The sequence below is a fragment of the Cryptomeria japonica genome, chromosome 9 (assembly GCF_030272615.1).
Source record: "Cryptomeria japonica chromosome 9, Sugi_1.0, whole genome shotgun sequence".
NCBI lineage: Eukaryota > Viridiplantae > Streptophyta > Pinopsida > Cupressales > Cupressaceae > Cryptomeria > Cryptomeria japonica.
In genome coordinates this window covers 470,506,806-470,578,894 of record NC_081413.1, presented here as the reverse complement: position 1 = coordinate 470,578,894, position 72,089 = coordinate 470,506,806, and the positions used below count along the sequence as shown (strand labels likewise).

At 34.7% G+C, this 72,089-nt stretch overlaps 1 protein-coding gene across 2 annotated transcripts; it reads left to right on the top strand.

Annotated features, from left to right (window-relative positions):
* Window positions 1-49,773: 49,773 nt before the first annotated feature.
* On the top strand, window positions 49,774-69,623 carry LOC131075942 (trihelix transcription factor ASR3). Of its 2 annotated transcripts, XM_058012919.2 has the most exons (3): window positions 49,774-50,843; window positions 68,731-69,066; window positions 69,217-69,623. In XM_058012919.2, exons 1-2 carry the CDS (start codon window positions 50,000-50,002, stop codon window positions 69,018-69,020), a joined length of 1,134 nt encoding a protein of 377 aa, XP_057868902.1. In that variant the 5' UTR covers window positions 49,774-49,999; the 3' UTR covers window positions 69,021-69,066; window positions 69,217-69,623. The 2 variants fall into 2 exon arrangements, with proteins under 2 accessions (XP_057868902.1, XP_057868901.1); XM_058012918.2 differs by having other exon boundaries at window positions 68,731-69,623.
* Window positions 69,624-72,089: the final 2,466 nt, after the last annotated feature.

Below are 72,089 nucleotides of genomic sequence, written 5' to 3'. Positions count from 1 at the left end.
CTCATTAATTCTTCATCTCTAGTAGGAAATCCATTGAAATGAAAAGAAGATATGGTATCATAGGAAAGGTAGCTAAAATATCATCCACTTGCACCAAATGATCCTCATGTTGGAGGTACATTTTAGGATAAACATCAATCTTCAAATATTTATCCTTGGGATGGAGATCTTTGAAAGAAGTACTCATAACCTCTTCTTGCACCAATGTGCCCTCATTGGTAGAACCAAATTTGGGAGAGGGTAAATCAATCTCCATCAACACTTCTTCTCTAGGAGATATACCATGTATGGAAGGTAAAGCAACATCAAGGAAGGTGTTAATGATATCATCCTCTTTCTATAGGATATTCTTATGGGAGAGACATATTTTAGGAGAAAGATCAACATCAATTTTCAAAACTTCATCCTTAAGAGGAAAAGTTGTAAAAGGATTGTTAATAATCTTTTCCTACACCAAAGTATCCTCATGAACAAGAGAATATTTAGGAGAGGAATTATCATGGTTTATTAGGGCCTCATCTCTAAAAGGTAAATCTTGATAAAGAGGATTGTCAACCACATCAACTTCTTTCATCACAAAAGCTTCTTCATAAATAGGATTGATATAAGGTAAAGGTTCATAAAGTGGATTGTCACGCATGATAATATCCTTGTGAGTTTTTGGAGATTTAGAGGATATTTCAGAGGGAAGGCTGAAGTCATCAAGAGTTTCATCCATCATCTCAAGTTCATCACTACTAAATGGTTTACGCATTATGTTGATTAACCTTTGGTGACAAATTATTTAGAAGACATAGGATAAAGGAAACCATCAAGAGCCTCCTCAAGTTCTTCTCTACTATATACTTCTTTGGAAGGATAGTCATTCTAAGAAAATGGATTGTCTAAGACACAATAGTCGTACAAAGAGTAATTTGACATTATGAAAAGAAATGCTGACTATTGCATTGAAATAAGGTAAAGCATGCAAACACACAAAGTACATAAAGCCAAATTTTTTTTTGTATTTTTATGTTAAAGAAAGCTATGCAATGAAAGTATCTAAATCTAAAAATTAGATCTAAAACTCAAAATAAAAAATATGCAAGTGTAAGAAAAGTCGGGTTCACCAAAATTTAACGGATGAAAAATTAGGGTTTCATAAGTTATGCTTTGTAAACTAGGAAATGGTCCAAGTTTCACAAACATTACACTAAAAGGAGGATGAACTCAATTGATCCAACCTCAATTCCATTAGGAAGAGGGTTGAATTCTGATTGAAGTCCTATTTCCCCTTTTGTTTGAGTTGAAATTGTGTTTGAATTAGATTTTGAATTACAAATATTAAATCTATAACAAACAATGAGAATTTGAAAAGCAATGATGAAAATAGACTGTTGCAGAAGTCAAATAGAGTTGTAAATTGGGATCTTAGTAGAAGAAGATGGTCATAACCTATACCTAAAAATTTGAGAGAAACTATCAGGACTAGAGCGCTCGTCACACTATTCTTCTAAATTCGCTCTGGCCCTGTTATTTCAGCCTAGTCTTGTTATTTTGGCCTGATCCTACGATTTCAGCTTGGTCCTGCAATTTCTCCCTAGACTTGGGGGGTCTTTGGAAGTTCTAAAAAAGCCGATTTTGTTTTTTTGTCTCCTTTATCCTTTTCCACATGTATGGCTCCTGAATTTGCCACCTACACATGAAAAGAAGGGAAATTGTGTTGTCGATAGGGGTTTGCCTTAGGTCAAACCCCAAGTTTGGAATTAACCCTAATTGAAATAGAAATTAAGCTTGAATTGAATTGGAAAATCTTGCGTTTTGAGGGAAAGGCTGAAATGCTTGAATGTAAATGATCATACCTTCAATAGGTGATGCAATGCTCTTAGGATAAGTCCTTCATGTGTTGGTGCAATAACATGATAAATCACTTAAAATCCATCATGAAATCATAGATAAAACATAAATTGAAGATGCCTTGATGTAGCTTACTACTCCTTGAATCATATCTACTCTTGAATTTATGGTAGTGCTTGCATAAAGTGTAGTTGCTGAAAAATGAATGGAGACAGATGCCTTCTATAGGGATTTCATAATTAAAATTGCCTTTAGGCTGACCTAGAATTGATATATTTTCGCACAAAATGGGATTCGAACATTATAATGCCACCAAATTAAGCTCTTGAAATTCGCAAAGAAAAAGTCGTGACCAGTGTGGTGGGCACACCGGTCTGACTGACTTTTTTTCAAATTTCTAGGGATGCAAGGTATCATGATTAAAAAGTCAAAGCCAACTTGGTGCATCAATCCAAGGTGTTTAGATTTGCAAAATTGAGCCCTGAAGGTCAAAATAGGACTTTATTAGGATTAATTAATTAATTAATTTAAGAAGATAAAATAAAAAGGGGCACACTTAGAGTTAAGGGCCCAAATTTATAATGTGTAAAATGATAAGAGAGGACTTTATATTTAATTTAATTAATTAATTAAATACTTAAAGAAATTTTTAATATGCAAATTACAACACAATAAGGTGGGTGCTAACCTAAGCATGAAATTGGACAACCCTAATTAAGGGTGTACAATTTACGATGCTACAATCCTATTTCTCCTAATGATTCCCATGGTGAACCCATCATCCCTCCACTCTCTATCCTTTGTCACCGGGATTGTCCATAAGAACTTTGTTGGAAATTGTTCGCTCTTTGTCTAGGAGGCACTATTACCTCATATAACTACATCCAAAAGGATATCTCCTAGCCATATCTAAGGATCAAATCCATCCCTACCCCAACATCCCTCTATTTTGTGGCCCTAGCTTGCCTAATGTCCTCCTCTACCCTGCCATATCATTGAATAGCAATATCCCTCTCTCCCATAATACTATGCACCTAATGTCTCAAGGTCGCTATATGTGCGGCCTATGCATGTATTTGCCCCTGTAAGGTGGCTATCTATATTTGTGGTTATAATGTTGCCACCTCATCTCCCTCACCCAATCCTTGAGTATCACCTTGACCCTTTGGATTACCTAGTACTACAAAGTATACTAGTACCTATCAATCAGATTATGCATGTACCTGTGCACTTATATCATATCTTCCTTTACCCCTAGGTGGTCATCCTCCATTTCCTCCATCTCCCTCATCATCGTGCCCTCTCCTCCATCTCCCATACCTTGACCTCCTTGCCCTATCCTATGTCTCTTCCTCCTAGGCTGAGGTGCCTCTCTCATTATGTCATCATCAATCCATGGATGTAGCTCAACTGACCCTGTCAATCATGGAAAGGAATGTGTCGTAAACCAAGCCTCAAATTCGGTGTCATCCCCAGATCTTACGCATCTCATCACAAGTCCCATGCTAAGGATACCAAAGCCCTAGACTCTTCCATTACCACCTCATGTGATAAAGTCAGGCCCCATCGTCGCATCTCCTAGCGTGTATGTGTAAACTCAACTGAACCAATGGGTTGTCACTAAATCTAACCAAATTGTCTAGATACCTTGTTAGGAAGGTGTCATTAAATGATGTAGGGAGCCCTCCCAATCAAACATCGGATCCAATAGTAGTAAGGAATATTTTTCTCATCCTCCTCCCACTCCTTGCAATCCAAGTATGACCTTGATATCACTGAGTCAGTATCATTAATCACTCACCACCAATACTCCATCTTCCCTAACCAAGCTTGGGAAGTGATCATACTATACATATGTACATATAGTTGTCCTTCTTTGCAAAACCTATAACACACTAGCAAAGTACTGAAACATGCTCGTATGCCCAAATATTTAATAACGCGACTCTTGTTGATAACCCACATCCACCTAGATATACAGATTAATGAAGATCATGATAAAAGTAAGCTAATAAACATAGACCCCATGTGAATCATGTCCCCTCTGTCAGCATCATCTCCATCACTCAACGCCAATCGATTGATAACCAATGAGTGATCATGTCAAGACAAATGTATCTTTTGATGATCTCACCTGACATCCTTGGTAGTACCCCACCAAAATCTTTCATCTCGTCCTAGCTAACATATCCCCCTCGAATCTCCAAGTTATCATCATCAAACACCTAATGTAGAGCATTTGTGTAATGGTGTAAATTTGGAATTAGGATTTCAACAAATAAAACCACTAAATACCCAAATTAACCATACATTGAAAGAAGGGGGTAAATCCAATAGATCTAGCCACAATTTTATTAGAAAAGGGTTGAGTATGCTAATCAGATTTACCAATTTTGTGGGGTGTGGATATCCTTCTTTCTTAGTTGAAAATTATGAAATTAGGGTGAAAGTATGAATAATTAAAGTCAACTATAAAAAATAGACTGCTACAGATATCCTTTTAGGCAAAAATGTTCATAAATACAAACTAAAGAGGCATTCATATTATAAGGAAGGATAAGATAGTTTAAAAAGAGATATCTTGAAACAAGTGTAAAGGGAATCATTTGGAGGAGAAGAGATATTTTATCAAATACATCTAACTCCAAGAGCATATTTTTGAACATATAACATCATTGACCAAAAGAAAGGAGAACAAGAATTCATACCTTCCCCCTATTGCTAGGTAAAAGGGATTCTTGATGAAGGATGACACTCTTTTGACCCAAAGTGAAGGGTTTGTTTATGATAGACCTACATTCTCAAATAAAGAAGAGGTTGTAAACAAGGATACACACCTCTTGCATAAGAGAGAATCCTTGAGCAAACAAATAACTTCACATAAGGAATGGCATCATATCATAAGCAAACACCACTCAACAAATGAAAAGTGGATCCTTATAAAGGATATGAGAGATCAAAGCCCCCAAAGCATAGGGACCAAGAGAAGGATTACACAACCTCCAAAGAGAGATTATACATAAAAGATGTAGTACTTTAAGAAAAGAAAAGGTCTTAAGAAAGGAACACACATGTACAAACATGAAGGAATATTGAATGCGAGAAAAGACATCAAGATATGAAAAATGCAACTCAAAAGAAGAGGTAATCCCAAAAAGGGAGAGATATAATTGAATATACTATCCTTTCCACCCAAGTGAGGAGAAAAGGAAGAAGTATGTTGCTGCCCCAGGTATGATTGCTATTGAAAAAAACCATCACCACTCATGAAAAAGAGCTTGCAATGAAGTAAAACTACAAATGTCATAGTGTGAGGAGCAACATGATGAGATGAATGGAGTGCTAAGGAACTACCTCTTCATCAAGAAAAAGTGCAAGATTAGTTGTAAGAGCTATGTGAGCTCATTCATATTGGTCTTGAACAAATTCTTTAAAAGATTCACAATTTCCAAGAGAATGAGAATAACAATTATTAAAATGGCAATGTTCATCACCTTATATATTCTTATTATTATATCTAATAAAAGGAAAAAGAACATTCGTATCATACTTCAATCTCCAAAAGATTCTTGTAGCTAATTTCTCTTGATTGTGAATAGAGGTAGGTCTTATCTCTTGAGATGTAGGACAAGTTTTACTAGAATGAGAAGGATTTTCTTCTATGTTTTTTATAGTTCCATCATCAACGAGTTCTTGTATTGCCTTTTTAAAATTAGGACAATCATTGGCATTATGATCATGAGTTTTATGATATGAGAAAAAATGATTATTTGAGGAAGAAGCACCTTTATATGGATGATAGAGCTTATATCTTGCAAAATACTCCTTAAGTTTCATAACTTTAAGGAGATCATCCATAGGTGAATGATGAGGATGTCATAGACCTTTGAAAGTAGATTGTTAAGGAGGGTTTATAGGGACCTTGATTTCTTATTCATATTTTACAAGTCCTTGTCCACTATAACCTTTCTTTGAGATTATATTATAACCAATCCTATAAGAATGTTTCAATTGTGAAGAATAAGGACTATTATGATGAATTTATTTAAATTTAGTAGTATAAGGACACATGGAGGGATAAAAGGAAGAATTAGATGAATAATGGATATCCTTTGCAAGTAATTTCTCCTTTCAATCATCATTACTCATATCCTCTTTGGTTGGTTGGGAAGGAAGGTCCTTATCCTCTAAGGATTCATCTTTGCTTAATGTTATGTGAGGAAATAGACAATGAATAAAATGCATAACACCATCTTCTCTACAAATATGTTGATGATTAAGATAAGTTCTAGGAGAATAAGGACGATCTAAAGAGATTGAAACACAAACATTTTGATCTTTCCCCCTTGCACTAGAATGTGCATATGAGAAGAGGATGGTGTCATGTTTCTCTTCAATGCTTGCTATCCATTGGAGAGATCATTGATAGGATTATTATTCTTCTCCTCATTCACAATAGATACCCTAGGAGAGGTACAAGTTTTAGCTTAGTCAATATCATCTCTAGGATTATCATTGCCTACAAAAGCCTTTATATGATCTATACATGTAATGCGTGTTCTTAAAAATGTCTTCATGAAAAAAAATAAAACATGGATAAAAGCTTTGAGAGATGATTTTCAAGTAGGAATTAACTTTGAAACCCTAAAAAATGCAATATGCAAGAGAACTATGAATGAAAATAAGTAATGTAAAATGAAATAAGCCATTTTTTAGCACATGATTTTGATAAATGTAACTACAATGAAATGTAATCATATGCGAAATAGAAAAAAAATAAGATTTAGCAAATTCCATTATGAAAAAAATCGGATCTAAAAATACAAGTGAAAAATATTGCAATCCACAAGTCAATGTTATAAGAATAAATTAGGGTTTTTATGAAATTTACCACTAAATTTATGTAATTATGATCTATGAGTGCAAAATTTATTATTTAAATTCCTACAAATCATATCTGAGATCATAAATTAGAAATAAGCATGCAAGGATTCAGGCTCACCAAAATGTAATGGTGTGAATTTGGAATCAAGGTTTCAACAAATAAAACCACTAACTACCCAAATCAACCATACATAGAAAGAAGGGGGTAAATATAATAGATCTAGCCACAATTTGATTAGAAAAGGGCTAAGTATATTAATCTAATTTACCAATTTTGTGGGGTGTGGGTCTCCTTCTTTCTTAGTTGAAAATTGGATGATAATTATGAAATTAGGGTGAAAGTATGAATAATTAAAGTCAACTATTGAAAATAGACTACTACATATATCCCACAGAGCCACAAACTAAGATCTAGACAAAATGAGATATTTAGAACTTGTTTCCAGAAGTTTGACTTGATTTTTTGGGAATAGGTAGCACATATATTCCCTTGTTCTCCAAATATTCCTCCACCAAAAGCTAACCCTATTCATCATTGTTGACTCTATTAAAATTTGCAAGCATAGCTCCTAAGCCTATTCCTTGCACACAAAAAGAAAGGAAAGAGGGTTGTGGATAGGGGTTTTCCTTAGGTCAAACCCTGATTTAGGAATTAACCTTAAATGAAATAATGAAATAGTGAAATAATGAAATAGTGAAAATACTAAAATAAATTCAAAGGAGATATACCTTAGATCTGCAATTATGATGATGATTCAATGTCCTTTGAATGTAATCACAAATGTTAAATGTAGTGGCATGACAAACACATGAATATGAAAAACCCTAATCACACACACATGCTTGCATGAAGATTGATGTAACTTTGCTCCACAATGCTTGAAGGATGGAATGCAACCTTGAATCTTTGAAAATTCTTGACTATGAATGCATGAATGATACAAATAGATACTGGATGGAGACTTAGATCCAAAATGAATTGATAAGATGTCTTTATATAGGGTTCCCTAGATAAATTATCAATTAGGTTGACCTCCAATTCTCAAGTGTAGCTATAGGGACCAAATGCCATTGGGGATATAGAGAACCTACCCCATTTTAAATTGGGGCTTGTTTAAGGGGGACCATGGAATTTTACGGTGCTCTAGTCTATGCCAAGGTGCTCCATGCCTTGGTCCTCCAACTCTCCAAACTGCAAATAAGGGACCTTCAACATGGGGCCCACTCAATGGTCTTCATGACATCAAGGATTGGAAAAGGAGCCAGAACGAACCTAGAGAGGGTATGGAGATAGAATACACTAAAGTGGGAGCACAAACATGAGGCTTAAATTGGACCAGCTACAATTTTTATCTCCATCCTTGTCATATACCACTAGCTATCCATGAATCAAAATGCAAAGTATCTAGTAGACATCCTCTAAAGTGATGAATACCCCCCCCCTCCATCAGCAAGTGAAATGAACTAGTCACACTATACCATCTCTCAGTCACCACATAAACTGATCCTAGGCTTGCTCTAATCTTGAGCATGAATGTCATGTACCATAATCCTATTGAATACACCGCATGATTAAGAGGGTGGTGAATCAATTCAGACCTTAAAAACACTTAAATACTAATATTCAAACTTAAAACCACAACCATATAATCTCAATATAAAGAAATAATGAAAGCATGAAGCACAACAAGCACATGAACACCAAATTTATGTCAAAAACCCAATTAGTGAAAAACCACAGTGAGAATCAAACTCATAATATAAATATAATTTGTTACAATGTTGTAATGCCCCGCCGGGAACCCTAAAGGAAAACAACACAACTAGGAAACTAAAGGGTGAAATATTTTTTTTTAAAAGATTAAGTGCATTAATTATAACCATTGCATATTTAATAACACATCGAAATTCTAACACATGATTTCCTAAGGGTTACTGACGAAGATTAATTCTCAGATTATATTAACACCATGGTTAATCAAATTATCCATTTAATTAGGTAAATTAAATGCTTAAGATTTAAACTACACATACATATAAATTCCACAATAAAAGAATCAAAGTATTCCATTGCATTCATTTATCCATATTTTATTTATACATAAGATCAAAGCAACTGTATTAACATACATTCCACTGACATAATATTACAATATCCATAAATACATGGCTTCCAAAAATACCACGGAATCCAAAAGTTACAATATCAAGGTTACATAAAAGTCTAATACAATGACCACAAGGTCTCAACTGAACAATGATCACGAACATGAGCCGGTACATGAACCATGAACCAAGAAACACCAATGAGGCCTTTCCTCGCCTGAAGATACAATCCAGAACATCCGATGGGAAGTGGCACTACCACCCGACTATGTGATCCCGAAATGGAACCACCCCACCGTGCTAGGAGATAGTAGAAAACCCTCAAGCAAGCAAGATAAGACAAGTACGAAAGAACTACATGACTCCGCAAACATCCATGTGACTCAACTCACAAACACTAGTGACTCTAAGGAGAGAGTGTCATTGCATGGCCTATGGTGGTTACCCTGGTAGGCCTCCATAGGTCTCGGCCCCCATCCTGGGTTATCCTGGTAATCTCTCCCGAACCTCTGGCTCCATCTAAGTCTCGTACGGATCCTACCAATCCTTTCGTGAAGACAAGGTGGTAAGATTGCCATTCCAGGCCTTCTCACCACATCCTGAGCCTATACAAGCATTCAAACATGTGCGAGGCACATTATCTTAATTAATATTATAAACTACCCACCCCCTAATCAATTATTAGGTTATCACTTTTTAACTGACTTACGACGAGTTATCATGTCATCCACTTCGGGCGCGGCCCTCGCTCGAAAGCCACTCTCTCTCATAGGACACTAATAGGAAAGGTCTCTCTCTATGAGAACTCTATGGTGAAATAGACAACCATATCTAATCCTGACAAACCACGGATGAAGGATACACAAACACTAACCCAATATTGACCATTTGGACAAAACACACAATGGCTCACATCAACGGGGTTATACAACAACACTTGACCAGGGAGATATAACAACATATGAAATAACGACAACTCAACCAGAATTGCAACAAAATTAAGCTTGGTTGTAAACACCATTTACACAAGATCCTAATACAGGCAATCTTTTCTTTAAATAGCCAAAAGCATAAAATACTTGCAATTGAAGATTTTCCCGAAAGTAAGAAAATACAACTATATTAAAACAAGAAAATCAATGTTGTCATTTGTCCAATAAGGTTAAATAAATTCACATATGAATTAATCTCCTAATGTGTTTTCAAGCATATATATATATATATATATATATATATATATATATATATATATATATATATATATATATATATATATATATATATATATATATATATATATATATATATATATATATATATATATATATATATATATATATATATATATATATATATATATAATTAACAAAAAACCAAATTACACATCCCTGGCATGAAAATCGAAAGTGCCCATGTCCAAAGTATACACAGGGAAACGTGAAATCAATAAACTCCCTGCTACCCACGGTAGCACGTACTACTGTAGTTAGTACATGCTACCCTATGGTAACATGTGCTACTGCCGGTAGCACTGCTACCGCATGGTAGCATATGCTACCGTCGGTAGTACTGCTACCATACGGTAGTCGTACTATCATCGGTAGTTGCTACCTGCCCTAACCTTTTTTATATATATATTTATTATTTATTTTAAAGTTTTCAATAGCATAAAACTTACAATGAATTTCCTAATTCAATAAAAATTATTTTCCAGAATTTAATTAAAACAACTTTTCTCCAAAAAAAATTAAATAAAATAATTTTCCCATAACTTATAAAACCCAAATAAATTTAATTAAAATTAGATCTATTACCATAGTAACTAAATAATTACCCAGAGATTACACAAATATTGACAGAACATCCATAGCCAAATATCAAAACTAAACCCCAACAAAAAGGGAATATTTTCTCTGGTAAAACCCATTTCTCCCAAATCTTGCAATTTCCATGCACAATAAAAATCTTGGCAAAATTTTTCATATTAACTATTCTCAATCTTCTCAAAATTTTAATCTATTAACACCCAAGAAATAACTTTTTTCCATAAACTAAAAACTAATTTCAAGAATGGACTTTAGCCAAGAACAAGAAATAATCAGACAATATATTAGATTTGACAAATATTTAAACACACACATCATTCAAAAAGAGGGAAGAAATAAAATATTTTCTTTAAAACAAACAATCAAAAGAAGCCACCCAACCTAATATAGCTTTCCTGGAAGAAATTTGTAGAAGAGAACCAATCCTTCAACAAGCTTCCAAATAAATTTCTCTTCACCTAGAACCCTAACTCTTTTCTGTGTCCCCAAAAAATAAAGACTTGTTCCCCTTTTAAACTAAAATTCTAGGTTGCATATATTTCTCCCAAAAAACCCTAATATTTAATTCTAGTAATAACAACAATTTTATTTTATTTTCTAATTTTCTAACAAATGATAAGTTAACATGCAATAATTAAAAATCATTTTTCCTTCTTTTCTTTTCTCATGCAAATTAATTAATTTTCTAAATAAAGAAATCAAAGCAATACTTTAATTCTAATTAATTCTTTTATTCATTTATTTATTTATTTATTTATTCTTTTATTCTTTTATTCTTTTATTTATTTAAAATTTTAGGAAACAATAAATGAAATTAATCTAATTGATTTTTCACTAAAATTTAAATAAAATATATTTCCAATATCATGCAGCTTGCAACTTAATTTAATAATTCTTTTTAATTAAATAAATTTATAATCTAAATGCATAAAATACATAATTCAAAAATACCAACTATGAGATAACTCCATAAATTTAATTAATTAATTAAATACACTAAAACACACAAACTGAACAAACCTCAAGCAAATACTCATAAAAAGATCAAATGACAAAATACAAAAGCCGAACAAACTGACAAGACGACCAACTGACGACACTCACAAGAGTGTAACTGGGTAAAATAGGGTCAACTACTACCTCCTCCACTTCCATCAAAAAATATAAGGCACGCTCAAACCTTTGAAGCCAGGTGGAGACGATACCTCGTACCTACCCGGTACTTGTACCTACAAAATCCTGCATCACCGAACCACACATGCATATATACAATATAGAAAACACAACATACACACCGATGAAGGAGAATCGTGACGTTCCCTGTCTCACCGGAGCAAGTGAAGGAAAATCATCCCCTTGCATCCAATACACTTGCAGACACGCAACATATAATTTTTCATTGCATAGATAAAGTAAAGTGTCAGTATATAGCAATAATCCATAAAATTCCATAAATCACAAGTACTGAAATACTGCAAATAAATTATGCATCTCATATCCAGATAAAGCATGAAATAATGTCATATAAGTCTGAATAACACATCATGGTAATGTATCCACTGAAAGTAAACAATAATAAAATATGAGTCTAATAAGTTCAAACGAGAAGGGGTACTACAAATGTTGCCTCTAGAACCCAATACTCCTGATATGACTTGTATAACTAAGGCACACAACCTTAGGTAAAGATACAAATGAATTTCAAGACTGAAACACATTGTGTTAGGGCAAGATACAAAAAGCTACAAAGAGACTCAATGTCTTCTAGTGGAGAAAAGAATAGCTGAATTGAAATGAACAAGATATTTTGATCATGAAAATGACCTTGAATCACTGTGTCAAGTGATCAATATCATGGAAAACTCTTCTAACTTCAAACACAATCTTTGAACATTGTAACACTAAGAATATCATCATCAAAGCTCTTCGCAACAGTCTTTCACACATCTCTAATACCATATCTGCTTGTAAATCTTTCACACCTTCTTCTTAGTCAAATCACTCATTCCACAATCTCACTCATACATTTGCATCCATTATATACAAGAATAATTATCAAACCACTTAATTAGGTTGGCCACAAATAAGATATACAATAATACATGAATTTGACCACCCAGACCTAAAATACCAAATGCAATCCACTCCAGGAGATAGAGAGGACCCAAAATATTACAATACAACATTTCCAAATGTTTCCAATGAACTGCACACACTAGCACATCCTCCAAGGTTGACACCAAACAAAACATGTAAATGAACAATTAAGCACACCAATCAGTCAACCCAAAAGCATTCTCCAATGCATGAAACTCAATGTGGATCTACACACACCATGGTGAGGCTTATATCAACATCCAAAATCAACCACCAAAGGATATCTAGACCAAAAGAGTATGATTGAAGTGGGATAAAACATCACAATCAATCAGAGACCAAAATAACTAACAACACAAAACTTAGAATGTCATAAATCCTTATCACCTGAAAACTAAACTAAAACACTACACAAAAAAACATGAACAAATCCTCCAAACCATAGCACTTGAAGCCACATATCTGGAAGCCACTAAGCATACTCTAAACCTGTTCTGACAGACAACCTTACTGTCAAAAGAAACAACAACCACTTTGCCAACTAAGCAGTAGAGAACCTAAAAATTTGATAGTATAATATACACATAACATAAATATGATATTCAGAATATCAACACATAATCTTCACATACCAGAAGAATGCAATGCATTCTTCCATTGGGGCATTAAAAACTCTTTCCTACACAAATACTATCTCCTACATATTGAAACTTCCACTGTAACAACCTTTTAGGATCACTTCAACATCTCCACAAAATAGGTTGATATCAATGACAACATAACACAACTCAAGTTTCTAATAAATCCCAGTGTCCCCGATGTCATATGGTCATCCTCTAACAATTGTGGTCTCAACCTCTAAGTCCATGAAAATATCTCAAGTGAATCCCATGTGAGAGAAAATGTGTGCAAATAATGATTGAAATACTAAGAAAACACAAAATCCATTCAAATTCTCAAGATGAGAACGATATAGAAGCGAAATTGGAATCATAAAATGAAATAAAACAATACAAATACAACCCAAAATCAACTTTGCTTTGATAGTTCTCTGACTTGATGTGTGCCCATAGCATTGTAAATGCTCAATTTTGCTCCATAGTGGTTGATGCAAGATGTGGATAATGATATGATTATACAAGGTGAATGATTAGTTTGGTATTGTCATGGTATGATTATGAAAATTTTGATGAATTGGAAGAAAAAGGGAGGGATTAAATAGGCAAACATGGGATATGAGAGGGCTTGAGAATGAGACATTTGTCCTTAAAGAAGACAAGTGGAAATCCTCAAGGTGTCATGTGGAATGAAATTCCACACTTCTCCTCAAGTGGCTCAACCAAGGATGATAAGTATCCTTAAGGAGAAAAAATTTCAAGAAGGGAAATGACATGTGTCCTTGAGGACACATGTCTATTTCAGAGATAAACACCCAAATAAATAATATTCTTTTCCAAATATTAAGAACATTTGGAATGTGCATATACATATGAGGGTTAGGTTGGAAGGGATAAGGTTGGTTAAAGGGATAGGGTTGGTTAGTGGGCTAGGCTAGGAGAAAGGTTAGATGAAAATTAAGGTTAGGAGGTGTATGTCAGAAATGTGGGATCAACCTGCAAGAGGGGAAAACATCTCAAACACACACATGAAACATTATGTTACAGGTTAGAAATCAAAATCCAAAACCAAGAAGTTAGCTTGAAAAACCAAACTCTAAGCACGTCTCATGTTCCTCTATCTCTAAAGATCCTCAAGATTCAAGGTGGCCCTCACTTGGAAGAGCACTTGATCTCTTGGATGACAACCTAGAGAACGAGATTTATGTAGGACTCTAAGATCTAAATGGAATTCAACTAAGATCTTAGTGGAATGCTAAGATGAGATGATGAAGATGAAATGCAAAACTAGATGATTAAGATGCTAGATGAGTTCCAAATTGAAAGTTAAGATGATGCTAGATGAGTTAATTAAGCTATGTGACTATACATTGCTAGAAAGATGTGTAATTAAGCTAAAAGATGAGCTAAAATGAATCTAAATGCTATGAGATGGATGCTTGAAGATGACTTGGATGCTTGAAGATGGCAAGATGAGCTCCTTAACCTGCAAAATGACTATAAATTGGATGCACAAGATTGTTATATCAATTGAAGAAGGAATGGGTTCTATTTATAGGCAAAATAGAGAAATGGATGGTTGAGATTGAGTAATATCAACAAGGGCTAGGATTGAAAGTTATCAATCCATGGGAGAGATTCAATCCAATCCTAAGTTGACAAATGTCACCTTGAGAGGGCTTAAGAGGATGCTAAGCAAGCATTAGATGCTAATAAATTATTTAGGGATAACGTCAAGGAGTGACATCATTGGATAATGTCATTAACTAGGGAGGCATGCTATTACCCAAGAGGCAAACTCTTGTGCAACATGGGAAAATGGTTAAAGGGACAACCATCGTGGCTAAGGGGTATGGGCTTGTAAGAGTATTAAATGTTTGTGGGAAGGCTTTGGAAGGTTAACTTGACCAAAGAAGAAAACCTCTAGTGGTTTTGCAAGAGCCTTACATGTTTGGAAGACTCAACAAGTTAACTTGTTGAAATGGATAGTCTTAAATGCATTTTGGAGACTTTCTTCCAAATTTGGAGAAGTGACTCTCTCAAATTTAGGGAAAGGATGTGATTAGGAGAATTAGGCATGATTAAGGTGGATTAGAGGGTTTCTAGAAGAAATTAGGATGCAAGTGGGAGATGTAGGATTTTGCAAGTGGGTGAGGGAAAATATGATTTTTAGTTAAACTAAAATGATTTTATTTAGCCAAAACGGGATGCAACTTGCATTTGTAGGATTTTGCAAGTGGGGGGACTATTCACAAATAAATAATGATTTATTTATTTGCAAAGGGGATTTTTAATTAAATGTGAATTTAATCAAAAGGGGGAAAAGGGATTTTAATCAAATAAATAAGATTTATTTAATCAAATGGCTAAGGGTACTTAATCAAACCTTAGTTTAATTAATAGGTTAGGCTAGAAGAAGGAGTTTTAATCAAATATTTATTTGATTAAAAGGTCAATCAGAAGAATAGGAATATTAATTAAATCTTAATTTAATTAATTGGAAGAATTGGGGATAATTAAATGAATAAAAATCACTTAATTCATTGTGCAACTTTTAGGTGTCTATAGGAGGCACATGGGGAAATATAATTAATTTAATTACTTAATTCTATAATGGGAAAGGAAGAAAATGACAAAAGGTGAATTAAATAGTCAAATTATGCATTTGAATTATTTAATAGAAGAAGGGGGTGAATTTAATTAATTAAATGATTTATGATTGCCAAATAATCAATTGAAAGGGGACTATAGCATAATTAATAAAATTAATTAGCTAGAAGGAGGGAACACTAATTAATTAAATAATGCATAATTTTTTAATTTAAAAGCATTATGCATAGCTAAATTCAATTAATTAAATTAATCAAATTTAGGTGTCTACATTTTGCCCCTCTTTACAATGGCACTAGAATAGCGTCGGTGCAAAGACAATAAGACACTAACAACTCGAAGAAAAGGGAGCAAGAAAAAGATGCTCCAGACTGCACTGATGATAAAATGATGGGTTAGTGATGAGAAATGTGTGAGTGTAAATGTGTGCAAATAAAATGATTGAAATACTAAACTAACAATCTAAGAAAACACAAAATCCATTCAAACACTCAAGATGAGAATGATATAAAAGCAAAATTGGAATTATCAAATGAAATAAAACAATACAAATGCAAACCAAAAATGACTTTGATTTAATAATTCTCCAATTTGATGTGTGCTCATGGCATTGCGGATGCTCAATTTTTCTCCATAGTGATTGATGCAAGATGTGGATAATGATATGATTGTGTAAGGTGAGTGATTAATTCAGCATTATGACAATATGATTGTAAAAAATTGGATGAATTGGAAGAAAAATGAAAGGATTAAATAGGCAAAGATGGGAGATGAGAGGGATTGAGAATGAAACATTTGTCCTCATAGAAGACGAGTGCCAATCCTCAAGATATCATGTGGAATGAAATTCCACACTCGTCCTCAAGAGTGGCTCAACCAAGGATGACAAGTGTCCTAAAGGAGAACAAATGTCAAGAATGGAAATGACACGTGTCTCTGAGGACACATGTCTATTTCAGAGATAAACACCCAAATAAGTAAGATTCTTTTTCAAATATTAAGAATATTTGGAATGTGCACACACATGTGAGGAGGAGGTTGGAAGGGATAAGGTTGGTTAAAGGGATAGGGTTGGTTAGTGGGTTAGGTTAGGAGAAGGGTTAGATGGAAGCTAAGGTTAGGAGGCACATGGGGAAATAGAATTAATTTAATTAATTAATTCTATAATTGAAAAGGAGGAAAAGGACAAAAGGTGAATCAAATAATCAAATTATGCATTTGATTTATTTAATAGAAGAAAAGGGTGAATTTAATTAATTAAATGATTTATGATTGTCAAATAATCAATTAAAAAGGGACTATAGCATAATTAATAAAATTAATTAGCTATAAGGAGGGAACACTAATTAATTAAATAATGTGTAATTATTTAATTTAAAAGCATTCAAGATAGATAAATTAAATTAATTAGATTAATCAAATTTAGGTGTCTACACTTTGCCCCTCTATGTGATGGCGCTAAAATAGTGTTGGTGCAAAGACAATAAGACACTAGCATCTCGAAGAAAAGGGAGTGAGAAAAAGATGCTCTAGACTGAACTAGCGATGAAATGATGGGTTAGTGATGCCCCCTCGAGAGGTTGCACGGGAAACAGAGGCCTGGACGAGGTCTCGAAAGAAACATTGCACCAATGGATAGGAGGAAATATGATGTGAAACAAAGCCTGGGGGTGAAAAGAATCATATGGGAAAGAGGAGTGAATGCAAATGCAATGAATGATATGCACGAAATAATCACGGAGCATGAGCACCCTTAGAAACAAGTTAGCATGCAACAAGCACTTTTTTTTGATTTGGCATTGTATATGATGCACTAGGGTACAAGGAACGAAGGTGATTTCACAGCCAATGCATGGACTCACACAAAAAATAAACACAAAAAGGTTAGTCTAACACCACACAGAGTTATAGAGAACTTTGTGGGAAACAATGCTAGAAAAACCACAAGTAGTTCAGATATGCCCCAGTGGAACATGAGATAGCCAAGACCTCATGAGGGAACAACATGGGACACATCAAGAAAACACATGCAAGAAAAATAAAACAAGATCGTGCCCCAAGTTTCATCACTCATAGCAAACCATGATATAAAGGATCATGGTGATCATGAGGAGACAAAATGACGAAGATAAAAAAGAATGAAATCCAACCCGAGTGCTTCAAATATATTTTGCCACAATGATAACTAATGAATTGGATTTGATTATGTCTAACTTGAGGAAGGATGCATCTTGCAAAAACTGATGACTGCATGAAAGATTGATGAGACAGGACAACAAAAGGTACTTGATACGATCATGGTAACAAAGATGCTCTAGGATGATTGTTGAAGAACCAACTGATGGGACATGATCTCAAGGACATAATTTATAACATGTGTACAACTGACACCTATGTACAAGGAACACCTATACAACGAACACAACAACAATGAAGAAAACTAGCGAATAGACAAGACATGACTGATGCTATATACAAGACACTATTTACAAGATGTACAAGAGCTATGGATGATGGAGGAGGACCTAGGGATAGACACAATGTTGCCCCAGTTAAGATGAAAACCCATGAGAGATTGATTATTGATGGGGTGTTGTTGATGTGAGAACAATATATCTCCAAAAAACTGAAAGATTGGGAAGAATGAATCTTGATGATGATTTGATTGTGATCAAGGCTTGTGGCAAGGCTGGGAACAAGACAAAGGATGTGATTGGATAATGTGATTAGCACTTGACTTTGGATAGCCAAGGCATATGGATAATATTTGAATGTGATGGTGAATTGCAAGGAGCAAATGGATTGATTTGATGGATGGCATTGGATCATGTCAGGGTAGCCTAAATATAAATACCAATGACAAGGGATGTAAGAGGTGATGGAATGATATGAGAGGAGGGATGAAAAGATGGAGGATAGGATGAAAAGGATGAAAAGGATGAAAAGGATTTGGAGATGGAAGCATTATGGATGGAGCTGGGAGATGGTAGGATGAGGGATGGAGGTATATGAGGATTGAGAGAGGATCAACTTGTGGATGAAGAGGTGGAGGAATTGGGAGATAAGGGTTTGTGGATAGATGGATGACTGGGTGGATGGTGGGTGTGATAGAGTCTTTAGGGACTATGCCACAAAGGGATAAGATGGCCCTTTTAGGATATGTCATTCATTATGAGGAATTAGGAGGGATAGGATCAGATGAATGATAGGAGGATAAGAAGTAGAGGGTAGTGGATGGAAGATAGGGTGATGGGTGGATAAGGACTATGAAGGTATGCAAAAGGATTACATGGAAGGGAGGAAGGATGGGTGGATAGGAAGGTGAATGGAGGCCAAGAGGTATCCAAAGCATGTATATATGATGGCCTTTTCTTTTTATCAAGATCCAAGGGAGGATGTAGGAAGTGAACTCGATAGGATACGATGGGTATGGTAGGTAGATGAGAGAGATGAGGTGATGGATGGGTAGCTAGAAGAACTTGTAGTCAAGTGTGGAGAACAAAAGGATGGATGGAATTACACATGATGCCTATTTGCCAATTTTTCATCATGGTACTTGTCCAAGGCACCTATTTGCCAAGTTTTCATCATTGGACGAATTTTAATTTTTTTTTTCAAATTTTTTTTTTTTTTCTCTTTTTTTGGAGTTTTTAGATTATTGGGAGGAAATTTATGGATGGAGGATGAGGATAAATAATCAATTAAAAGGGGACTGTAGCATAATTAATAAAAGTAATTAGCTAGAAGGAGGGGACGCTAATTAATTAAATAATACATAATTATTTAATTCAAAAGCATTTAGGATAGATAAATTCAATTAATTAGATTAATCAAAGTTAGGTGTCTGCAAATCCAGTGGTACTAAATGAAGTTGCAAACATAAGAGAAATCACATTACTATTAGCTTTATTTGTTTCCTTAATCCCAACAAACTTTAACAACTTCATCAGCTTCTATTTAGCCTATCAGTACGAGGCAACCACTAGATTCTATCAAGTCGATAGGTCATCCTATCCACTGCATTTGTTTATCATATTTGCATCTTGATTACCCCTTAAAAAATTACATTTTTATCATACACATGTTTATAATTATCATACACACGTTAATAAACCATAAATGTAATTTTACACTGCATAAATGTGACATAAACCATACATAAGAGCACAAACCCTATACGTGTTGACATACCATCAACATAGTTTTATACTGCGCACACACACTAAGAACCCTAGACATGCTAAGACTTGACATGAACGTGTTATTACACTACACACACACCCTAAACTATCATAGATATAGTTTTACCTAAATCCAATCCCGTTGCATTTTTTAAACTTTTCAACTTCTACCCTATTTATGATGTCATAAATGAATGACAAAGGCAAAGTAAGGGGGTACTTATCAGCTCTCCATACTCCTCTAGTTACTCATGGATTCACACACACTTGAATCAATGGAATCTCTTTGTTGCACCAACCATTTCTGCAACTTCTCTACTCTCCTTCTCTACTTTTCTTTGTGCCTTGATCAATGAAAGTGATGGATGCAAATGAGGAGATCCTTCCCCCAAGCTCTGGTAACCCTCTATGATCCTTGTGATCCTCTGTGGTCTATTTTTGGCTCGTCCTTCACCAAATTAATTTTACCATTTCGTACCTATCCTATCCTCTTTTCTTGACAAAAGATGACTCTTTTTCAAAAATTTCACCCAATCTCTTGAGGGGCCATACCGCCTCCTTATCAAGGCAAATCTATGTATCAGTTAATCTATCTTCTTTGAAACAATGTGATAAATTGAATTGTCTCAAAGAGGGGAAAAATGTAGACACTTAAAATTGTCCTAGCATAATTAAATAAATATTTATTATTTATTTAATTATTATTCTTTTCTTCCACTAATTAAATGAATATTTATTTGTTTGATTAATTTCACTAAGACTTTTCTATTCTAATTTAAATAAATATTTTTATTTATTTCAGTTCCTTTTTTCGTAGGGGGTGACCCCACAACACAACAATATGTTGTGAGCCTTGCTCATGCAAGGTCTTGGGTTTGAAACCCGACATGCTCTTGAGCTGCTTCAAACCCTTGTGTTCCATGATCGAGCCCTATCATGTTACCTGCTAGCCATCCCTAACTACCATGTTTTGTTCCTGTTGAGCTACCATGGTGGATCGATCTGCAGTGAGTTGTAATAGCCTCCATTCTAATCCATGAAATATGAACAAGGAGATATTGAGTCCACGTGTGTACAAAACAAATAGTGAACAATACATGCAAATGTGGAAGACAAGCAAGTGGAATTACAGGTTGAGGTGTTAATACCTCCAAATTGGTAGTGGCACTCATGTGATAGGAGGGATAAGGCAGAAATTATGGAATGATAAGGCAGAAATTATGGAATGATAAGGAGTGTATTGGAGAGATAAGGTGATAGATGAGCCCCGAAGAGATAAGGAATTATGGCAAATAGGAGATATAAGGGTGCTAATGCCAAACAAATATGAGGATGAGGCCCCTCAAAAATATGGTCTCACTTGTTCATAGCTCCAATCAAAAGAGAAACAAGCTTCAACCCATTACTGATAAAAAAAAATCCCCTCGTTTTTCTAAATTAAATAAATATTTTATTTATTTAATTTATGTGGCATTTTCTCTATTAATTGAATAAATTCTTTAATTTATTTAATCAATTCATTTAGCTTTTTACTCTTTCTATTATCCAAATGACAAGTGTCATCCATTTCCTAGTCCATCTTAACCATCCCCTTTATTATATTATTTCTTTCTAACTACTCTCTTTAATGTTGGTTGACCATCTTTATCTCACCTCTTAATCTCTACCCTTCATTTTCATGAGGATTCCTATAAAAGAAACCTTTCCCTTACATCATGAGAGATAATAGCAATAGTATCTACACCTTATTAAAATCATAGCTTACATCATCACAATCAAGTTTACAAGTTTACATCATCACAACCACATTTGTTCCTCACTGAGATGTCCTACAAGCATGCAAATCAAAGATCAATGAAGATAGGAGAACAATGAGGATCAAACCCATTGAATGTGTGAAATTATCATTTGATTACTTTTATGATTTTGTACGTTTGATGGTTCTTCATTTATGCTTTGTTGAATTTCATTGTAGATCTAGGATTTTGTGGTTGGGACTATAGGGTTTACAATAGGGTTACACCTTAGCATAGACAAACAAAAGAGGGTGTTGAGGTGGAAAAGCCACAACTTGTAGGTGAGGAACATGAGGTGAATATAGAAGAGATTGAAGAATAAAATATGGTAGAGTAGAGGACATACAAAAAATGGAAATGTATGATGTAGAGGAGCAAGAAACTAAGGTAGAAGAAGTTACAAAACTAGAAGATATTAATTTGGATAGCAAAAAAGTCAAATATTGTAATTGAAACAATTGTGAGTCAACACTCTATATAAGTGATTCAACCAACAATGGAAGCTACTAACAATACCCAAGTGCCCCATATTTCTTTTCCTATACCCTTTGTTGCATTAAAATTATGGAAACAAGTTCAACAATTGCAATTATGTGAGAAAAAATTGATAGAAGAAAAAACAGAATCACAACAAACAATGGAGGAGAAATTACAAGAGGAGACTAAAGTTGCTAGATTGGAAGGTAAGGTGGATACCATGACCACCAAGGTTCCTTAAATTCTCAACTGCTAACCCCCAACAAGGGTATATACATTGTTTCTTAGAAAGCAGTTGTTAAGTTTTTAGTTCATGAAATTGCATTTAGACCCGTCCTTCTCTTTTGTTACTCTAGGAGAATTCTTCCATGTATTTCAATCATCTACCCCAGAGTTACAAAATATATTATGAGTCAGGTTTGCATTACATGATATATCCCTTACAATGCTAATTGGAATCTACTCCTATATGTTGGGGATATTCAATTAAGAGCTTTCTACTCTTACATGAAACATGAAGAAAGCAGGGGAAGGCAGATGGTTAACTGCATGGAAATTAAAAGAATAACTACCTTTTCCCTTAGAGAAAAATCCAATGATCCAGACAAAAGTCTATGTAATATATGATATAATAGTGCACAAATGGGCAAAGAAGTGTTGGAATTTGTCACGTAGTGATGGTAGGAAATCACAAATGAGCCAAAAAAGAAAGAGCCACATTCCCTATACAATTACCATGTAGCCATCAGAAGAGTGAGGAAGTACATTGAACTAGCTAGAAGATAGGGGTTGACATGGATGTTGCCCCTCTTCCAACCCCCATTGCTTCTATAGCCTATACCAAACTAGAAATAAGTGGAGCAGTATAATGAGGAAGTTGAAGAACCAAGGTGGCATCAAATTTTTAGATCCAATGGGTTCTACTAGATCACATTGACACAAAATCTAGGTATTTTTGCTCATTCAAATTTAAGGGAATTAGCTTTGGTACATAACTAGTTACTAGGAACTGCTTTGGGACAAGTGGAAAGTTAAGTTGGGGGGATGATAGGATCATGTTTTGTCCACTTTTTATAGTTGTAAAATAAAATTTAGTTAATCTTTATGACATAAATACCACAAACTTTAATTATAGTTTTACTTATTATTCTATTAAGTCCTCATATGAGCACTCTTTATATGTTTATTTAATGGATCTGATATGATACATAAATATGGTTATAATTGTGTATGTGATTGATGTGAATGGATAATTGTTATGGTTTCCAACATTATGTGTTCCAACTTAGTATGCAATAGTTTACTTAAATCAGAGGCAGCTATTTTGGTAGTCTAATACTGTGCAAGTTCCCGTAGCTAGAGGCAAAATTGAGTTTGAACCAATCAAAGGTAGTTATTGTTGAAATGTGGTGATTGATCAGCAAAGTACTGTACACTCAGCACGTATCCTCGCCGGGGTCCGGGGTCGGGTCGGGCCCCGGGCAGGGGTTCGGGGGCGGTAGCCCCCGAGAAATTTTTTTTTTGCCGTTTTTGTTGATGAAAACCGACATTGTAATAAAACCCTAAAAAAGGCCGACTTTGTTTGTTGCCCTAAAAATGCATGTTATAAGCGGCTGGGATGCTTAAGGCATGGTAAGGTTGATGTACTGTTTTTTCTGGATAATAAGAAAGATTGGACGGCTGTGTATGGTGGACGTAACCCATTCTAGGTGAACCACGTTAAATCTCTGTGTTATCTGTGTCCTGTTTTATTTCTTTATCTTTTGTATTTAAATCTGCATATAATTGTTAGTTCATATTTGCTTCGGATCTGCTTGAAACCCTAACAATTGGTATCAGAGCGAGGTTTTCTGTAAATTGGCAGGACTTTCAGATTTGAGTGGGAGCAATGGAGGATTCCAAATTCAAGGTCGAAAAGTTTAATGGCCAGAATTATCAGTTATGGAAAATGCAGATGGAGGATTACCTGTATCAAAAGGATTTGTGGCGGCCATTGGAAGGAAAGGCAAAGAAACCGACCACAATATCAGATGAAGAGTGGGACATTTTAGATAGAAAGGCACTGGGATCCATTCGATTGTGCCTTGCGGCGTCTGTAGCATTCAATATAACAGAAGCAAAAACGACTGTAGATTTGATGGCAACATTGGCTAAGTTGTATGAGAAACCCTCGGCTTCGAATAAGGTATTTCTTATGAAGCATTTGTTTAATTTGAAAATGAGTGAGGGAGGATCTGTAGTAGAGCACTTAAATGAATTTAATACAATTACCAGTCAATTGTCTTCAGTAAAAATTACCTTTGCAGAAGAGGTTAGGGCTCTTTTGATTTTATGTTCTTTGCCAGAAAGCTGGAATAGCTTGGTTATGGCTGTAAGTAACTCTGTCTCTGGTAAAAATACTTTGGTATTTGATGATATTGTTGGTGTTATCCTAAGCGAGGAAATGCGAAGGAAAAGCACAGGTGAGACTCCAACATCATCGGGTAATGTTTTGAATGTAGAGAACAGAGGAAGATCAAAGGAAAGAGGAAAAGGACCTGGGAATGAGAAGTCACGAGGGAAGTCAAAGAAAGGACGCTCTCAATCTAGAGGAAAGAAAGATTGCTAGTACTGCGGAAAGCCTGGTCATCTAAAGAAAGACTGTTGGTCTCGGAAAAACAAAGAAGGAGACAAAAATGAAAATGACATTAAGGAAGCTAATATTGCAAGTAATACTCTACAAGATGCTTTAATCTTATGTTTGGATAATGTTAATGATTCCTGGGTAATAGATTCTGGGGCTTCATTTCATGCTACACCCCATAGAAAATATTTTCTAGATTATGTTCAAGGTGATTTTGGACAGGTATATTTGGGTGATGATGAGCCCTGTCAAATTGTTGGAAAAGGAAAGATAAAGATCAAGTTGCAGAATGGTAATGACTGGTTTCTGCAGGAGGTAAGACATGTTCCTAATTTAAGAAGAAATTTAATTTCTGCAGGGCAACTAGGTAGTGAAGGTTGCATAGTTACCTTCTCAGACAGTATGTGGAAGGTCACTAAAGGATCATTAGTAGTAGCTAAAGGTACGAAGGTAGGCACATTATATCTGTGTACTGGTAACACTTACTCTACCTTAGCTGCTACAGATAAAGTTATTGCAGGGACAACAACAATAAATGTTGCAAGAACAGATTCGATAATGTGGCACCATAGGCTTGGGCACATGAGTGAGAAAGGGATGAAAATCCTTCACTCCAAAAATCTATTGCCAGGACTAAAGAAGATTGATTTAGAGTTCTGTGAAAACTGTGTTTATGGTAAACAGAAAAGAGTCAGATTTCTCAAGGTTGGGAAAGAGAAGAAGAGAAGAAGTTAGAGCTTGTACATTCAGATGTATGGGGACTAGCTCAGGTATCATCTCTTGGTGGCTCTTGTTATTATGTTATTTTTATTGATGACTCAACCAAAAAAACATGGGTATATTTCCTAAAACAAAAATCAGATGTTTTTGAAACTTTTAAGAAATGGAAAGCTCTGGTTGAGAATGAGACAGGAAAAAAGTTGAAGTGTCTCAGATCGGATAACGGAGGTGAGTATTGCAGCAAAGCATTTGAAGATTACTATTCCTTAAATGGGATTCGAAAGCAGAAGACAGTTCCAGGAACTCCACAGGAAAATGGTGTGTCAGAGAGAATGAATAGGACCATCATGGAACGTGCGAGGAGCATGAGATTGCATGCTGGATTGCCCTTACATTTTTGGGTAGATGTTGTACATACTGCTATCTATTTGATAAATAGAGGACCTTCAACCCCTTTGGATGTTGGTATTCCAGAGGAGGCATGGACTGGTAAAAAGGTAAATTATTCTTTTGTAAAAACTTTTGGTTGTGAAGCTTTTGTCCATGTTGATAAAGAAAACAGAACCAAGCTTGATGCTAAATCTCAGAAATGTACCTTCATTGGATATTGGATAGATTAATATGGCTATCGGTTATGGGATTTTGAAAACAAGAAAATAATTAGAAGTAGAGATGTTATATTCAATGAGAAGGTTATGTATAAAGAACAGATGCAGGAAAAGAAGCATGAACAGGACAAACAAGAATATGTGGTGTTGGATGAGATTCCTGAAAATGAAATGCCACAGGTACCTGATGCTCAGCAACAACAGATTGTCCCACAAACTCCTGCAAGTGTTAGACGTTCTACGAGGACAAGTAGACCCCCTGAAAGATTTTCTCCTTCTTTGTATTCTATTTTATTAACGGATTCTGGTGAACCAGAAGAATATGAAGAAGCAATGCAGGTGGATGCCAAACAACAGTGGCAGCTAGGCATGAAAGAGGAGATGGTTTCCTTGATGAAAAATAAGACTTGGGACTTAGTTCCTTTACCTGCAGAAAAAAGAGCCTTGCCTAACAAATGGGTTTATCGGCTGAAGGAGGAGGAAGGAGGTCAAAAAAGATATAAGGCCAGACTTGTGGTAAAAGGTTTTGCACAGAAAAAGGGTATAGATTATGATGAAATATTTTCTCCAGTTGTAAAAATGACTTCAATTAGAACTGTACTTAGTCTTGTGGCTGCAGATGATTTACATCTTGAACAATTAGATGTCAAAACATCTTTTCTCCATGGAGATTTGGAGGAGGAAATTTACATGTTGCGACCACAGGTATATGAGGTCAAAGGTAAGGAGAACTTGGTGTGCAGGTTGAAGAAAAGTCTGTATGGCCTAAAGCAAGCACCCCGACAATGGTATTTAAAATTTGATAGTTTCATGGCTGAACACGGTTATCATAGATGTCATTCTGATCATTGTGTATATTTTAAGAGATTTGATAATGGCAGTTATATTATCCTGTTGCTTTATGTTGATGACATGCTTGTTGCTGGGTCTAACATGCAACATATAAATGATCTTAAACAGAAATTAGCCAGGTCATTTGCTATGAAGGATTTGGGTGCAGCTAAGCAAATTCTCGGTATGAGGATTACACGGGACAGGAAAAATAGAACCTTGAATTTGTCCCAAAGTGAGTATATAAAGAAGGTGCTGAAAAGATTTAACATGCAGGATGCAAAAGCAGTTAGTACACCTTTGGCTAGTCATTTCAAATTGACTAAGGAGATGTGCCCAAAGGCACAGGAAGAGGTTAATAAAATGTCTAACATCCCGTATTCATCAGCTGTTGGCAGTCTGATGTATACAATGGTATGCACAAGGCCAGATATTGCACATGCAGTGGGAGTTGTGAGCAGGTTTATGAGTAATCCGGGTATGGAACATTGGAATGCTGTGAAATGGATTCTTCGGTATTTGAAAGGAACTACTACGAAGGCATTATGTTTCAAAGGATCTAATGCTGCTCTAAGTGGATTTGTTGACTTTGATCTGGCAGGTGATATTGATTCACGGAGGAGTACTACAGGGTATGTTTTTACTATAGGGGGAACTGCAGTCAGTTGGATTTCTAGGCTGCAAAAGGTTGTTGCACTTTCAACCATTGAAGCTGAGTATGTTGCTGCTACAGAAGCCAGCAAAGAGATGATTTGGTTGCAATGTTTTCTAAAGGAATTGGGTCAGACACAAGAGGATAGCCCATTGTATACTGATAGCTAGAGTGCCATTCATCTTGCAAAGAACTCTGCTTTTCATTCAAGGACAAAGCACATTCAGCTCAGGTACCACTTCATCCGGACTATTTTGGAGGAGGGTCAGTTACGGCTTGAGAAGATTCACACAAGTGAGAATCCTACCGATATGTTCACAAAGGCAGTTCCACAGGAGAAGCTGATTTCTTCATCAGTTTTTGTTGGTCTTCTTGATTGATAATTGTGAAATTTATACCAGTCAAGTCCTAGTGTTTTATCCAACAGATGTTGCATGTATAGTGGTGTTGTGTAGTATCAGTCTCCAAGTGGGAGATTGTTCGGTGTGGAGCCTGATTAGTCTCCAAGTGGGAGATTGTTGAAATGTGGCGACTGATCAGCAAAGTACTGTACACTCAGCATGTATCCTCGTTGGGGTCCGGGGCTGGGTCGGGCCCCGGGCAGGGGTTCGGGGGCGGCAGCCCCCGAGAAATTTTTTTTTGCCGTTTTTGTTGATGAAAACCAACATTGTAATAAAACCCTAAAAAAGGCCGACTTTGTTTGTTGCCCTAAAAATGCATGTTATAAGCGGCTGGGATGCTTAAGGCATGGTAAGGTTGATGTACTATTTTTGCTGGATAATAAGAAAAATTGGACGGCTGTGTATGGTGGACGTAACCCATTCTGGGTGAACCACGTTAAATCTCTGTGTTATCTGTGTCCTGTTTTATTTCTTTATCTTTTGTATTTAAATCTGCATATAATTGTTAGTTCATATTTGCTTCGGATCTGCTTGAAACCCTAACAGTTATAGGTGCTCCAATCTATTGAATAATAATAATCATATGTGTATTTATTCCATAACATTTCTAACTACCTATAGGCATGTTATTTAGTAGTCTATTGTGGCATTTATGTCTTGAATTAGTAATGAGTTTAAGTCCTAATTTAGGACTCTTAGTTAGTTTATGCTTTCTTTATGTGTTCAATGAATCTCTAGGGGTAAAGTATTGTTGACTAGGTTGAAAGCACCAAAATACTGAGAGGGGGGTGAATCAATATTCCCAGAGATTAAAACTTTTCTTCGCAATTATAACCTTCTACTTAAATATCAAATAAACTTGACTGATGTAAAGCGGTTAATGCAAATTAAACATGAGGAACACAACCACAAGATAAACACCATAATTTATACGTGGAAAACCCAAATAGGAAAAACAACAGAGAGTGTTAACTCTCAAGAAAATATAACTGTCGGGTGGCTCACTGCTAGATTACAAAAATGGCTCACTACCAGATTGCTTACAATAGATACATCAAAGAGATGGCTAATTGTTGAAATGCTTAGTGCAATTAAAAGGGTTGAACTGAAAGGGATAGCATCTCCAAATGCATGGGATCAATTCTAAGGTTAAGCTCAGATTACAAATCTCAAACTCTATAGTAGATCTAGTTAGAGATCTCTGCACAACTATCCTGTAGAAGGTTCGATAAAGGACTACTACACCACTGCAACACTGTCTCCTTTTATTATTCATAACACACACTTCACACACTACTATCTTTGTTGCCAACTTTCACACATCACACACCTTCACATACTTAGTCTTGTTCTTCTCTCTCTTTCCTCTCTTATTCTACTACATATGTATATGTATATGTATATATATACCTGAGGCCACAAATACAAAATAGTGTGTCGGCTAAACCCAACATATTATCAATATGCTCATGTCGGCCTCTGCAAGACTTCTACATGCTTTCTTTACATACTCTGATTGATAATGCATACACCAAGATTACCGGAATGGGATAGGGTCATTCAGACCCAAGAATACCGACCCATTATCACAAAATCAAGCTTAATATCTCCAAAATGTAGATTCCATGCATACCAAGAAACCTGCAACACAAAACTCGAAGAGATACTTCTAACAATTACCGAAGCAACTAACATCAAGACACATAACTAATATTGGGATCAATGAGAACTCCTAACACCAGGATAATGAGAACTCCAGGAAACCTCAAGACTCATCATCCAAAGTTGTCCATAACATGCTGCATAATAACTTCAGACCAAAACAACAACATTGAACTACACATATTGATTGCATACAATCCTCACATACAACATTCACAACATCCACAACATCTAGACCACATACACTATCTGGTCAAAACCAGATAGCTGGTTTGACATTAATGACAACATTATTAACACAAGTCTAATAATCTCCAACATGTATTTCTATGACAGATGAATGACAATGCATTTTTTGAATTAGTTGTTTGACTCTATGATCTTTTAACGAGTAGTACCCAAGTGGGGTCACTTGAGATAAAGATATCCTTAGTTTAGCTAGTTTCATTTTATGCATATAGTTTAAGTAGATCTTTATAGTTGATTTTATTGTTGAATTCACATAGCAACTAGAGAGTGTTTAGACATTTACTAATTTCTTGTAGCAGAACTATTATTCTGAATTGATTAGATAGTGCAAGTGACAATCTGTAGATGTCTTACTTTGTTTGCTTAGAATATAATTACTTTATTATCATGTTTTTCTTTCACTACATTTGTTCTTTTTTTGACATTTCATTATCAGTTGTAATAGTATTTAGTTGGTTTCCTACACTTTCCTTAACTACAATTATTGCAGTCAATGTAGGATAACAACCTAGGATAAGTTTATAATACACATATTGTGTTGTCCCATTTCAAGTTATACCCCCAACTTGACACGTAAATGCAACCCCTAAACCATGAAGCATTACTCAACATGGATGTCTATTCCTGACTTGTGAGAGTTGTAACTAACACTGAATCTCAATCAGTATTAGAAGGCACAATTGATGGCACACCTTGCTAATCACCGAAGGAAATGAATTCAAAGGGTTTTCCCATTCAAATACAATCTATAATTATAGGAAATTCAAGAAAAGTTTACCAGATTTGAATGTGAACTCTTCTACTATAGTGTGACAAGTAACATATGTTGTTTATACAAACATTAGTCAAATATGTCAATAGAACTATTCTAAACTTTATTCATGTTTTATTCACCAACCATTACACAGTATTTTGACTCCCATAGGAATTGATCTATCAAGCATCCACAGTCACAAAACTTTACTTAGGCTTCTATGGCTTATTTTCTTACGGACCCAACCATACATTCACACTAGTTCCACGCCATTAGTCTTTTCTAGTCAAATTATCATGTTCTTCAACCAATTCTTTGCCCAAAATGACCAACCCCTGATTCACTAGCAATTTCCCTTCAAATAGATGAAAAGTTTGGTTGGTTAACGATTGCCACTGTGTGCCTTTGCAACCGACTACCAACATGTGCAGTTAGAACTTCTTGGGTCATTGCTTACAATTTCTATCATATCTTCTTATCATGGTTAAGACATGAAGTAGGAATGAGAATAAACTCAACCAGAATTGCGATAGGAACATAAAGAAACTATGTCAGGAATAAGATTGAAAGAAACTAAAACTCAAGAACCAAGAAAGGAAGGGGATGCCCCTGCATTAGACTTCCTAGGCATAGAAAGAATCACGAGCTCTTGCTCATGAGATCTACAACAGTATGACCCAACTCAATGATCTCCAGTTTAGCAAGCCAAGAAGAATCCTCTATTGGTTGATGCTACCACTTAACCATATATTTGAAATATTATTTGCCCTCAGTCTTCTTCAACAATTGTTTATAAATAATGCCCTCTATTTCTAACAGAGTGGAAGCAGTTCCTTGCTATTTCAAATTGAATGGTATCTTTGTTTCAACTACATCTTCTTGTCCATCTCCTCTGTATGGATAAATATTTGCCACATTAAAAATAGGAGAGATGCCCAAATCTAAAGGGAGAGCTATTTCATATGCATTGGCAGAGCATTTTATGAGAATTGTACAAGGATCCACTTTCTTCATCTAAAGTTTGTTGTAGACTACGGTAGGGAACCTCTCCTTTCTAAGATGAGCCAAGACAAGGTCTCCAACCTAAAAATGAAATTACCTCCACTTCTTATTAGCATGTTATTTGTAATGAAGGTTGTGCTCCTCAATATTCATCTTCACTTCTTCATGGAGTTCATGGATGACTTTAGCAAAGTCTTCTCCATCTACACTTTAGTTTTCAATGTTACCAAGGCCTCTTAATTCAAACACACCCCATTGATACATACCATATATAATATAAAATGGACTAAATCATGTTCTTTGATTTGGAGAATCATTAAATGCAAACTCAACTTGAGCCAAGGCTATATCCCAACTACCGGATGTTTTCCCAACAATGCATCTCAACATATTACCAAGGCTTCGATTAACAACCTCTATTTGACCTTCCATTTGGGGATGATAGGCAAAACTAAAATTCAAATTTGTGCCTAATTTCTTCCAAACTGTCCTCCAGACATGTCCCACAAACTTTTAATCATGATTAGAGACAATACTTCATAATTTACCATGCAATCTTACCACCTCTTTGAATAACAAATTAGAAATATTGGTAGCATCACTAGTTTTCTTACACGGTCTAAAATGAGCCATTTAAAAAAAAAATTATCCACAACAACGAAAATTGAATCTTTGCCCCTTTGAGTTTGAGGCAATCCTAAGACAAAATCCATACTCACCAAGTCCCAAGGCCTAGATGGAACCGGTAGTGGTTGATACAACCCAACATTTTGGCTTCTTCCCTTTGCATGTTGACAAATTCTACACCTTTCTACATATCTCTTGACAATCTCTTGCGTTAAGTAGGCTATTAATAATGAGTACTTAACTACAAATAAGTCTTGTCCTATCCAAAATTGTCTCTCGTGGAGCCTCTAGGAACACAAAGTTTGTTTCCCTTGAATAGAAAACCTTCTTGTACCATATAGTCTACCCAAAATTCTCTATTTCTGCGCATAGGAGTGTTGCAAGCTTTGAATGCCTCTTTAAAATCTGCATCATCTGCATACAACTCCTTCAAGCTTCCAAAACCCACACTGTTAGTTTGAATTTCTTGCAATGATAAACTCTTCCTACTTAATGCATCAACAATATTATTCATTTTCCCACTTTTATGCTTCAAGACAAAGTTAAAGCTTTGGAGATACTCTACCCATTTAACATGCCTTTGATTTAAATTATGTTGGCTATTAATGAATTGCAAAACATGATTATCCATATAGACAAAGAACTCCCTTGGAAGAAAATAATGTCTCCATTTCTTCAATGATTGAACTAATTCATAAAACTCAAGGTCATAAAAAGAATACTTCCTTTTTCCATCATTTAGTTTCTCACTGAAGTATGCCATGGGTTTACCTTCTTGACTAAGAACTATCCCTATTGCCAATCCACTCGCATCACACTCAACTTGGAAAACCTTATCAAAATCAGGCAAAGAAAGAATGGGTTTCTCACTCACCTTTTGTTTAAGGAATCTAAATCTTTACTTAGCCTTATGTCTCCATTCAAAATGTATCTTATTCCCCTTAATGGTTTCAAGAATAGGAGCAATAATATGACTGCAATTCCTTATAATTTTTTTGTAAAAACTTGCTAACCCATGAAAACTCCTTACCTCCATTACACTTTTTGGTGTGGGCCAGTCAAGTATGGTTTGAAATTTTTCTTTGTCCATCTTTAGTCCATCCTTGGACACCACAAAGCCCAAGTGGATCAGTTTGATCTGTAAAAGGACACACTTTTTGAGATTTATCTACAACTTCTCATGTAGCCTCCTCAATACCAACCTCAAATGCTCCAGGTGCTCCTCCTTAGACTCGCTAAACACCAAAATGTCATCTATGTATACAATCACAATTTTTTTCCCCGGGAATGGTTTCAAAGCCTTATAATTCACGAGTCTCATGAAAGTATTGGGTGCATTACAAAATCCACAAGGCATAACCAACCATTCATATAAACCATCACTAGTCTTAAATGTTGTTTTCCATTAATCCCTTAGTTTGATTCTAATTTGGTGGTAGCCACTTTTTAAGTCAATCTTAGAAAAATACATAGAGCCACTCAAACACTCCATTAAATCTTCAATTCTAGGAATGGGAAACTATATATTATAGTTATTTTATTAATAGTCCTTGAATTAGTGCACATATGCCATTCCCCCCTTTCTTTGGTACAAGTATTATAGGAACAACATAAGGGTTGAGGCTTTCTCTTATCAAATCCTTCTTCAAAAGATCCTCCACCTGCTTCCTTATCTCTTCATTTTCCATTGGTGTTAATCTATAGGCAACCTTGTTTGGAAGGCTAGCCCCTGGAATTAAATCCATATGGTGGCTAATGATCCTTGTAGGTGGCAACTCAATAGGCAAATCAAATGCAACAATTTCCAAATGTTCATTCAAAAAGTCTTTCACTTTAAGAGGCAAATCAACAAATTTTGTAGAAGTAAACACACACACAGGTTTAGGAACCAAAAAAAATCCTACTTCCTCAATCTTCGTGTCATGTAGGAATTCCTTACCAGTTACCATCATTACCTTACTACTACTATCGTTGTTGTCCTCTTCTTTCTCCTTTATAGGCATCAAAATATGTTTCACTCCATCTTTCTCAATTATATAGGTGTTCTCCCTTCCATTATGTATCACTTTCCTGTAAAATTATCACAGTCTTCCAAGTAATACATGACACACATCCATGGGAATTATATCACACAATATACTATCTTTATAACAAAGAATCTAGAAATCAACATAAGCCTTCTCACTTGCTAGCAACTAATGACCTTTCTGCAACCATGACACCCTATATAGAGTTGGATGCTTAATTCTTTTAAAATCTAACTTTTCTACAATCTTTATTACAACAATATTATCCGTACTACTATTGTCAATAATCAGTCTACAACATTTACCTCTAGAATTACATTTGGTTTTGAATAAGGCTCTCCTTTGGACTAGTTCTTGACTTTCCATTTGGGGCTTCAACAATAATGGCTCCTCCTAATGGTGAACAAGTGACCCCACAGTTTCTTGGTTGGCATGAACAATTTGGTTACTTCTTTCAAACTTTGAATGTCCTCCTTGAGATGGTTCGGAGCATTCCCAACTCTCGTGACCATATTGGTTACACTTAAAACATTTTCCAGTGAACCCTCTACCTCTACCTTGAGAACCACCTTTCCCATAGGATCTTTCGCCTTTATTCCGATAACCTCCTCTATCATTGTTGGTTGTCCCACTACTACTTCTAGCCTCTGCTCCTTGATGGTGTTGTTGTCTTCTACTAAATTTCTATCTCCTTCCTATATAACCTCTTCCTCTCTTCTTCTCTTGCAAGTTGATAAGCCTCTTCAAGGCTTCTAGGGGACACAAGACTTAATTCTTCTTGAAAACTATACTTCAAACCATTCAAATGTCTTGCCACTTTCTCCAAGTCTTATTCACTATGCTTTGATCTAATCACCAACTTATATAATTCCTTTGTATACTCTTTCATAGACATATCTTTTTGTTTTAAATTCTGCAATCCCTTTAAGAGATTAATTTGATAATCTCTCGGAAGAAACTTAGCCTTCAACATTGCCACCATCATATCCCAATAATTTATCTTGTCTTTGTTTTCTTCCTCCTCTCTGTTTGGACAAAGTCCCACCACATAGTAGTGTGGCCTCTCAACCTAGTGTAAGAAAATTTCACTCACCTTTCCTCTACCACTCCTTCATATTCAAAATACTTGTCTAAGTCATTGATCCAATCATTTAGATCTTCTCCATTAAGGCTTCCCAAATAAGTAGGAACCTCTACCTTGGGTTTTGAATCCACATTCATTATTGTCCTCAATAACCTTTCCTCAAACCCTTCTTGCTCTCCATGTCCTTCCTCATTGCCTTCCTATACTTTTTCTTCTTCATCATCATCACTCACACCCTCATCGGGGGTTCCTCTTCTTTGTGCCCTTTCCAAGACATCCATTTGTGCAATCAAATGTTGCAACATTTCAAGAACTCCTTCATCATATTCCCTTCTGCCTCTTCCTCAATCTCCACCTCTGCCCATTCTCCTTGGAGGAATTATGGTCCACTCATCAATGGCCAATCTCTTTCAATCTCTGATACCACTATGATGGCACACCTTGCTAATCACTGAAGGAAATGAACTCGTAGGATTTTCCCATTCAAATACAGTCTATAACGATAGGAAATTTAAGAACAGTTAACCATGCGAAACTCTTCTACTACAGTGTGATAGGAAATATATGTTGTTTATTTAGACATCAATCAAATGCATCAACATAATTGTTCTAAACTTTATTCACTAGCCATTACATAGTATTTCGACTCCCATGGGAATCAGTTTGTCAAGCATCTACAGTCACAAAAATTTACTTAGGCTTCTACGACTTATTTCCTTACAGGCCTGATCAAACATTCACATTATTTCCATGCCATCGATCTTTTATGGTTGGATTACCAAGTGTTCTTCAACCAATTCTTTTCCCAACACAACCAACCCCCAATTCACCAGCAATTTCCCTTCAAATAGATGGAAAGTTTGGTTGGTTAATGACTGCTACTGTGGGCCTTTGCAGCCGACTACCAACGTCTGCAGTTAGAACTACTTGGATCGTTTCTTACAATTGCTATCATATCTTCCTATCATGGTTAAGACAGGAAGCAAGAACATGAATAAACTCAACCAAAACTGTGACAGGAACAAAACTGAAAGAAACTAAAACTCAAAAACTAGGAAAGGAAGGTGAAAAATTAAAATGAATCTCATTCATCACCACACAAAGTACTATAGCCACGTGCTAAGGGTTCATTTTGTGTAATATAATTGCTAGATGTGTTCATTGATTTATGCTTGTATGATTAAGGGTGAATTTGTATGTGATCAAACTTCCCTTCATGCCAAAATTTTACAATTGATATAAGTTAGAGGGAATTAATTTCATATCATGCAACCATGGATGTCAAAAAAGTATATGCTAATTCAATTATATGGGTATCACAAGTAATAATGTGTCTAACTTGCATGGACCAACTTATAATGGAATATTAATACTACCCAAACAAGATATAGGTATATTACCATATCCTTTAAATTTAAGATTTAATGTTTTTATGTTTGACTTTTCTACTTAAAATTGATTTAAATAATCCTCAAAGTATCCATTAAGGCAAGATCAAGATTATCAACAAAATATGTTTAATAATTTTTTCACTATATTCCACCATATTATGCACAAGTAATGCATTCTGAAGTGTTTTATTGGGTAGAAATATTTATTATTAATTCCCATCATGTTTTTTTTATGTTTCCAATAGACTCTATTCAATTTGTTACTAAATATGGAGTAATATAACATAACTTGAATTTATCCTAGAATTTTTGCTTGATATATGCTATAAAATAGTGGTGTACAATGCATGAGTTTGTTGAATAGAACCATAATCCTTTGTTTTAGATGTGATTTTAGGTGCATGAATTAGATAAAGTGGATTATAGATAACACCTAATGGCGAAATATTAGCATATTGACCTCATCATAATATTTTATTAGCATGTCCTACAAGATTATAATCATGTGAATTAAGGGTCATGTGAAAGGTAGTATAAGAGATATATATACCACATTGATAGAAAATGAATTAGGATCAAAATATAAAATGAGAGAGGTCATTTGAAATTTCATAGCATTATGGTGTGAACTAGTGGTAGAAAATACATGAGAAAATTATTGACCAAACTTATAAATGAAGTGAAGAGCAAGTAAGATGAATCAAACAATTGTAATTTATTATATAACCTAGGTATATAATCTAAACTTGTGAGTTTATTATCTATGTGTCTATCATTACAAACTAAGAATGAATTCACATGTAAAGGTGTAGTAGAAGGCCTATCATAATCTCCACCCTTGAAATTTCTTTACTAAGGTTTATAATATCATCTTGCAATGTCATACAAGACAATGCAGCATCAATAAAATCTACATGAGAAGCTAATGAATTTTATTAAGGCATAAAATCTTCTCATTTTGAGGACAAGTATCAATAGATTTGATAGGAGATGTAGATAAAAAATCATCACTATATTCATCGTCATGTATAAAATAAGACACTTCATTGAAAGTATGTGAACCTATGGAGAATAAAATATGACATGTAAGATAAATGCCTTCAAGAGGTGTAATAATTTGATTTATATGTGAGAAAGGTAAAATTATATCATCTATATCTTTCCTACAAGTTATATGTGCACTAGGTGTGTGCTTATCAATATCACAACTCATATTATTAATATTAATCTCATTGATAGATGCCATGCATGTATCTAATAAGAATGGATGGTTTCTAATAAACTCCATTGAGGAAGTATAATATGATACATGATAGAACAATCCATCCATAGAAAATTCATCCTAATCCTTACTAAAATGTGATAAGAATAGAAAGGATGGACAACGATGTTCAATAAAACATTTTTAAACTATCAAAATCGCCAATGTCTATATGAATGATAGCCAAAGAGTAAGACCTGAGAGGACCATAAGATATAATATCATAGGTTAGAAGGGTGATAGAAAAGATATACATCATTATGTACATGTGAACCATAAGCAAAAGATGTAAGCATATAAAAATTGAATCCTAAAAAATTATGAAAACATATGAGAAATTAAAATGATATCAAATCTAAAAACCCTAATGTTTGTGAAAGAAACATTTGAATGAAAGTTAGGTCATGCAAGATCAATTGAATTCACCAAAATGTAAATGACAATAAGGTTTTCTTAACCATACTCTAGGGTAATCCAATTCAAGAAAGGTAAGAATTCTAGTGAAGGTACTTAAGTCAATCCATCGACAGTTCAAGAATACATCTCCCCCACTATCTATAGGTGCATCCAGTTAACCCATACTAATAAGTGATTATAAAAAAATAATGACTATTGTTTTTATATTTATAATTATCCAATGTGGGAATGTAAATAGAAACAATGGTACTTGGCTCTATGATCAAAGAGAAAGATTCATGTGAATATTCAATGAAGTTGAATATCATGGGATCTAGAACAGGAAATCCAAGTTTGATGATCACCTTGGAGTTATAATGGTAAGTATGTATTTTTATAGTGTGTTAAATTATGATGTTTTATTAGGATTTAGCTCTGTAGTTTTTGAGTCTCTCTTTGAACTGCATTTCATTAGTAGTGGTTCACATAAACTCATATCTCATGAACATGAATGGTCCACTTATCACCCATTACATTTGTGTGATTCTCATAAGGTGAAGCATTAAGACTTCCCATAGGTCACCCATCCTAGTACTACTATGACAAGCATGTTTAACCATGGAGTTCCCTTTAAGATCAAGCCCACTTAGCTTGCAACAACATGTGAACCACTACTCATGAAATGCAAATTATTAAATTTAACTTCAAAATTATGCAATCTGGTCTTGATAAAACATCCTTAGTAAGACCAAAATATTATTTTTCCTTCATGTAATGATAAGTCTAGGCATTAGGGTCATATCCATAACCATAAAATTTCCCTTCTCTCATGGGTTTGATATAAAGGACTATAGCATTTTATTTTTCTACTCATCAAATTTTCCTTAGCCTCATCTACTTCTCTTAATAATTAAAGGTTGTTGGATCTTACAAAATAACTTGGAAGGGTTTTTGTTTCATTGCAAGGAAACAAGTTCTCCTAGATCGATCCTTAAAAATGTGTACAAAGTTAGGAAACATCAAGAAAGCTTCCTATTATAATGTATGCAAATTTTGTTGTTAATTTTAAGGCACAAAATCACATGTTATTGATTGTTCCTTTAATGCTATGGAATGAGAAAGACTTATGAATTGTAAATATGAAAATGAATGCATTAAATGTCTTCATATTTGAGCACATATGTTATTTGTTTGTAAAATGTGTGTTCATTTTGCTCAAGGCAAAAAGATAAAAGGGGCAAGTTAGCCAAACTTAAATTTTAAATTTAAAAAAGGAAATGATCCATTAGATGGTTTGAGAGGACAACCTTGTGACTATAAAAACAACCCTAGGTGGACAAATGAGCTTCTAGGTAAATAATGGCTTAGTGGGAGTAGGTATATAGACGAATGCAATAAATATGTGGATAAGATGAACGTATAAAAGCATATACATATAAGGATAGGGTGAGGGGTAAATGTGTAGGGATGCAAGTGAAGATGAATGAATAAAGGTTATGTAGTTCACACAAAATTTCGTCATTTGTTAATTTGTACATGTATCAAGACATTTCCTCAAATGACCACAAAACCAATCAAAAAATGACATGGATACAAAAATTTTACTAGTACGAATTTTTTAAACTTTTTAATACCCATAAGCACCCATATAAGACATATGATAATATTCGAGTTCAATGCATATAGAATACTACTCCTTTAATACATCACACCATTTAATTATTTTGATGTTACGCGAACCTATGGATATAATTGTTATCTTATAATAAATCATTCCATGTTGGAATTTTTCTTTTTTCTGAATATTAGAAAAAATAAAAAGAGTTGGATAAAGTTGTACAATACATTATTGATTAAAGATATAATTATTGTAAGGGTCCACTCTTAAAAGGAATCTATAACTAAAAGAAGTTTACTAATATGGTAGGTAATCATTGTCTTCTAAGAAATCATTCTATATTGGAATTGTCCTTTTCTATAGGTCGGAAATTTACTTTTAACAGAGATTTAGAAAAAACCATACATGTTATTAAGGATGCGACTCTTATCATGAGGTTCTGCATTTAAAAATAAGTATATAATTAAAAGAAGTTTACAAGACTCTTTAATATGGTAAGTACAATTTATTCAATCATCCAATCAATTAATACGTAAAAAAATGATTAAAAAACTTATTTTATTCTTCAAACATTAAATTTTCAATTCTTCATATATATATATATAAACCATGATTTCACCCATCATTTATACAATATAATTTTGACTTTTTATTATTTATTTTATGTGATCTACAAATAAAATAATACTGTGATCTATTATAAACCTCATCCTACTGATTTTAACTTATTTTCATGAAACAATTTAATAATAAGGGAGAGAATAATTACCATTTCCTATATGCCACAAATGAACCTCCAAAATCGAATATAAAATTTGCACCCATCGTAATCAAACTTTTTCTATTTATTTTTTTATTCTCATAGTAATTTATTTACATATACTGTATTTAATGTGCCACGTGTCATAAACCAAAATGTTTTTTCTATATACATGGGCATGAGAGACATATATGTAGGACATTTCGTAGGATTAGGGTGGATACACCCTATTATAGATTATAGATTTATTATAGATGCCCAATGGCTATGACTTATTTTAGGTTCATAAACCCTAGTTTTAAGCAGTGAAATTTAGGTTCATTATGGTGGTTGGATATGACATTCTGAGGTTCAAATTTTGAATCTTAAAATGTATTTAAGTTGATTTTTTATAATTAGTTTTTATGGGTCAATTTTTGTGATAATTTTTTTGATTTGTGTATTAAAGTATAAAAGGGCGTTATTTTATTCGTCATCTATTAAGTATTTAGGAAAAGATTTGTATTCAATTGAATTACTAATATAATCATTCTAGTCTCTATTATAATCCCATGTCCTCCTATAGCTCCTTATGTACAATTTCTATATAGTGTTCCCATGTAAATTTTTAATTAAGGAAAAAGGATAAATTGGAATCTTTTCCTATTTTAGTGGAAGAACTATTGCTTAAAAACTAAAAATAAGGGCAGGTCCCCATCGGACTGCTTTGCATATTTTGGTCTACTCAACTTTTTGAACATTAATTTGTGGAGTTGGTGGCTCCATGCATATAAAATTTGTTGCTTGTTTTTAAATAGTCCTTACAGATAATATTTTTAAATGAAATACTTAATAATATTTATTGCAAATAAAATTCCGGGAGGCAAAATTAAAGGCAAATAAAAATGAGAGAAAATTGGTGAAGCCACATGTTAGTTTTCTGAATAAGCTACTTATTTCTAATTACTCCTTTTTTCTACGGCCTATTTTCAATTATTAAGCAACTCTGCTCCACAAAAATAGGAAAAGATTCCAAATTTTCCGTTTTGCCCGTAATTAAAAAATTACATGGGGACACTTCCACTATTTATTTTTAAGCAGAAAATAGACTTAAGCAGTTGCATGGGGACATAGGGTAAGCTTTGAAAAAAAGGGGGGCTAGAAATAAGCAACAACTACTTATTGGGAAAAAGGACACATTGTTTCTCCATTTTTTTCTCACATTTTTATTTTCCTTCAATTTTTCCTCCAAATTTTATTTGCACAAAATATTATCAAGAATTTCATTTAAAAATAACATTTACGAGCACTGCTTAAAAATAAGATGCAAATTTTATAATTTATGTGGCTACCAGCTCCACAAATTGTTGATAAAAAAGTTAAGCCATGATTTCTAGCCAAAATAAGCTAAGTAACCATATGGGGACCTGCCCTAATTACATTATATATTTGCACATTTCAATCTCATCATCTCTTTATTAAGAAAATCTAAGAAACTTAGTTTCACAGTATCTTTAGATCACCTCTTTTGAATTATTGTTCCAAGTTTTGAGTTAGAAGCTCTAAGTTATCCTCATTTAAGTCAATGTTTGATGCATAAATTATATGTTTTCTTTCTCATTTTTATCAAGATAGGTAGATTTTGATCTAGAGGTTTATCATAAGGATAAGATCATCACGTAGAGAGCTCCTAAAGTTGTTTATTAGCATCATCAATCATTCATTATATGTCTAGATGCAAAGGAGAGATTCTATTTGTAGATACAAAAGATTTGTAGGTCATGTGATTGAAATTTAAATACACAAAGTCCAAATCCATGAGCATGGAGATTGATTTCATGCATGTGGAATTAACCTAGGTTGGTGCAAAGTTCCAAGACTTTTGGATAGTAATTCATCTCAATTTCCTTGTTTCAAATATGAAATTGGAAATAAGGTATATGCCATCTATCACAATATTTTCCATCTCTAATTCCAAGGTACACATTTAATATTACCATTTATTTATATATATTTTTATTTTAGTAGACACACATTTCTAGCCTTAGTATGCTTTTTTAAGGTGAATTATTTACTACTACTCATTTCATTTGTTTACCATTTTTTTTTTTTTGCTCGATAATAATAGTTTTTATTCAGAAATAGTAGAAAGTAGATACATAGATTTTCTAGCTATCAATCCCAAAAACATCTCGAAACATCTCAAAACTAAAAAATTTCAACCACTAACAACCCCCAAAACTACCCATCATCCACATGCAGATGCAAAAGATTTCATAGTATCTGTTTACCGAGAGATTAAATCCCATAGACCAACCAACAAGTTCAGAATTATTCCAAAAATTACAGACCAACCATTAATAGTTAAAGAGAATTGCAAAAAGAACGAGGGAAGATGAGGGTTCATCCACCCTGCGAGCTCCTTTCCCCTGAATTGTCTAAAATCTCTTGCAACCTCTTCTTCTTACATGGACGTAGCACTCGACCTTCCATGATTCTAGCTTCCCTCTTGGCTTCTTGAATTACGTCATCCAATTCCTTAATTTGCACTACCATTTTCTATCCTTCCCATCTGTGTTTGGCTTCTTCCCTGCGGTGAGCTCTCCCACAATCCTCTGGCCAGTGGATGAAGGCTAAAGGTTTCTTGAAGCGTTCATGTGGCACAAATTCCATTCCCTCATTGACTTTGAGCCCTACACTTGGAATTGCCCATTCTATTATGGAGTCCATGCCTAACAGGTAGTCGTCATGCACAAGTGACTTCATTACCTTCTTTATCACCTCGATTGACTCACCAAGCTCCAACCCCCATGCCATAATCATCGAATACCCATCCATATTTGTGCAATAACGATGTATGAGATTGTCAAAGGCCTTCCCTAAAATTAAACAGGCGCACTTAATCAAATGCTCGTCCTGGAAAAGGAACATCCCGCAGAGTCCTCTCTCTGTGACCTCTCCCAAAAATGGGCACAATTGCTTTTTGGTTTTAAGTGCGAAGTTCGCTTCCATGACCACTTTGCAACTCTTTGGCTTTCCTCACTCTACCAACACATCTGCAACAAGGAAATAATTACCAATTTTTTGGGCCCCCATTTGTTTACCATAGATTATTAAAGTAATGATGTGATATATTCCCTTACATAAATTGGTGAATTTGACATTCAAAATGGAACTTATCCTAAAGTTTTTACCTTATTTATATTTTATATTTTTACATATGATTTTCCTACTTGCTATGATTTATATTTCATATTTGAGTAGGATTTGGGCCCACACTTTTTTGTGCTTCTTTGTTCTATTTTGATTAGGTTTTAGAGTTTCATTATTGCATATCTCTTTTATCTCTACCCTCCCACCTATTTATTATGCTTCATTGTTAGATCTTCCCTTATAATTCATATAATCCACTTTAGAGGGCCTTTCTTCATTTATATTGTGTTTCATGATGATTATCCACTTTATGTAACAAATTATGATAACAACCTAGGTCTAAATTTTCATGCTACATCTACAAACTTTTCTTTGTGTGATGTCATACACAATGGGACTATTATTTCTTTATCTCATGATTATTCTCCAGCCATGTCTACAAATTTCTCTGTATGTGTTTCTTTTGGCATTTTTTTTATATCAAAGCTTAATGGTGTTCACATGGTCATGCTTTTTCTTCTTCTCTCATGGCTGTTGACTTATCAATTCATGATGCACCTATGAATGTTCATGGTTATAATATAACTCATGTTTATGTAAGCACCAAAAATTATATTGGTTGATATAATAAATCCAACAATGATTTGGTGATCCAACACACAACCTGCATGGGGTGCTAATTTCTCCTTCTAGTTTTATCTGTATTGTAGGAAGAGATCCTAGCTCCTTTATAACCTTCTCCCATGTGTTTAGCGCCCTTGTTAAACAAATACTTAGCTTTCTTTTCCTTCTCACTCTTCAAAATTGAGATCCCACACCTTCAATTTTAAGGTCACTTGAGCAACCAACATTAAGTTTTAAGGTTGCCCAGGTGACTTGCCCACATAAGAAAGACAACCTACATTCTAAAAGGAGTGACCTTGTTATTTTATTTTTTGGCATGTGAATCTTCTAGTTATGATAGTTTCTTCCAATTTTTCCTCTAATCAATGGTCTTCTTAAGTCTTGATGGAACCATGCACTCTTAGCTATTGATCCTCTTCTCTTAATTATTTGTCTTATTCCCTCTAATCATGTTAATTTTCCCATATATACCACCCATTCCTCATCTATCCATAATCGAAGAGTCAATTTGAAGTAATTTATAGAAAGCTATAGAATAGAAAGAATTATGTTGCCTCCATAGGATTTTGATAGTTCTCGTGCACACCAAACTAGGGGAAAGTGCAATAGTAAAAAGTGCACACCTTACAATTTTACCATTCATTTTGTGCCACTTTATATGGGTTTCTTTAATACTTTATTCTGACCCATGATTTTGATTAGTTTGACACTCCCTTATCCAAATTCCCATTTGATTATTAGAAACATAACTAAATCAATTGTTAGATATTTATTAGCTCTCCAATTACTTGTTCCTCTCTTAGGTTCAAATATTTTCTCATAGATTTCACTTTGTTTGTTTACATTTGTGATTCCTCAAAGTTTTTAATTTAAAATTTAAAATAGGTTGAAGCTAACCCTTTTCCAACTAGCCATTATGTGATGACTCCTAGGCTTTTTTTTTTGAATTGCATGTCTAATACAAGTATTAAATGGCACTATACCTACCCCATTCTATCATCTATCAAGTATTCATTCACCACCCATCCTCATCTAAAAGATAATGTATGGATCCTCATTTAATTGAATCACACAAAATTGCTTTAAACATTGTTCACGCCTTCTTGCTATCTTTATATATTTTTCTTGCATCACTTTTTTCTAATTGCATATAAACTTGAGTTTCATAGTAGGTCGAGTTGCATCACCCTTTTTGTATAGTTGTTCCAAGTTCCAATTTTTAGGTTGCTCTCATTTAGGATATTGCCTAATGCATCCCATGAATGTCATACTTCTCATTTTTATGAATTTTTTTTTCATGATCTAAGGGTTTGTCATAAGGGGAAGATCCTTACTTCACAAGCTCCTAAATTTTTTTTTTAGTACCACCAATCATTTATTTTAGGTCATGTTAGATTCTACAAAAATCAAGGACTACTAAGACCTAGTGAAAGAATAAACACATAAAGTCAATTTGATGGATGATCTAAAGATCAAAATAGTGGAAAAGAGAGTTTCTAAGAATACTAGATAGCATGAAAAATGCTCAAGAGACAACAATAGTGAAATTAATGATTCATAAAAGAAAACTCATAATGGCATGAAAAAACATGGAAAGTATATAAGTATATATAAAGGAGGTGAATGGGCAATAATTACCAAAGCATATATAACTTAAATCTCTAAAAAATAGGGAGATACACCTAACAAATAGATGTTGACAACTCACTCCATGGCCAACTATATTAACCTAACCAATCTAAACAAACATGTAGGGAAAATACATAACACCTAAATGCAATAATAATATAAGGCCCCCTCGAGCACAATTTATGTGGGTGAAAGATGGATCCTAACATATAAAGCCATATTTGGTACCTATGGAGGTACAATTTCCCTAACAAAGAGTAATCCCCCAAATAAAAGAGAGAGAAGTCCCTTCATAATAAATAGAAAAAAGAAATAGAAGGACCATAGATCTCTCGATGTTTATCCTCTTGAACTAAAACTAAATGTTCGAAAAGATTAATTATTACCAAACAAAATTAATTCACTTATAAAAAATATACTTGTGGGTGCAAGTGCAAAATCTTCTTATTCCACAAGGAATAAGAAGAAAGCACATGATAACAAACTATAGAGACTACTTATCTATCCATATATTAATATTGAGATGTTCCACTTTGATTAAGAGTATTGGGATGAATTGTTGAAGGGAACAATTCAAAATCATGTAATGTGGATAAGAAAACATGTGCCAAAAGAGATGAAGATGTAGTCATAAAAAACACTATCATCTATAAGAAAGGTAATTTTCCCAATGGTATTGTCAAAATACCAAATCCCATAAATAGATATGAATTTTTTGTTAAGTAGGCCTTGCAATCAGGTGGATCCTATAGAGACAAGGACTCCTACTATAAAGAATCACTTAAAACCCCAGTGAAGCAATGAACTTTGTCAAAGAAAAAAGGTATAAGAGGAATTTTCTTGAAGAGGAGACTAATGGCCTCAATATGTCCTCGAGATCTATGAGATGTGAATCAACAAAAAAATAGGAGATGTTTGATATTAAGATATCTCGATAAGGTGGATTTAGAAAATATATAAGATGGTCCTATTGAATTGGATCATTAGGAGAAAATCAAATCTCAATATAAACACGATTAGATGAAGTAATCTTGGCAAGCTGTGATAATCTTAGACCAATCCAAGTTCTAACCATCCCAAAAATTACTCACTTTAGTATGAATATCTATTGAAGACATGCAAGAATGCATATAGCTTGAATTGATGGTCCACACTTCCAAATACAACAATATTGTCACTTTGCAGTTCCTAAACCATCATATAATTGGATGCAAACTCAACTCTCTTATCTATCCCACTATGAATAATCTCATGCAAGCATATGTGATTATTTAACAAGGAGGGTACATAAAAGGACATCATGAAATGGTCCTTCACCCATATCGATAAGCTCTCTCCCACACATAATCATAGAAAAATTATCACCCATTCATAGAAAAATTATCACCCATAAGCATGTGAGCATAAAACAAGGCTTCAAAGATAAGAATATGATGAATTCATGCAATGCAAGGTGCTAACATCAAATAACTAAATCCTAGAAGATGGATTTGCAGTTGCAATTGCATTGAGGACCTTGCCCTTTCCTTTTCCCTTATAATTTATTTTAGAAGAGCCTATATATGATGAACCCACAAAGATAGAATCATGTACATTGTATAAGGTTAGTTGGTTACATGATTGAATTTATAAATCAAAGTTCATTTTTGTGTATAGAGTTCAAATATATGAAATGAAGTTGACCCAAGTTAATTTTAAACTATGAAACTTCCAAATTATAATCATCTTGATTTGTTTATCTCAAATAAAAAATTAAAAAACATTAATCATCTATCCTAATATTTTTCACTTTTGACTTTGAAATATATAATTATTATTATCATTTATTACTAATTTTAAATTTGATTAAATACACATTTATAATTCTCTTATATCAAATAAATCATTTATATACTTATTACAAATATTTACTATTCCATTAACAAAGATATAAACAAAGATATACACTTTTTTTATTTTATTTTATATAATTAGTAATTAATAAAGATGGGCCCTAAAGCAACTAATCTTTAACTCATCTTCCACACAAACACATTCAATGACATGGGTAGATGCATCCACCCCTTTATTAAGTACCTTATGCCACTATGTTTATGAGGATGACAATAAAAGTAAATGGGTATGGTACAATATTGGGTAGGGAAGATGGATTTAGACAAATACAATTAAATTTGATGGTATGTATAGTGATTGTTTTCTATTTTTATATGTTGAGAAGGTTTATGATTAAAATTAAAAAAATTAAAGAATAAAAATTATATTTTTAATATAGTGTATTTGAAATTATAATTATTTATATGATATAAATGGTTATATATTTTTATTTTTATATTTAATAGTTATTATAATTTTAAGACTACATACATATATAAAATAGATACATAGTAAAATAAATAAAAAACATATGTAAACAAGGCTTAATTTTAGTTTATAAATATGAAATTAAATTGTTGACTGTTTTTTTGTTTGTAATTGTCTTATCATTATCTATAATCCAATATTTTTAATTATCCAATATTCTTTGTTATAACTATTTTAAATTAGACTTTTGTCTAATTATCCAATATACTTTACCATAACTATTATAAATTAAGATTAGTTTAATTAACTAGTATAATTTATTTTTTATAAGCATTTTAAATAAAAATTTATGACTATTTTTTTCTCGACCCAATATATAAAAAACAAAAACCCATATACATATATTCAATGTCAAAAATCTCCAAAGGACACCTAACCAACTTTAAGTCTCCCCTCCATGACAAGCAAGTAGGAATTAGAAAAGACACCTAAACACAATGTAATTGGAAGGAGGAAAATGGACCCAAAAAGATACCTAACTACAGTTTAAAAAAAGCATAAATAGAAAAATAGATGGGATGAGACATGTGATAGGGGGCAGGGAAGGATGGACCCAAAAAGGAAGTCCAACTCACAATAACATATGGCACAAAAAATGCATGAAATTCCAAGGAAAAGCATTAAAATGAATAAAAAATACAATAAAAATAACATAGGACAAGAGGGGAGAGGAGGATTAGAGAATAGGGTTAGGGGAGATGAATCCTAACACACCACACCACACCACACCACACCAATTGCTCTTCTGAGGTCAATTCAATATTCTAGGGCATGGGTGTGCTGTGAGGTCAATTGAATTTGAATATTCTAGGGCATAAAGCATGAAAGCATGAAAATTTGTCACCAAGGAGGAAGAAGATTAAAAAAATAGGGAAGTTGACAAAAATAGGTAATCCTTCTTTAGGTAGGTGTGTGTTTTTTTTGGTATCCCTTTGCATAAATGTCATTACACCCAACAAACTCTTTTTTTTTGCTTTCTTTCTTTACATTTGCCCTTCATTCTGCCCTGTTTTAATTTTTGTTTTGGTCCTTCCTTTACATTGATTTCAGTTTTGCTTAAAGGCCAAACCAAACAAAGAAGAGTCCTCCCTCAAACCCCAAGGACAGGACAGGGCCTGTGAAGTTTTCCCGTCAAAAAGCTTTTCACTTTCTGTCACATGACGGATTTCCAAATCCCAATGGCCGTCGAGCCAAACGGCGTCCCGTTACTTACAAATGACGCACAAATTCCCGTCCGCCTGAAGCAGGAGGAGACGACGACGACAGCAACGATTGTGAGCAACAGTCTGTCAATTGACGGCAGTGACAGCCAGGACAAGGCTCCCAGGTTGCCGAGGTGGACCAGGCAGGAAATTCTGGTGCTGATCGAGGGTAAAAAGGAGATTGAGAGCCGAGGGAAGAAGCCCAGAGTGGTTGTAGATGGGCAGGTGAATACAGAGTCAAAATGGTCTGCGATTTCCAATTATTGCAAGCAGCATGGGGTAAACAGGGAGCCAGTGCAGTGCAGGAAGCGGTGGGGGAATTTGTCCGGGGATTATAAGAAGATTAAGGAGTGGGAGAATAATTGTCAGGGTAAGAGTGAGGATGAAATTCTGTCGTTTTGGGCTATGAGGAATGATATTAGACGGGAGAATAAGCTGCCGGGGTTTTTTGACAGGGAGGTTTATGATATTTTGGAGACTTATGTTGGGGGAGGGGGAGGGGATGGTAGTAGACGGGAAATTAAGGTGGTTGAGGCTGAGGTGAGAGGGGAGGCTGAAGCTGAGGTTGAGGCTGAGGCAGAGGCAGAGGCTGAGGCTGAGATTGAGGTTGAGGCTATTTTTGATAGCGGCCGGCCTTGTGGAGGGGAGGAAGGAGGATTGTTTAGTTCTGATTTCGAGCACTCAGCTGAGGAGGTAGATGTGCATGTGGAATTGGGAAGGAGTCCTGTGAAGGAGGTTGTGCTTGAGAGCCCCACCACCACCGCTGCCACGCCGCCTCCTCCTCCGCCTCCTAGGCATGGTAAGTTTCAATTCAGATTTTCTTGTTTTCTTTAAACAACAACATGTCCTTTATGTAATGATATTGAGAACTTTTGCATGATAATGTATTGCCCCTTGCCCCTTGCCCCTCTATGGTAAGTTTCTACTCTCTCTCTCTCTCTCTCTCTCTCTCTCTCTCTCTCTCTCTCTCTCTCTCTCCCTCCCTTTTTATGGTTGAAAAAATCAATCTTTTTTGTTTTTACCCCTTCCTACAAACTTTTAGAACTAATGTCTCCTTCAAGTCAGATAGACCGAAAAAGATCATCTTGGAATTCTTCTAGAACAAAAAATATCATCATATCTTGTTCTCCTACAAAGTTTTAGAACAATACTGTCTCCTTCAAGTCAGATGGACCAAATTTTTTTATCTTGGAATTCTTCAAGGACAAAAAAAATCTTAATATCTTGTTTTCCCACAAACTTTTAGAACAACATTGTCTCCTTTAAGTCAGATAGACCGAAAAAAAAAATCTTGGAATTATTCTATAACAAAAAATATCATCATATCTTGTTTTCCTACAAACTTTTAGAACAATACTGCCTCCTTCAAGTCAGATAGACCAAATTTTTTATCTTGGAATTCTTCAAGGACAAAAAAATGCTCACATCTTGTTTTCCTAGAAGCTTTTAGAACAACATTGTCTCTTTCAAGTCAGATAGACCAATTTTTTTTATCTTGGAATTCTTCTAGAACAAAAAGTATCCTCATATCTTGTTTTCCTTCAAACTTTTAGAACAACACTGTCCCGTTCAAGTCGGATAGACCAAAATTTCTTTCAGAATTCATTTAGAACAAAAAAATCCTCATTTCTTGTTTTTATTTAATATGTCCATTATATAATGATATTAGGCACAACTGCATGAGTATGTTTTGTCACACCCCATCTTAAGCAATGTTAAATTGGAACTCAGATTTTCTTTTAATTTTATTCTAACATATCCATTATATAATAATGTTAGGCACAATTGGATGATAATGTAGTGCCATATCTCCTTCCCAGAACATGGTAAGTTCTAGTCAGATCGTCTCTTGTTTTCTTTTAACATGTCCATTAAATAATGGTATTAGGCACAAATGCATGAATATGTATTGCCACATCCCCCTCGGAGGCAATGTTGTTCCAATTTGGATTGCCTCTTGTTTTCTTCTAACATGTCCATTATATAATGATATCAGACACAATTACATGATAATTTATTGGCACCTCCCATTTCTAGGCAGGGTAAGTTTCTATTCAAATTGTCTTATTTTCTTTAAACATGTCTACTATATAATGATATTAGGCACAACTGCATGAATATATACTGCCATATCCCCCTCCTTGGCATGGTAAGTTTCATTTCATGTTATCTCTTGTTCTCTTTTAACATGCCTATATTATAACGATATTAGGCACAATTGCATGAATATGCACTGCTCCGTACCCCTCCCATTCAATATTAAGTTTCAATTTCGATTGTCTCTTGTTTTCTTCTAACATGTTAACTATATAATGATATTAGGCAGAATTGTATAAGTATCTGCTGCCGCCTCCCTCTTCTAGGCATGGTAAGTTTCAATTCAATTTTCTTCTTGTTTTCTTTTACAATGTTTATTATATAATGATATCAGTCACAATTTCATGAATATGTATTACCACCTCCACCTACTCCCCTTCCTTCTAGGCTTGACAAGTTTTCATTCACAAATTATCTTGTTTTCTAGTAACTTGTCCATTTTGTAATAATACTATGCATTTTAATATCATAATATTAATGTCTTCTAATGATATTAGGCATAAGTACACATGGATATGTAGTCATAATATTACTTTGCTATACGATCATATTAGGCATAATTTGACAGAGGGGAATTTAACATGCTCACTATATAATGCAAATTAGTGTGTGTATATATATAAACTGACCTCAAATTGAAGTTATTAACATGCTTGTTATAAATGATAATTGGTACAATTGAACAGATTTTTTGAAGTTATAAGATAACCTAACAGGTGAGATATTGATATGCTCACTATAAATATATTTAACTCAATTTAGCATGTATCGTGTTTGTTTTGTTACTTAATCTAGGTGAGATCTTAACCTACAATGGTATCTCAACATGTTACATATGTATAATGATATTGGCCACAACTATAAGATATTTGTAGCCATAACCTGGTATGTGAAATACATAACATACTTGCTTTATATTATATTATTAGATGCAATTAAGTAAATTTTTTTTGCCTAGAACCTATCACCTAAAATATTAATATTTGCTATGTCATGTGACTAGGTACAATTACATATGCATATTTAGCTATGTTTCATTTTGTTTCTAGGATGGTGATGACAATTTATTAAAATATAGGAAATTTCAATTATTTATATTAAAGGCATTCACCATATTCATTATATAACCATATCCCATAAAATTAGAGGCAAATCAATAATTCACATGAGAGTCATGATAGAAATTAACAAGCTTACATTGATTTCATTGTCAATTTTTATATACAACAAAATGACAAAGTTTAGAAATCTTAAAAAACAATGTACTATATGGCAACTAGATCTACTGCTGCTATGCCTCATCTTTGTTTGCACCAAAATTGGAGTTTGAAATCCGAGTCACTTTCAATATGAGGGACTACCTCATCTGGTGGCACCCCAAATAAACCCTCTTGTGCCTCATCAATTTTTGTGGCATTTTTAGGATCAACATCCCAGTGCATCGTTGAAATGTAGCAATACTTAGGAGTTTGTCAATCCTATGCATGCTTGGCCACCAAATTCACCATTTGTTCAGTGGTAAGGTTATTCCTCTTGATCAACTGAATGATGTTGTATGTAGACCAATTCCTCTCTGTAGCAGATGCATTGGTAACCTGTGATAGGAGACAATTGGCAAGCATCCTATACTTTACTGCATCCTTGCCATGCCATTTCCACTATTCAGTAGGGTTCGTTTGAGCTAATACAGCCTATCTGTCTTGGCCTTTTGTTTGTTGAATGCTGAAACCTGAAGATTGACAAAATAAATCCATCGCAGTTGAAGTGAAGTTGCCATGTCAGTGCTGTTCATCTTTTGAAGGGTCTTCATGAACCCTTCTTTCACATCTTCATCTTCAGAAGGAGACATTTTCCTAGCTCTTAGTGCATACCATTTGGGATTTAGAGCATAGGCTTCCATATGAAGTGCAGAGTTCATAATGTTCTATTGTTGCCTTACAATGGGCTTGATATACTCCTCATATAATCCCAAATCAGAGTCCTTGATATGAGTTGTTTCATCTAGGCAAACATGCTTCCAAATGTCACATAAATCTCTCCAAGACTAGGAGAATTTGTATCAACATATCTAATCACTTGCACAAAGGGTGGGATAAGGAGTAAATGTATCTGCAAAAAAATAAATGATATTAAGAATAATTATATAAGCATCCTATAATTACACAGGAATCTGTGTTCGTGGCTTAGTACATGGAATCATAACATTCTTGTTATGTATAATGATATTAGCTTATCCACAAGATATTTGTAATCTTAATGTATCATGTGAAATCTTAACAACCATGCTATACAATGACATTAGGCACAATCACACAGACACCCGTAGTTATAACCTAGTACATGAGACCTTAACTTGCCTGTTTTTATAATGATATTAGGCACTGTTAGAAGAATTTTTAAGTCTGTATTTGGTGTTTGGTGCAAGGTTTATTGGGCTATTTTTACAATTTTGATTCTTTCTTTTTGCCTGTTACACCCCTATGTGTATTTTTATGCATGCTAATTAGTATTTATTTTCATATGTTTTTATTTTTTACCTCACTGGGGGCCCCTTAATAGATCCTTGGAATTTTATCCCAAAAGGAGTCCATCCAAACACAAGGATTAACTATGTAGCTACAAGAGGACACTATCCATCCTGGTGTCAGCAGTCCTACTGAAAAAGAGTGTAGCATACAGCCATTACAATTATAAAGATTTACCATCACCATATTGGCATCATCAGAAATAAGTTCATTAACCTTCCACAAAACATGAAAAACAGCTGAACAGATATAATCAATAAAATTGAGCAGCACAACGAACTAGTCAGATATAAGCATGGCGATTATGAACATTGGGGGTATTCCTCCATTACCTTGTGGTGTCATGTACATTGGATGACAGCCAATGTCTTTCATAGTCCAATGAGCTTCCTTACAAACCAGCTCATCCATCAATGGGTTCAGAAAGAGGGCTTGTCTGAAGTTAAATAATTCTCTTGTTGGACTGACTGCCCATGCTGAGAATGTTATAAGACTTTGAAACAGCTGGGGGGTCAAAATCTCAAGTCCATCTTCACTCTAAATAAATCTACTTCCTTCTCAAAGTCCTGTAAGCAATATAAATCCTTATCAGGTTTATGTTGGAATTCAGCATTCCAATTTTCATCAGACAATGAGAGTTCCAATCGGCTGTTTCTACTTTCTAGTCATCAACCTGCTTCTTCAATTCACCCTCGTGAACCTGAGATTGGATTTAAACAGGGCTCTTGGACAAGCAAGGGATATTTTTGCCCCTTAAACCCTGGAAAAAGCCCTTTCTGAAGCTTAATAAATGCTAAATTTCTGCTTGTTGGTCTCATTTTTTATCTATAGCCTTCTTGACAGATAAGATGTCCTAAAAATCTCCTGGGCTATAGATGAGACCTTTGTGAATTTCACTAGCAGCAACTGCAATGTTGTAAATGGAATAATGAGAGCAAGTTTGGTCAGGTTTGTGAGGGAAAGATTATTTATAATCGGAGTGACAAGGTCTCAGAAATAGACAATTGGTTTAGTTTTCCATTTTTTCAGACATTCACTTCCTTGAGGGGATGGACTAGGAAGATGAGCAGCAAGCCAATGAGTATTAGGCTTCTTTGCACTATGTCTTGGGGTTTTGACAGGTTTGGCAGAGGGTTAGCCATGCCTGGCAGAAGAATTCCTCTTAGCAACAAAAAAACAGGGAATAAAAAGGATAAAAGCAGAAATTTTACAGAAAAACTCGGTGACAAGAAAAGATGAGCCTTGAAGTGGCAGTCAACAGTAAGAACAACTGTCCACCACCCAACACAGTCCCACCCATGCAGAGTAATAGGCCACCTTAGAGACACATCAATACCATCCACAACCAAATTGCTAGAAATGGTAAAAAAAGCTGAAAGTTGTAGAGTTGGAAACACAAGTGAGCAAAAAAGAAATTAAACAAATAAAATTAATTTATTTTTTTTGCCACTTTCAGATACCAAGTTCTTAGGACCTGCCACTTTGCAATGCCTTGGGAGAAAGCATCTATTTAATTGCCATGTTGATTTTTGCTGTTTGCATCCCTTTCCATGAGAGTACATAAATGATAAATCCTGTGCCTTAAGGTGAAACAGTTGCAATATCGACAGGTTCAGAGAGAAGTGAAATCTCTCTCTCTCTCTCTCTCTCTCTCTCTCTATATATATATATATATATGTATAGAGAGAGAGAGAGATCTTGGAGGGGTTTCACTTCTGTAAACTTGCAAGTATCCTAATTATTGGTGTCTGAGTGAAGGTTCACTATTGTAGTTAAGACACAAGAAACTCTTGACAAGGTTGTGTTTTCTTCCTTGGAGGCATACAAAGTTTGTCATTCATTAAAGATGCCAAGAATACTTTGAATCTCCGTAACCACATCCTACACCTCTAGTTGCCAATTTTTCAGGAGTTGATTATCGTTCAAAATTGAGGCCAAGGTTTGGGAATTTTTCTCAACCATAGTCTTGCCTAAATATTTATGTTTAACCCATAGACAGACCTGAATGACAAACTCATGACTATAGCTATATTAAAATTGAAAAAAACACTCAACCTTGATGATTTTGACGCAACCTCTATCCCTAGATTAGTCCAGGTTGTCTTTAGAGGCTCCATCTGTGTTCACTTTGACCCAGTTGGGGGGAGGAGAAATCCATGACATAGCTTTATTTTTCGTCGTAGCCACCCCATCATTAGGTGAACTTGGCCATAGAGAAAGGTGCAACTTCAAAAGGATCCTATGCCCTACAGTAGAAGTTGCAGCAAGAGATTAGGTTCAAGCCAAGATGGTCCCACTAAGACATTTCAGTGTCATTCCCCACATGTGGGAGACTTCCAAAGAAGCCTCTTGGTAGATGATGTTTCCTGCCAAGTTAAAGTTGCTTGGGCCTATACATTAAGCAGTCTGAAGATACCCGCAGGAGAATCAAGAGCTGCGCCACTCCTTCCAAACATGCTTTATCTACAATAGCTATGTTGCTGGTTCAAAGGTCTAGAACAATTGCCAATTGTGTAGAGAAGGGGGGCATGAAGGAAGAAGGTGATCAACACTTTTTTAATGATACCGATAGAGATTGTATTTGGTATTAGTAAGAATACATTTAAGACAAAAACCAGGGAAGATTGTTGACCTAAGGCAATCCCCTTGGGTGCCAAATTTGCTTCCTTAACCTGGAGCCTTCTTTTGTTCTTGGAGCAACAACGAGTCGTGCTCACTCTTGAATGAATACCAACCTCCTCTTGTTTTTCCACAATCCAGTTCATTTCCTCTTCAACAGCCAAACATTTATGCATTTTTAGATTCTCCCAAGTTAGTCCTTAAAATCTGAAAGTTCTCTTTCCAACCAGAATTGGTTAGAGACCCTTGAGCCTATAGGATTATAAAATCAAAGATCTCATACCATAAATGAATGAAGAAAGTGTCCCATTAGGTACTAAGCTCATAATATTAGTATTCCAAGGATGTGTCTGAATAATAAGTGCATGTTGTTTCTATGCATCATCCCAAAATTCTATCTTGAAGCCATCATTAATCTCCCTGAGCAGTTCTTGTTTGACAAGTTCAGTACCTCTCTGAATTCTTTCCCAAACATGGGACCCAATCCTTTTAAGATGGTATCCAGAGATTTGAGAGTGGTCTGCATCAGAGAGGTTCATAGTTGAAGAGAGTTGTTACAAAGTTGTAGGGAATGATATGAGACTGGTACACTACCTCCGATAAAGTTTGACTTCCAATGCCTTATTATCAAGAAATTGTTGGATGCTCAACCTATCTTGCATCTTTAGGAGGGATATTTGTCTCATCTCATCAAATGCCACTTAATTTTCCTAGACCATCTACCTATAAAAAACCTTTAGAAATAGGTCTCCTTGAGAACAAACTTAGGAGCAACCAAAGCCTTGAAGAGGTAAATAACCACATCCAGCACAATTGATTTGTGAAGATTGGTGTGCCCAGCAAGGCGCAGCCATCCTTGACTTTAGTGTTGTATGCGGGTCTGTAGTATTTCCAATAAATGTTTTCTAGGCTTATTTTTTTTAAAGAAGCAGAAAAGATTGGAATTCCCAAGTATTTTAAGAAAAAACATGATCTGAAAAGGATCTGGTTTTTGTACTTATTGTATGTTTTTGGAACTAGGACAACTTCTTTAGTTCTGGAGAATGTTTATGGTGGAATGGGGTATCTATGTGCAAGCTCAGTGTGTGAGAAGATATTCAAAACAAAGTGTTTTTTCCTCATTTGGTGAAATTTCCAGTTTTAGTGAGTGGTGAAAACATGATTGCCTTGGTGAATTTAATTTTCCTTGATTGCTGTGACTGAATTTGCCTGTGTTGGAATTGGCAAATTCATTATGCTTATTTGTGGCATCCAATGACGTTCCAGTTTCTCATATTTTCCTCTTCCAAGTGCATTTTCTTGGTCTTTTCAGCTTCTAGATGTTTGTAATGTTACTTATACACCCATTGGAACACATTTTGGAAGAAGTTCTTAGTGTGGTTCTATGGTCTTAGAGAGCTATGAGTGGAGTTTTTGGAGGGAATCCTCTGTTATTTGAGGCTGTCATTATAGCAGCAGCGTTGGCAGTGGCAGTGGTTTTAGGAACTATTGGAGGTCATTGGGAGTTCACTCTGTGATTTGAAGGCTCTATCCACAAAACCTAAGGGCTGTTCTTCCATGGTAATGCCATTTTGAAGCACTCATTGAGTGTATCCTCACATTTGCTGGCATTTTGCCCAGAAGGGGCTTCTCTATGGCAAAGCAGTCTTAATGTGGTGTTTGTTTGTTGTCATTGTGCTTTCTCCTTGCTTAATTCTTGCTAATTCATTTCAGTCACATGCTCTTGTAGACTAAGGATTAATATCCATTGTTAATAAGCTACTTGGGGAATATCCTTTAGTTTAAAGACCATAAGACCAATTGGAACTTTTTCAAGGGCCTAAGTTTGGGGATGGCATGGGGGTGGTGAGGCGGCAGGCTGGTGGTACAAATACATATAGTACCTGAAAAAATAGTTATAAAAAGATGTGTAAGGAATAAGTATAATAATTAGTATTTCAAATGAAACTTTGCATACTAAGTTTAAAGTTTAAACTGCTAAACATTAAAAACACAGCAATGATTACATTAGCAATGGTGGGTGAAGGTTTGGGAGCAAATCCCCCGGTAGGGTCAAAGGGCAGTGCCCCTCTGGGGGTTCAGGGGCAGGCCCCCCAATGGGGTCAAGGGGCAATGCCCTTTTGCAGGGGTCTGGGGCAAAGACACTAAAGGGTTGAGGGGTAGGTCCTCACCACCATGCACAAATTAAGGCCTTCAAAACCACACAAACCCTAATGGTGAATGTCATTTTCACAATTCTATCACTTATTTTTTCAACACCAAGTCCTTACTATTTTAAAAATTAGGAGTGATTTGAAATGAGATTTAGAAGTTAGATGCTTATTTGTAAGTTTTTTATGAAAGCTTAGGGATTGAGGGCACCATCGTGGAAATTCCCTCAGTCTTGAGTGGTGGTGGCAGGATGGAGGGGGGATGTCCCCTCTAAGTTCCCACCTACAGAAATACAGGGATTGGGGGGGATGCATCTTCATAGTACAATGCTTTTTATCACTGGTCATCTAATTCAAGGCTTTAAAATAAGTATTCAAGTGTGTCCTAATATTAAGCATCGTGACATCCATCAATTAGAAGTGGAATATGTTCCTTCAGTTGCCTCTGCTATGCAAATTGTTTATTTAGAGTGAGACAAAAAACTTTTAAGAGTATTCACCAAGAAGATGAAGAGGTAAGGTAGTAGACGATCACCTTGTCAAATGCCTCATGAAGTTGAGAACAATTCGGATCTGTAATAGAGAAGCAACTTTCTGTCCAATAGACACATTTTTGACTGAAATCTAAGGCCGGCATCATTCTTTTTAGGGAGGACCAATACACTTCGTAATAGTCATCACACTTACCTAGTTTGATTAGCATGGAATTTTCCATAGCTTGAATCAATTCTTGGGTGACAACCATCCCACCCAATTTCACTTTTTGTCAACAATTTCTTTGTTCTTCTTTGTTCTTTGTGACTATTTTATAGTGGTTCTTTGAGATTTGGGGATGAGATTTTTTTTTTCCAGATTTTGGCGATGGCTATTACAATAATATAAAAATTAATATTTGAATTTTTAAAATACGAGTAAATAAAAAAAAAAATAACAAACTAATAGAACCGGAAAATTTAAAAAGTAAATACAATGTGTTGAATTCGCAATTATATTTCATTGATCCAATATGATTTTTATTTCGTCAATTAAAATTTTAAAAAAACTTGAAATTCATGAGTCAGGAATCAGAGTTGAGATTCATAGGAGACAAACATCAAAATGCCAAAACGAGATATGCAAAATTGGATTGAGAAACAAGCTTATGAAGTAGTTGTTGTCCAGTGGAAATCTTTCTAAGTGCTCCTCATCATTGGAACTATTAGACTCAACTAGCTTGAGTCATTGGACTCCAACCAAGTTTGGTTGCACATCTTGTTCCTGATCAGCTTGTCCCAGCTTCTAGGGCTCTACATCTTACAATGCTTCTAAGTTCTCTTTGTACCCAACTGTTTTGCAGTCAATGAGATGCAAGGCATGCATGGAACAAGAAACTTCCTCACTTTCCTGGAATGTGAAACCTATACGTGGATTAATTTCTCCCAACAACAATGAAACAAGAAACTTGTGAGAGGATATGAATGGCAAGTGCACGTGCCTATTGCAGAGGCCTATATAGTTACCACTGATTGATTGGCCTATCTTGGCCAAAGTGTGGCTATTTTATCATTTCTGAAATTTCAGAGTCATGAAGTACATGTTATATATTCAGTTGGCTCTGAACAACAAAGTTCCCTCCACACTTCATGCTTTCTTGAGGGCCTCCATGAATCCTTTCTTCACCTTGTTGTCGTCAATGGAAACAACTCTACTAGAACTCATTATAGATTATTTTGGATTTACTGAATACGCCATGTGTAGATGGGTGTTCTACTTCTCTCACCTCTACTAGATGATGGGCTGGATATACTTGTGGTAGAACTACAGGGTGGGTTCTCTTTGATGAACAACCATCTTCATTTGGCCAAGCATGCAATCTATGCACTCATAGATCTTCCCATGGTTAAAATTGGCAAAATCTCATATTTGATGATGGTGAAAATAGGGGATATAATAGTGGTGATGTATCCCACATTCAACCAAAATGCATTATTTACCACCCCCTTCATATTCTTTCTCTAAAATGTCATCCACCTTGTCCACTCTTAGAACATGATCATAACTTGCAAGGGCTCTTGTAACTAAAGTATGATTCATAAATAGCGTGGATATCCCATTGGTCCATTACTTGTCTTATTCATACAATCTTTGGTATTGTAGTCACAATATGATTTATATAGTTGTTTATGATAATATACAATATGTATAGAACAATCCTATTGTCTCCATTTTGTTGTTATTTGTTATGCCCTTGCCCTGTAAGACAGATCACAGCTTTAATAAGTGGATTTAGGCATCGAAATCAATGTGAAGGGCCGACCAGGAATAAATAAAATAAAAAAGGTCAGTGATTGAATGAAGGGAGCCGAGCAGGATTAAAAATGAATTTGATTATCAGCAATTCTACTAAGGATCCATTATTATTAATCAAAAAGATCATGGGCAGTGATTTCCATAAGCATATAATTAAATTTAGTTAGGAGGTTCAAAGCAGTGATTTAATCTGAGAGGTTGTATTTCTTGCAAGGGATATCATTATAAAGAGTTGTGATTCCCTTCCTATCAAATATATAAAAGGGGAGACATTTCATTTGAGCAGGCATCAAGCGAGAATTGAGGTAATTTAGATTATAAAAAGGCACAAGTGTATACAGCAGAAATAAATTAGTTCAAAATATAGATTGAGAGCAGCAATAAATATATTTCAGAAATTAAGTGCCATTTGAACAAATCAATTGATTTCATCAAGAGGAATTTTATCAGAAATATTTTAGCAAATTCCTTTAGCAATCAATTGAGAATTTATGGAAGTGTCTTGCAAATATGAAGGATGGCCCCCCTCTCATACTCTTATCAAGTTGACCAAGAGTTGGAAGGATGGTCCACCTTCCATGCTCTTAAGCTTGATCAAGGAGGATGGCCTCTTCCAAGGTGGACTGGGAGTTGTAAGGATGCCCCCCTTTACATGCTCTCGGCAATAGTGAGGATGACCCACCTTAATATTGCTATTTGCAACTATTTCTAGGAAATTCACTATGTGATTGGCTTTGAGGGTTGTATTACAATGTTTTGAACTAAATATTGTTTATGCTATGGTCTATTGAATATAAATAATGCTATGTTCTGAATATTATCATAATTTCTTGATAACTAATATTTCTAATGTCAAATGTTAGTGATCACTATAGTTTGCAGGTCAAGAAACTAGGAATATTCCCCAAGGGGACATTACATTATTAAGTGCAACTATTCATGAAGAAGATTCTATCAACAACTAGAAAACACAAACAAAAATGAAAATGGATTAGAACATGGCCTTTGACCTGGAGAAACTCGATGTTGGTGAAAACTTTAAAAGACTGAGGATGTTGCTGTCAAGCTACAGGCTCCTCATTGATTACAGAGCTTCACTTCCTGATTGAAGTTTTCATGAAGTGCTTACGCATTCAGATATATGTTCAAAGTTCAAACACTTACACAACTATGTCAGCTCTCTTAGGTATTCTAAATAGTAAATACACATCCTCCTATAAAAACAAGAATACTTCATGGAGAAGTCCCAAGATGAATTGCACCTTAGTAAATTAGCGATTCTCGATAAATGCCCAATCTTGGGGAGAAAACTAGTTGGTGGCAAGTGAATCTCATGTTTAATGGATCGCTTTGGAGGTACTACTTTAGGCTCTTGGAAAATCTCATGAACTGTTGCAAAGGTTCTTCTATTCTTCAATGTTCTTTGTTCGTAGATATTATGAGAAGTATTGCATTGAACAGTTTCATTATCTTGCTCATCTCTCAAAAGAAGCAAAATAGTTTTCCCACTAGCATGAATCAACTTCTTAGCTCGAGTAGTGGCATGAATCAACTTCTTAGCTTGAGTAGCACTAATCAAGGAGCGTTTTTATATACCTTCCTAGGATTTGATGATGTAGTCTATGTTCCTTCATCAATTGGTATCATTTGGCTCTTCATGAAAATATGGTCTCTCAAATACATCTATGGGCTGCTAGAGACTACACCACAAACATCAAGAAGCACAACATCTGTAATAGTTTTCTCAAATTAAATGCTTGTTAATAGCAAACTTTTACTTATATTATTTAGTAACCTATGTCAACTTCTTGCTTCACCCAACCCAATGAATAAAGATATACACTTCTAATCCAACTTTGTCTGCCAACTCTTTAGAAAACAGATTTCCTTGAGAGCAAGAATCAAAAGGAGCATCAATCTTAGATTCTTAATTGGAATTTTAATGTGAAAGTTACTGGTGGTTTGGAGAGAGAGGAGAGACAGAGTTTGGTGGAGGATGACACACGGCCCAGCTAGAAGTTGGAAGAGATGAAGAGAAGCAGTTTCTTCTGAAGTGCCTATGTCCGTTAATGGGACACAATGATGTTTGTTGCAAACAAAATGGGTGTTTCTATCACCTAGCCCTCTATTGCACACAATCTCTTCACTAGGGTGGATGCAAGAGCATCTTAGAGGACAATCTCTACACTTCAAGTATTTAATTCAAATGATTTTTCTCTCCTTTGGATGTTCTCCTTTGGCTGGAATCTTCTGAGGGCCCTGTTTGACATATGGACACTTGTTCATGACACTACATGAATGTTGAAGAGTCATAGTTTCATGGGGATGCCTATTCCATTGGCATGTGTAACCTCCATTTGCATGCTATTGCCATTGACTGGAGTGCCGATGTGTATGGGAGTTGGGGAGAATCTTGCATGCATGCTTTAACTGCTGTAGCCAGGTTGAAGGAGTTACTTTGGAGGAGTTACACTTTGATTCTTTGATTCTTGTTTGGTCCTCTTGAAGAATGGCACTACATTAGGAGGGAGTTCTTGGAAGGAGTTATACTTTGACCCCATCCATGAATCTTCTAGATTTTGGTGCTACACTTGGAGAAAGATAAATTCACCTATTTGGGATTGAATGAGGTTAACTTCCTCTTTGATTTTTTGCAGATTGGGAGTACTTATTGTGGTTGTCTTGCAGAGGTTGTTGATTTTCTATATAGGTTGTTTTGCAGGGTTGGATTGTTGATTTTGTAGAGTGAAGCTCTATCAAAATTTCTCTAGATTTAGATATTGATGTTGCATGCTGATTTGTGGGATTGGGTTTATTGTTTGGGTGTATTTTGTAAGTGAATGAATCTGATGTAAGGATTCTATTATTTGAGTGATAAATATCAGCAAGTTTATGTATGATGTTGTGGTTGAATCTGATGAATGAAATCAGCAAAATGTTGATGTAAGTAATATGCTTTTGTAACCTGCTTTCCATGAGCAATCTGGTGAGTAATTGGTGTGTATAAGATCAGATTTATGTCTGCAAATGGGTGTACCTGGTGTGTTGTCTAGCCTTTGTGTTGTGTTGAATTTAGCAGGGTTGTGTGGTGCTGCCTCAAGGAGAAGTTTGCCATTTATTTGGCTGCCTATCCTTGACTATGTCAACTTGTATATAATCCATTTTTGGACCATCGCAAATTCAAGAACATGAGCAAAATTTTTAGACGTTGTAGCACATTGCAAGTGCAAAAAATGAAGCTGTGGATTTGAAGCTATCAAAGACATTGCAAGTGCAAAAAAAGAACAAATGTTTTAGGCACTGTAGACATTGCAAATTCCAAAAACAAACAGCAATCTTTCTGGGCACTTTTTACATTTTTTATTTTAACAAACAAAAATATTTTTTAAAAATTCAGCAAGATCTTAATACTTCTCATGGTTCATGGTCCTTGGGCTTCTACATCTATCGGGCTTCTACATTATTTTCCTTGACACTTGTATAAGTGCTCAAATCCGGTTGCAGATTAGAGGTTGAACCATTTCACAGCAAACTCATGCTTGGAGTATTTGATTATTTTAAGTTAGGTAGGAGAGAGAGAGAATCCTTTAAGGTTCACAAATCATCAAACTCAATCAATGGGAACGCTTGAACCTATTAAAAATACCACCAGCAAGGGGATTTATAAGTAACTCTCTCTTGGAAAGTTTAAAAGACAGTTATAAAATAAAATAATCCTAGATTTCTACCATGTTATGTAAAACTGTAAACCTCAAGAATCTAAAAACTAAGAACTATAATTTCACTGCAGAACCAAAACGCTAACCTGAAAATTACTCTGAAGGGCATAGGAGCTGCTAGTAATGAGTATTTCTAGCAACCCTGTTGTGATATAGAGTGGGGATGAACTTCGATCTGACACTTACAAATGTATTCCTTCCTATAAACTCCTCTACAGCTTCATTCATATCCAATACGGCAATCCCTGTGGGACAGATACAATTTGACTCCCTAATTTCATTTTGGTATTTGGACCTGGCACCATTCTTTATAAATGTACCTCTTTTCTACTACACCATAACCCTTTGGAAGAACGCGTTTCTTTATGGCTGAGAAACATAGCTGTTGTCTGCCATGGCACATTGTTCAGGTGGTTTCTGCCTGCTAAAATGATGTTTTTTGATGCTGATCTTTAATGGATGAAGGGCAAAGCCCTCCGATCAGATGATTTATGAAACTAATATTTAATAGATAAAGGGCAAGGCTCTCCTATCAGACAATTTTTTTATTTTGATAGATTGTTTGTTGCATTTCATCAGTAGACATAATCCACACCATATATATTGAAGACATCAACATCGTAAACATTCTCTAACTATTAATTAGACATAATCTTATATTCCTTAGACATTATTAGTGTGAGCATTTTTTTGAAAGAAAATTTTAAAAATTTAAAGTATCATGTTATATTATTTAATATTGATAACTTTGATTCTATTAGTGCTTATCTGTATTCATAATGTGAATTTGGGCCTATGTCATGTGGTTTTTAGCCTGCTAGGTGTTCCATTCTGCAGGCGGTTTAAAACATTTTTGGTAGATTGTTTTGTACCATTTCGTCTTTAGACTTCTTTGAAAAATTGCAAATCCTAGACATCATCGACTATTGCTGCTTACTAGTTCATGTCACTATTAATATGATTTATCTTTTATTCCTTGGATGATATCATGTATGAGAATCTATTTGGTGAATCGTATACCAATGTGTGATTTTTATGATGTTTGAATCTTTGAACTGTAAGCAACTTGTGTGATCCTAATTGCTAGTTTGGGTTCAGGTTTGGTGGTATAGCAATTGTTTTTCCTTGGGTTCGTTATGGTTGGGTTTGACTGTACTATCCATATATATAGACCATCTCCTTTGCCTTTTTTATTTGCAAGTGGTTGGACCTAACTAAGTGGATAAAGGAATATGTAATCCAATTCTATTTAGCACAAGAACTCCCAACTTGTTGCGATTGGAGATAAAGTCAATACAACATTTGTAATTACAAAATATAATATCTAGCTGCCAAAGAAAAGTGGTAAAGTTAAAAAATAAAAATTGCATGTGTGATAGAACATTGGTTATAAGAGGTTGCACGTAAACAGAAGTTTGGCCATAGAGGTACCTCCAGTTGTGAGCATCTTTGTATTTGTGTTGAAGAGTGCTAAGGTTGTGATAAGTTGAAGTTATAAAATTACTAAACTCACTCAAAACTGTGTCCTCTACACTTGGAACTGGAAATAATTTACTAAATGTTGTGTTGTTGTATCCATCATAGTTGAAAAACTCGGACTTGGCAATAACTTGGTTGACCACATTTTTTTTAAATTTTAGGATTTTGGACTTAGCAAATTCTTGTTAATAACTTGGCAAATTGTTGAATATGGCAAATTTTTGAATACATGAATTTATTAAACATTTAAAAATACATAAAATTTAACGTTATTCGTCAAAACCACATATTACTGATTTCTCTCATACATAAATAAAAAATAGAGTTCAATACTTATCTTAGACCAAAAAATAAGTTCAAATTTGAATACATATGAACTTAAAGTTTCAATATCAATAAAAATTGCAAACCATAAATTTCTTATATGACTAAAGCTTAGAAAATGTGTTATTACTGTATGGGTGTTATGAAACTTGATTGTACACCTAGAATATTCTCAACAAGAGTTTCAATGAGAACCTTAGCCATATCATTAAGTTGTGTATGCAATGTATCCACCCAGGATGCCTTTGCCAACCTTGCTTTCTGTCTCATATACTACCACATTTGCCTCCCATTTTGCTGCATTCCTGTCCAAATCAGCAATACCATTAGCAATAAACAATGCATCCACATCTTCAACAACTTGTCTGAAAATAGATTGATGTCATTTATGTCAAGTAGATGATGTGGCTCTTGCTCTTCAACCTTTTTTTCATGCAACTTAAGGTTGTAGTACGCAACAAGGTCAATCAAGTGTTTTCAAGTCAACTTGTGCTTTTTTTTGTGAATGGCCTTAAAACCATGTCAATTGTACTCACAATCAAAAGTTCTACAAGGTTGGAATAGAATGTGGATGGCAAGTTTTTGAAGATTAGGTATTGAATCACCAAAATCTTACCTCATAAATTTGCAAGGACAACTAGAATTTGGCAAGGATTTTAGCAAACTTAAAAGTTGAAAATAAATAGTAAAGTAAAACTAAATGTATATGTTTTTTACATGGCCATAGAGTGGTTCTTCTTGAATGCATAAAGATCAAAGTAATCTCACCTCCACCCCCTTATGAATATGTAACTCACTGTGTATGATGTCTTGAAGGTTCTCATTAGAAATGATCTCTCAATACATATGGTGAGGCCAAGCATAACTCCCTCATCTGCTATAAATAAATGGGAGAAGAAAAACTCGAGGTTCAAATTATAGATTACAGCAACAATCATAAACTTAAGCAATGACAAACCACGAGTTTCGGAATTTTGGAGTATTAAGTAGGAGTGTGTTTTATATTTGTAGATACACACTAGGATGAACAACAAGGAACCACATGGAACAGACAACCCCAAAGACAGCGATACAACAGCAAACCATCAAACAGAGTAAAACTTCTATTATTATCTTCCCCTACTAACAAGCGTATAGAGGTGCTTGTGTGGTTTGTGGGTCTGATTTTCTACAAAACTTCAGAGAAATGGCTGTTCATGAAACATAGTTGTCGTGATGATGACTTTACGATAAAAAGCTCTATTTATGTAGTGAAAACACTACATAAATAAAACACTGTATAGGATAATAAATAATTTAACCAGGACATTAGAAGCACATGATGTTGGAAAATGTGAGTGATGTAAGCTGATTCTTAAGCAGCCAAATGTGAACCTAATGCAAATGCTCATATTCTGTGTTTTTTTGTTGCAAGATCTATGTGTGCATTGAGTGAAAGCTTTGTGCCTTGTTCACTAATTTTCTGGCTGTTAATTGCCATGCAGGTGCCAAGACTGAAAATGTGCCAATTCCAATTGCTGAGAAAGGATCTGCCTCTTGTGCATCTGGCCAAAAGAGGAAACGATCTTCATCTGAAGGTGAAAGCGACAGTGACCTGAGGGATCAGTTGCTTTCTGTTTTAGAAAGAAACAGCAGGGTATTGACTGCACATGTGGAAGCACAGAATATGAATTGTCAACTGGACAGAAATCAAAGAAAGGACCATGCAGATAGTTTGATAGGAGTTTTGGGAAAGCTTGCTGACGCTTTGGGAAGAATAGCTGACAAGTTATAGTAATTTTCTATTGTAGTTCAGACTATGCAAAACATATCATCATCAGGTTTGCCTTTATTTTGAGTAGAAGCAAGGGTCTTTACATTTTATATAATGGGTTAGTGGAATAAATTCCTTACAGCATTTTTTCAATGTAATTCAACATAATAAATATTAAGGATACCAGTGACCCTTAGATTGAGAATGCATTGTACAGCTTCCATGTTGGATTGATCTCGATTCGGGCATGTTTTCATCCTTTTTATTGGATTGAAATTATTTCTCCCCTATCCTGAAATTTGTACAGTTCTAAATTCTTACAATCGAGGGGAGCATAGATCTGGTTGGCAGATGCTGCTCAAGAGTAATTTGCACAGGACAATACAAAAATAATTATATGGGTCTGTACAGATTAAATTTAGGATCAGTTCGATATTTTAGTTAGGATATAATAGCTCTTTTAAGGCAGCGAAATGATATTTTTTTAGAGCACAAATGATTTTGTGGGTTATGTAATATATCAAGCAATGGAATATTTAACATCATTTTTATGCCATTATATGCAGAATGGTTGTAAACTTGTGTATGCATATGTACAAGAGTGTTTACAAATTCTTGAACATTCATGTGTGCTGGGTAATTTGGGGAGCTCATTGATCTTGATTTAGTTTTAATATAACTCAAAAGTAAAATAGTAGGCATGTTTCAGAAAACGTGAATTCTGATTTTTCTGGTAATTGATTCCTTGTCCAAATTGCAATAATATTTGATTCTGAATACATGTTTATGGTCTGATCTTTGCCTTGGAAGTGGCTTGTGCTTACTTCTGCACGAATCCTTGTCAGGACATTGGTATATATCAAGAAGTTATTTTATTAAATTTAGTTACTAAATTATGGGGTTTGATTTTTGGTAAATTTATATTGATGTTAATTGTAATGATTACCTCATTGTAAGAATTTTCATCTTTAAAATTTGGTTTTTCAGTTAATCTCTGATTAACCTCAGATCAGTAAATAGGTTAGTCATTTGCATGAAGGGTACCGATCAGTTTTGATGTAAAGGAGAACATTATCAAGAATTGGACAAAGCAAGTCGCAAAGAAAGCCAAAGCACTTGTAACTAAACAACACGGTGCAGTATATTTGAAGTCCTATCAAAAATTATATATACCATAATCAGTTTTGAAACCTATACCATGAAGTTGTCTTAATGTATATTGACAACACTGTTGCTAGCAGATTTGACCAATACAGAGAGGGTAATAGAAATGGATGTTGCTCTGGTGTGGCCAGACTCAAAATGATAGCTTTTCATTTATGTGGACTTAGTTCACTAGGTCACTTTATCTGTAAACTGTTGATGCAAATTAGACTTTGATAGTTTGTTAAAGTTACAATTACACCATACATTGTACTGCTCTGTTGGGTAAATAATGTTGAGCTTGCACTTGAGTAAAGGTCTAGTCTTTCACTTCTTCCTTGTTTATATTTCATATCTAAATGGCCTCGTTTTTTGTTGTAGCTTTGGCATTCTAAATTCCTTTTCATATTTGGGTTATTTTGTCGTTGGAAGCTTGGATGGTGGGTAGAAAGCATTCAAGGGGTTGGATCACGAAATATGGAAATACAGATAATATGGAGTTGGGCCAGGACTATGAGCTATGCTTGTAAGTTTGATAGATTCCTATTCATGTGGTAGTTTGTTTCATTGTGTACCAACTGTTTCCTGTGAGTCATGCTTGTAAGTTTGATATATTCCTATTCATGTGGTAGTTTGTTTCATTGTGTACCAACTGTTTCCTGCTCACATTCTCATGTTCCTTTGTGAGACCTTAAGCTTATTGTGCTGGATTTTGCATTTTTCAATTTCTGGTTTTGTTTGTATGTGCTCTTTCTTGACCTTTGGGATGGTTGTTCTTTACACTTTCTTATTAGTTTATTCTTCAAGGAAAACTGGTTGTCCAGATTGAATATAACTTGGATTGAAATTTTGCAGTTTAAGTATTGGGGAAAACAGATCACAATAATTATTGTAAATGGAGGTGAAAGACTAATTAATATGTCAATACCTCAATATTGATTTAATTTGCATTAGCATTTCACATAATTCTCTAAAATTGTAATTTTGCAAGCATGTCATGCGTAATAGAATAAAGAGTTTTTTGTCTTATTTTTTGCCATGGAAAAATTTCTGTTTCACTAATAAAACTTGATGAGTTTTTAAAGAAAACACTTGCTTTACAAGTAGAAGATTAGAGTATATTTTCTTCTATGTTAAGTCTCTTTTATTCCTATTTTGAAATTTTTATTTTCAGTAAGTAAACTGAGTTGAATTTTTCTGTCGTATGAAGTTTAGAGTAATTTTTTTAATGGCAATTAGACTTAATTTTTTTATTCGTGAGGGTTAATGTTTCCACGTTTTTTCATTATTATTTGGACTCACAGGGCAATTTCTGAGCTTTTTTAATAAACCATTGCTTTTATGGCTCTCTATTGCTTACAAGGAGGCTGATATCGAAGACTTGAAAGATGTCTAGTTGCTGTTAAGAGTGTACATTTTGTTGGTCAGATTTCTCAACAAGGTCTATTTTTTGCTAAGAATTTATACCTTCTGATCAATAAAAAATGAGGGCATTACTAACAAATAGGATACTCTTTTTACATTTTGTTTGGTCAGTCTTTGGAATATAACTCACTCAAATATTATCTGCACCCTCTTTGATTTATTTGACCTTTCGGAGCATTCTTGCCCTACCCCTCCACACCGACTTCTTAGAAAAGTAGTTGCTATTGCAAGCCAACTTCTGCACTCACATTACTGCCCAGCCAAAATTTATAGTTGATAAGACATTGGTATTAAATTCTTTGAAAGTCTGTCTACATCTATAATCTCTCTAGTGTTAATTTCTATTAAATTCTTTCTAACCTAATCTCTATATTAATCTTATCTTTGAGTTTGCTGTAGATTCTTGCAAGGTTTCCTAAAATCACAAGCATTACTAAGGACCAATAAGAGAATGTTACAAAGTTAATCCTCCGAATGGTTAAAATTGTGGTCACCATTACCTCTCCTAGGAGGTTACAAGTC

Bases quoted from the DNA above. Each gene is read 5' to 3' on its own strand.
- LOC131075942 (XM_058012919.2), top strand. From the start codon at position 50,000: ATGACGGATTTCCAAATCCCAATGGCCGTCGAGCCAAACGGCGTCCCG. The intron at 50,844-68,730 runs GTAAGTTTCAAT...ATTGCCATGCAG, and splicing joins TCCTCCGCCTCCTAGGCATG to GTGCCAAGACTGAAAATGTG.